Source organism: Amphibalanus amphitrite, unplaced genomic scaffold (genome assembly GCF_019059575.1).
Source record: "Amphibalanus amphitrite isolate SeventyFive unplaced genomic scaffold, NRLGWU_Aamphi_draft 001484F_arrow, whole genome shotgun sequence".
Taxonomy (NCBI): domain Eukaryota; kingdom Metazoa; phylum Arthropoda; class Thecostraca; order Balanomorpha; family Balanidae; genus Amphibalanus; species Amphibalanus amphitrite.
The window spans coordinates 1-71,774 of NW_024882977.1; the positions used below are offsets into that span (position 1 = coordinate 1).

The 71,774-nt window shown below is 48.9% G+C and overlaps 2 protein-coding genes across 3 annotated transcripts; both read left to right on the plus strand.

Moving 5' to 3' along the window:
- The first annotated feature begins 166 nt into the window (after nt 1-166).
- LOC122373367 (cholecystokinin receptor-like) lies at nt 167-49,851 on the plus strand. 2 transcript variants are annotated; one of them, XM_043351342.1, is made up of 5 exons: nt 167-257; nt 27,836-28,280; nt 38,991-39,191; nt 46,395-46,571; nt 46,825-49,851. In XM_043351342.1, exons 2-5 carry the CDS (start codon nt 27,908-27,910, stop codon nt 47,307-47,309), a joined length of 1,236 nt encoding a protein of 411 aa, XP_043207277.1. In that variant the 5' UTR covers nt 167-257; nt 27,836-27,907; the 3' UTR covers nt 47,310-49,851. The 2 variants fall into 2 exon arrangements, with proteins under 2 accessions (XP_043207277.1, XP_043207278.1); XM_043351343.1 differs by lacking the exon at nt 167-257 and adding an exon at nt 13,182-13,521.
- A 17,167-nt stretch (nt 49,852-67,018) lies between these two features.
- On the plus strand, nt 67,019-71,369 carry LOC122373371 (transcription initiation factor TFIID subunit 1-like). Its single transcript, XM_043351347.1, has 4 exons — nt 67,019-67,306; nt 68,926-69,334; nt 69,618-69,862; nt 71,252-71,369. Exons 1-4 carry the CDS (start codon nt 67,284-67,286, stop codon nt 71,367-71,369), a joined length of 795 nt encoding a protein of 264 aa, XP_043207282.1. The 5' UTR covers nt 67,019-67,283.
- The last annotated feature ends 405 nt before the right edge of the window (nt 71,370-71,774 follow it).

Consider the following 71,774-nt stretch of genomic DNA (forward strand, 5'->3'; position numbering starts at 1 on the left):
GGGAGGATCCACCAGGACAGCCTCACTGTGGACACTGAGCGTGGATACCCCTCTCCAGCGCACGTCGGCCCCTCTCCCTCCCTCTCTCTCCTCTCCTGCTCTCCCCGTCCGGCGCGGACCGACGCGACGCCCCGGCCGCCGTCCGAGCAGCCGCGATCCCGACCGCCGCAGATTGCTGGCAGCGGCCGGGCCGCTCGCACTGTGCCGCAGGGACCACCGCCCGGAGAAGACTCGACCCGTCGGGACCGACACGAAAGGTGAGTCCGATCCAAGAGAGAGGAGGTGATGCCTTTTTCCCCTCATTTTTTTTTTAAATAAACTAATGGCGATATGTAGATCTACGGGGCCGGCCGGCGCGGCGGCTTGCCTGTCAGGTAGACTGTCCCGCACTACACAGAAGCGATGCGGGACAGCAGACGGACAGCTCGGCAAGTTTTCAGCCGAAAGGCTGTAATGATGAACCGGCAAGAATGACTTTCTAAAAATGCTATTACGTAATTTTAAGGCGTAAAATGCCTTACAGACATTTAACCAGTTACCTGGCTGCCATCTGAAACGTTTTGTGTGTGCTTTCTTTAGTGATTTCATTTCGTCAGAGACGATTGACGAAAGCGAAAAGTAAATATCATGTGAGCGAAATGAATAAAAAGCGGCGTTTTTTCCAGAAAATAATTGGTACTGGTACATTTTTCTACCTACAACTTCCAAATGCTTTTCGCAAAACTAGTGATATTGTTTTGTACATTAAACTTCTTGTGGAAAGGAGGCGATGCACTTTCTTGAGTTTCTTCCCTAAAATAATCACCGATTTTCAAATCCGTGGGCTGCCACCAAAGGCACTGTGCCGCGTGCTCCAGCTATTTGACCGGCCAGGTGGCTGTGTTCTGCCGCCCTGTCTGCCTCTCTGTGACCGACTGGAGCTTGCGTATATCGCCCCGCGACCCGACTGGCGCCTGTGGCCTGCCCCTCTCTGACACGACTGGCGCCTGTTGTGGCCTGCCCTCCGTGACCCGCCCGGTCGTGGACTTGGCACTGAGCTGACCGTTGTTTGTCGCACAATCATGCCGTCAGATCGACCAACTTCGACAGAACGTCGGTAGGTCAGGTGACGGCGGAGACCGCCCGACAACGGTGCCCCTCTCACAGAGGCGTGTGAAATCACAGGAGCCGTCTGGGTTCACACTTCACAGGGTTTCACATCCAGGTGACACTTTGGGAGTCACATGTGCCAAAGAGCCTCACATGGGTCTGCACGAGTTACCGGCAGTCAGATTCGGCAACCACTGGGGCGCAGGTTTCTAGAGCAGCCATGGGGAAAGGTCACGGTCAAAGTACCCCGCCCCGGCGCAGCTCCCTCTTTCAGCTTTACAACACTCCACTCCTGTAAGAGCGGAGCCTGTTATTGGCGTACCAATCCGACTGACCGCTGTGGCCGAGCTCCCCTCAGTTCAGCGCCCGGCTATCACACTTGCGGTCTGCACACAGCCTCCGGTTATACTGGGCTCAAATGGACGGCGCCCCGCTCTCGACTGGAGTGGCGCTGCGCTGCCGGTGTCAAGTAGCCGTCCGAGGCCACAACTGCTGACTCAGGTTGCCGGCTCTAAAGGCCACTGACAGTACAGTACGTGGAGGACGGAATTCCTATTTAGGAATTGTATGATAAAATATTGCTTCAATAACCGCACCTCGTCTTTGAAAGCATATTGCAGCTATAAAATATTACCTATGATATATTTAAATAGCTTTTAAAATCTTCTCAGGGTATGCTTACAGCGCTTTCACTGTCGGCTTCCTATGGCATTTCCAATGATTCAATTAATTTACCTTCATATTATTATAGAGAAAGAACATTTGCAGAAATGAAAATTTAAAAACATTAACGAAATGACTCAGGTTTTTGTTTTTCGCTGCATGAAATGGTTTACGGAATTAAAATTACGTAACCGTTATTTGCCTTTCGTTGTATTGCACCAGCTCATGCCCCCCCCCAAAAACACTGATAAAGATAGGTGCAAACTAGCGATCTCTCCTCTGTATTTGGGCCTGTCTTTGCTCACCTCTGCACACGTTAGAATACATGAAAGAACGTTTAGATACCATAAAATAAATATTTTTGCTCTCCATTCCACGAAAAATGCGTAAGATTTTCTTAGTTTCAGAAGTTCGTAATAATACATCAGATTTAATTATCATCCTATAGCAAATTTTACAGCTCTGTTTTAGAGCCGCAATAAAAACGTATGGCTTCCATTTAAGGATATTGGCTCTCATCTGTACATTTCTGACATTCCACGACGTTTATTTACTACCAAAATGACGCTAGGTATTTGTTGCTGTTTTGGAAGGCTCATTTTAGTGGATTTTTGGGCTCATTTTCATTCAACTCATGCCAGCGTATGAAGCGTCAAGCTCAATATTCTGACAAGTATTAGCGATAAATTCTTCAGCTGTGACACCTGACTACTGCGATTAACTTGTTAATTAGAAAACAACTGCCCTCAGCCATAAACCTTAAGCCCACCTGCCAGCCGCGGGTTCTACGATCTGTACACACGAAGCATTGCGTTTTGCATGCACGGGCTGGACATCATAAACTGTCGTCTACTGCCGTCGTCACCATATCCGGTCCTCCCTCCCAAATCCCCATCTCGGTCCCGGCTGCGGCCTCACTTTGAAGCTGCAGCCGGTTTTACAGCTGCGATCACAGTCGCCGCCAATACATCACATCGCAAATCCGCTCCCGCTGACACGCCAATAACATTTAGGTTTATTGCACCGCGCGATGCGGAGAGGTTTCATCGCGCCTGTCATATTTACAGCGTGTTTTGCGCCATATGTGGCTGGCAATTCAATTGAGTTGGACACGCAAAGGGTCAGAGGGAGCATTAAACCGTACTAAATCGAATTCTAAAGTTGACTGTTGTTTGTCACTGACGCACAGCTGCCGAAGTGAAAAGATTAAATAATATTACACGTCTACACGCACGTTACCATGTGCGCCGGTCAAAATGGAGTTCATAAACAATGCAGAGGTAAGTGGGAGCGATTCGTTAACGCTCAATCCATACAGATAAGTACATAATCATGTTACAGAAGTCTGTCACTGCAGCATCTGCTTAATTGTATGTAAGCATATGCTATAACTAACAGTGATTAGGCTTTACACTTCCCGAAGCAATCAAATTTACATGCTCGTACTTGTTGAGAATGTAAAATTACGGATTACTGTATGCCTGGCCTATTCAAATACATTAGCCTGAGGGGTGTGGTAATAACTGGTGTAAGCAAAGTGACCACGGTCAAAAACGAATTACCAAGTCAACATTTTGGGATGGCCTCGTTCAAAAAACGGCTAAGAGCTTCGGTCTAGACAGTTATTTTATCGTTGGCATACAGTAAAATACATACCAAACTCGGCCGGTGATAAATTTTCAAGACCTCAGTCCTTACTGATTTTTGAACTCGGCCTTCGGCCTCGTTCAAAAATTCAGTAAGGACCTCGGTCTTGAAAATTTATTTACACCGGCCTCGTTCAGTATTATATAGGACTGGATATAAACCTACCTTTAACCTGGAAACCGAACCTTCATCCTTACCTTAAAATTGGAAATCGGTGGTATGGAACAGTACAAACTGACAGTCGTGTGTTCATCTAGTGAGCGTGATGTGAAAAGCTAAAACGTTCAGCGTTTTTAACCCGCCCCGGGCCGGTGCTCGGCGCCAACCGCGTCGGGCCGGGGGGGGGGGGAGGTGTCTGTACACCCCCGTCTAACTCAGCTCCTGGACCACGTAGCGACACGCAGTAAGCGGCATTCGAAAGAGCGTAAAAAAATAACGAAGAAAACACTCATTCATGTTTTTCATGTAAAAGGTCAGATTGCCAGAGGTCAACAAAGGTCAAATTTTGCCTATTTCAACAATTTTCGAAAACCCGCCGCATAACTCCGGAACCAATAGACGCCGCCAATCCATCCAATCCAACGCCGCAGAAAAGCGCATTCGATAGCTCTTTCAACGCCCCTTCGCTAGCATGTTCTCGGATTTGACCTCAGGTCAACGGTTTAGCCTCCAGAGGACAAAAACTAAAAAAATAGCCGTTCTCTCAAAAACGTTTTTTTTCCGAAATAACTTTCTCACTAAAGGAATTGACGACATTTATTTTGCCAGTATCGTGTTCCTCTTGTCGAGACGCGTTGAATGAACTATAGGCTGACCGTGAAAGGACATTTTGAAAATTTGACCTCAGGTCAAGGTCACCTGACCGAAAAAAAGTCATGTTGCATAGAAGTCGATCCGTAACGTCGAGCTGAACACAACGGAGGTGTTTTCATTGCTCTAGTATGCCTCTATAAAAAAATGTAAAAAAATACTGCAGGGGACCTTTCATGACCTGATATGATCTCAGGGACATAAGGAGAGGTCACGGGTGCCAGTTTTCGGTTCAGCTTGTCGAGTTTACCTGTAACCCGGTGTTTGAGAGTGTTGGAATGACGTTCGTCAAAGAAGGCGCCTTTCCGTTTTCTCCCATTGACTTATAATTGAGAGGTCACAAAATTGACCTGACCTTAGGTCACCGATATAAAAAAAAAAATCCGAGATATGTATTTGGCATATACTGTTACTCTTATCAACCGCTTAGACTTTCAAGGCAATCGCTGGGTCAGTGTAGCTATGGCGAGGATTCTAACTTTTTCTGAGGTGAGGTCACTTGACGTGGCCTGGTGACCTAGCCTTGAGAGATCTGGGGCTGAAATTTTTAATGTGTGGGAAATACGCATAAACAGGTGTGCTAAAAACGGTGGTGCTCCGTGCCGCCGTTTTTTAGATATCTGCGAAAAAAAAACTGTATAAGGGGTGTTCTGTGTTCAAACACCTCTGGCCCGGCGGCGGTTAATATTTAACCGATTTTTTGCAATTATCACTACAATTGTCGTGACATGGCCGTGGTGTCTCTGAAAGGCTCGTGGTGCCCTTGCTAGCCCTGTGGTGCCCCTGTCAGGCCTGTGGTGCCCCTGACAGACCCGTGGTGTCCCTGACAGGCCCGTGGCACCCCTGACAGGCCTGTGGTGCCCCTGATAGGCCGGTGTGGTGCCCCTGGCAGGCCTCTGGTGCCCCTGGCAGGTCTGTGGTGCCCCTGGCGGGCCTGTGGTGCCCCTGTCAGGCCTGTGATGCCCCTGATAGGCCGGTGTGGTGCCCCTGGCAGGCCTTTGGTGCCCCTGGTAGGTCTGTGGTGCCCCTGGAAGACCTGTGGTGCCCCTGATAGGCCGGTGGTGCCCCTGGCAGACCTGTGGTGCCCCCGGGCCCCAACGGGGGTCATGACCCATGTGACCGCCCTTGGATCCGCCACTGCTTCACCTAAACACACAAATTTCACAACGCTGACGACCCCTTTTCATCCAGAGGAAGCCGTTTGGCGTGCGTTGTGACAGTGAGTCTCACTACGTCATCAATCTATCGCCCGATCGCTGGCGATCTTATGACGTCACAAGTTGTGATAGCGCCGCTCGTGCCAATGCCAACAAGGTCGCCATTGGTTTTATTAGATCCGTCCCACCGCTCTCCAAGTGATGGCCCGGTCGCCGTTCCAGCCCTGTCAGTCCCTCCAGGCACAAGGACAGGGCCCGAATCAATCAGGCCAATCACTCCCAGTGGCTGGCGGCGCCTAAATCAATCTGTTGTGAGTCCGGTCTGTGGTGAGAAAACATATATGTAGGGATGTTGACGGATATTCAGTATGGAAAACGTAAATATTTATTTGAATTTCGTTATTTTGCGGCTTGCTGAAAGCAAGAGAGAGAGAGAGAGAGAGAGAGAGAGAGAGAGAGAGAGAGAGAGAGAGAGAGAGAGAGAGAGAGAGAGAGAGAGAGAGAGAGAGAGAGAGAGAGAGAGAGAGAGAGAGAGAGAGAGAGAGAGAGAGAGAGAGAGAGAGAGAGAGAGAGAGAGAGATATTTCTCTAAAAAGGTTAAATAATCGCGGAATAGAAGTGTTTGCAGGACAGGACTATGGTTGTAGAAACTACACATTTACTCACTATCGCAGGTATCACCTTCTGACAGGCCCTCCGCCCTGATGGATCTTTTTTTATAAAGAGGGCACATTCTAACCACGTTAATGAAAAAGAACACGGAAGCTGAAATCGCATCCCTGGCTCTGCTTAAACGCGACCCTGACTTTGGTCTGAGACCACCCGCGCCACCTAACAGCGTTCGCCGTAATGGTCCGAGCACCTACCAAAAGCACCAGCATCTGTCCTGTAACATCATACGTATCTGTAAATTGTAATATCATTTAAACGAATCTTGATTACAGAATATGCCACTATACACTGTTACAGCCACTCTTGGTGGTCAACATGGCTTATAACGTCAAGGGTTCACGGGCCAAGCTTTTTTTCTACGCTTCGCGTTACTTCCAAGACAACTCTAACTATTTCTGCTGACAGTTGTTGCCTGCTGACAGCGCCTGAAGTCTGAACAATAATAATGGCACGGTGGTGATCTCAAATTAAGCGTTACATAACATGTTGTTAGGAAGCAATCTGACTGACATGTTCTGTGCGAGTCTGCCGTGACAACAAAGAGTGTTATGTCCAATTTAGCGACTGTGGCCGTCGCCAGCCAGCCACACGAAGTCACCCGTCCGTGTGACACAAATATGCCCCCATCGTACGCCAAAGATAACACAGGTATTCTTGACTGACTTTGAAGGAAGGCGCATGGGGCCCGGCAGGTCTTCCAAGAGATAGGGTGGAGCTGCTATATTTGTTTTTATTTACTCCCGCTGAGGTTTGCTTATGTATACGAACAAAGCGGAAGCGAATCTCAAAGGAATAAACTTATGGGAAAATGATATAAATTGCAAGGTGTATATTGTTTCATTTATTTTTGTCTGTAACCTTTGACTTTCATTGCATCGAGGAACACTAATTTATATTTCAAGGAATTTTAAAAGACACCGAGATGCATGAGGAAGCCATTAGCCATAAAAGACGTGATTTTTGGCGATTGGCCATCAACATGGTGCCGTAAACACAGGGTGCGACCGTTGCCTTCTATGCCATCACAGCCACCAGACACTCTTATAATATCAACAGCTTTTGTGTTTAGGACGTAAAAGAGTGTATTTCTACATTAAGTGCGGCACTAAATCAGTAGGTTCTCGAACCGGATCTTGCGGTGCAGGGGTGCCGCTCTTTCCGAAATAAAAGACATCATCACTTACATGTTTTTTTCAGATGACTTGTACTTTCGGTCATTCTTTCGAAATTACCAAATGATGGAAGTGTGTGTGATGGAACCGCAAAACGGTGGCAACTTTGATTCTTTATCATTGATTTAATAAAGGTGATGTCTGAAGTTCAACGTTGTTAATGTTAACTTCTGCTTAAAATGAAGTAAGCCGGTGTTATGACTACAACACTTCGATGTGTTTCATATGCGTTTAAAGCTATTGACCTGTGCTGACATAAAACATTGTTATCTTAAGCTCCACCAATCAACGCTATATTTTACCTGTTGTAATGAGAATCACATCATCGATGTGCACTCTGCAACACCAGTGACGAAAGGACAATGACTTTCTGAAGCCAGCTCCGGGACACATTGTCCATCCGCATCGCGTCAATACCGCTGTCCGTCAGTGCCTCACGTGCTCAGTACCGACAATATCTCCACGTACAGCCCGGCTGCCCCCTCCCCCCCCCCCCGTGGGTCGTGTCACCGCGATCTACTCGGTCATTTGACACCATAACGACACGAGTCCAGGCATGAGGTGACGCAGTAGGAGCATAAAGCGGCGATGCTTTTTTGTGCGCTGTGTCTGCCGATCGTTCCTGTGTTTTGTCATGCCGCGATGGGCGCGATCACGCTGCTTTGTTTGGCTGCGAGCTGTCGAAGGCAGAGCCTGCCGGAGACAGCGCGGTGACAGCTGGAAGACTGCACAATGGCTCATCAGTGGGGCCCGGCCGCTATTTGATTTTTCCTGCACATGCCATGCCAGTCATACGAAGCTAATATGGTATGAAACAGCCGACGGAGTTCTGTCATCAAACCCGGCTTGTGAAGCCCGGCTCTGAATCCTCTACAAAATCCGTAATTTCCGGCACCGTGGTTATTTTGTTTATTTTAGTTTTCGCTTAGGATCATAACAGTAGGCTGAGCTTTATGTAAAACGCTACATTTAGTGGCTGACATAATTATTAGTTCTGCTGCAGCTCCTAACCAGGATGGAGAGGCTCGTTGGGAGCTGCGACAGCGTCACCGCGCCGCCGCCGGTCCCTCTGCAGGGGACCCACCCGCCGGATCGCAACTCGTCAATCCACGTTAACGACTCGTCAACACGTCCAGGGGCCCGCGAAGCCTCTTCGCGCCGCTCGTTAGCGAGCATTCGGCCCGCCGGTCGGCACGGCCTATCAGGTTACCGGTCCGACCAGCAGTGGCGTAAACACGCGGCAATGACTCTCCAGAGTCGGCATTTCAAACGCCCTTGAGCATTGCATCCGGGAGCCGGGAGTCGGTGTTTGAGAAACACTTGGAGTGATGACTCCGGGAGTCGGCATTTGTGACGCACTTGGAGGAGGAGTGGAGGCGAGAGGGCACCGCGGGCTGTTCCGCGTGTCCGAGTGTAGGTTGTCTGGTCACTGCGTGATAAATGGCACGACGCTCTCTTATTTATGTGCGGCATCCGTGTCCCGCCCATCCTCAGCGCGCTCCTTCTGTCCCCTGTCTTCCGCCCAGTGCACTCCACCCTCTTTTGCTTCCCCTATCCTCCATCATCCATTCTCTATCTCTCTAGTTCTTTTTCCTTTGATCTCCACCCTCTGCTAAGCATTCCACCCCTGCATTGCACCCTCCACCTTGCCCGTCTTTCCCTCCTCCCATAAGCCAAATCCTGAGTCAGGGTTTCCTTCTTAGTCCAGCAGGCCTCGCTCATATAGGCTATGGATGCAACAATCCAGTGGCCCAGTATTCCCGCAGCCGACTGCTTCCTTCTGATCCTAGCTCTCTGATTTAAATGGACGGTTTTTAATCTCGCTGAGACTTGTGAGCTTTGTGCTTACCTCATGTCTCATGTGCGTGGTCACAGAAAATGTTATACTCCATGTGCATTGTGCAATGCATGTTTACTATAACAAATGTTGGCATGAATTTGAAATATGAAATTCGCATTTCAGCGTATCGAATATGCATCCAAATTCCAATCCCGCATTATGTTTCAAAACATGGTTAATGTCCCACCTTCTATAAAACATACAAAATCGACAACAAAGCATATATAATGAAAATTGAAGCCCGAGTTCCGATGCGGAGAATGAGAGGAAATCGCGCCGGGAAGAGGAACTGCAGAGGCAGTGGCACAGACAAAGCCTGTGTCGCGGAGAGAGACAAAGCCAGACAATGGGCGGGATGAAGAGAACAAAAACAGCGTCCCACTCAGCAGCCGGTATAGAGGGGCGGCGGCGGATAAATGAGCTCGGACGTCAGCTCCGTGCGACCGGCGCCGGCTCGCCGGCAGCAGTGGGTATCGACTCGCCGAACGTGCTGACGCGCTGCATTGTCTCAGCGCGCCGACAGGCGGATGGGCCGCAGTCGGAGTGTCACAATGGATTTCACGTGTCTGAGCGAATTTCAAAGCTGCTTCTGGATAATGCCGCGCTTGAACCTGTGTCCTCTCTGGTTGGATCAATTGGAGAAGTCGTGTTGTCAGGTCTGCTGACGCCCGGATGTTGGGTTAGTCTGGCCATCAGTCTCTGATCCTGTCTACAGAGACTCAGACCTCAACTCTCCACCAACGGTATTGAGTCCCGCGCCGACTGGAGCGATGAGTCGGCGACGTGTGCTGTGTGGGGATTTGGACACCCGTCGCCGCCCAACCCGATTCATCTGGCGCCTGGTGACCGCTGGAATAGCCGACCCTGACGGACCTGGCAACCGGCTGCGGCTTAACACGCGCAGTCTGTGATTGGCTATCAGCTGTGATCGAGGCTGCTAAAAAATGTCTGCTCCTTAATGCAAAAACGCATACCATTGATGGATACCATGAATAATGAAAATGCACCGTGAAATTCAAATATTCACTAGGATAAGCCCTTTCTTCGAAAAATCTGTCTTCGGACCTAGTCTTCAGTCTCATACTGCTTTGATCGTGCGACTGAAACATAATTTATTCGGTGCTTTTGACGGAGAGAAGTTTGACTTCGCTCAGATTTGCTTTGAAACACAGATTTGGAACATGATTCAAGTCCTTCATTCTAAAAAGACCCTTGCATTTCACAGATGGGTTTGCTGCATTCCAGCATCTCAAGAGTCATCCCATGTATCATCGTCGGTAGGAGCCAGACTTGGCGTCTCAATGAGTTTCTGTATGTTTAAAGGGGAACAATCGTTTGCGCCCGAGGCTGGCGCAGGAACCAATCATCTGTGCCTACATCTGCTGCAGTGACCAATCATTTTCGCCGCGGATCGGGGCCTGCCCGCCGCTATCTAAACATACCGGGTCCGCTGGGAACCGCCCACGAGCCACAACACTAATTAATTACGGTAATGAGGACACAGCTGCAATTTACTGCCTAATGGGACGCCTCGACCCAACTGAATCTTCTATAAACAATGGCAAAGATAGTTGTGGACGCATCTTAAGCGGATAGTTTTCATAAATAGCACATAACACAGATTTAGCCATAAATGTATTCGAACCGGAGAAAACAATGAAGCTCAAAGAAAATAATTTTTGTTTTTAGAGTGATGAACAAAATGAGCAAGAACATAACTATCTGCTGGCATTATGAATATTCGTGAATATTTCCCTCTTTTGGCAGCTCACTCTATGCCAAGGCCCTAACGTTGGTAGACATTAAAGACTCGTGTCCTATCAGACTCGTCAATCCTGGGGTGTTAACCATAAAGCTGGGTAAGCCGCCGGGGCTTGGCAAAAAGGAAGACGTGATAGCAGCTGTGGTGTAGGATTAGAACATCTCAGCGGAATTTGTCTACGAGTGAAGAATTTCATATTCATGGGATATTTCAATAATTTCTAGCGCTGGAATAGCCATCAATTCGAAGCCGACTCTATTCAGATTCATCCTGCGTCTGGCACAGCCTTTGTCCTCGTCGATTGGTTTATTTTGTGTCTGTTGTAACGTTACAGGTAAGGCCCCTTACAAACAAGAACATGATTAATTTCTAATAATATTTACGCATGAAATATCATGCATTATACATTTCAGGCTTAAATGGCATGAAAATATATTCCTGCCCGGGGCCAGGATGATTCAATAAATGTCACCGAGGTTTTTTTAGCGAAAACAAAAGCTCACAACTATATGATAGTGACGTCAGCAGCCGTGTGGTTCAACGTGTTTAACCACATCCCTTGAACCACACGGCTTGTAATATTAAAGCATTGCATTAAACTTTGAAACGTGTGGTACAGGGCACGTGCCGTTTAACCCTATTAGTGGCAGGCTCCTGGTTACCCCTATTAGTGGCAGGGGGGGGGGCTGTTTACGACCCCCCCTTGATATCTCGAGATCTAGCGGGCCGATTTTCAAAATTCAAACGGCATTCGATTTCGCTCAACGTGATCTACATTTCTAAAAAAAATAAAAATTAAAAAATGTCAATAGGGGGGGGGGGGGTAGAGGGGGGCAAAAATGGGCAAATTGCAGATACATTTTAGACTGTTTATCACGGCCAGGTTTCTGAACCAATCTTAGCGCAACTTTTGCCGATCGATAGAGAATGAACCAGGAATTCACATGGATCCTAAAAATATGCATTTTCAAAAATCATAGGCGGATACAGATCATTGAGATTGGAGGTACACAAAAAGTATAGTAAATAAGGTTTTTGTTGGTACTGTTTCTAAAAAGGGTGGTAATGGTCTTGTTGTGTTACAATTTTCTTATGAGAGAACGACTACAATTGTATTGGTCATGCATAGGCGGTGTCAGGGCACCTATGTTGGGAGGTAAAACATAACCCCCCTTTTTGGACGCCTGGATCCGCCTATTATAGCAAAAACGTGTCAAAAGAGGATGCACAATAGCTTTGTATATGTTACCACATGATATCTTTCATTCGCTGTTCGTAAAACTGATACAGCATCGTGATCTTCGCCCAAATGACACGCTTCACGAATAGGACCCCCAATTCCAAGTGCTCTGGAGCCGCCCCTGGTAAAATTATGAACTTGAAATTTTTAGGGAATGTGCCCAATTTAGTTTTAGGAAAAGTCAGAAAATTTCAGCATCGTAGCTTCAGCGGTTTCGGAGATATTCCCGAAAAACCTGAGGGGTGGATAAAAACAACCCCCCCTGCCACCAATAGGGTTAAATGCCTGGATGTCTCGATTTAGTCATGCAATGTAGCAGGTATGGGAAATAAAGGGCACGCATGAAACATCATGCAGCATACATTTCAGGTTTAAATGGCAAAAAGTTGATTCGATCCGAATTCGAATGACATTGATAGTAGTTTCCTCTAGCAAATTTTTTTATTGTTTGGAACTTAAACAGTTTTTTATTCGTTTTCGCCAATATGATCCTGACCTTTGCTGTGTATATTGAACGAAAAACGTAATGACATATAACGAGACCCACCAGGGAGGCTCACACCGCATCACTCTGCAGTGTGCACCTCTATGAAAACAACGTGCACTGGCCGGGATTAGAATGACGTGCTGAGTCGACCCCGGATCGTTTGTCAGTGTCAAGTGAGGTGCGACCTGTGCGGTAGAGCCACTCCCTGTGGTGGCCGGCTGTCCTGAGAGCTGGACGGGTGTGGTTGGGTGTCGCTCAGCGTCGGGCTCCGACAGTTGGGCTGAGCTGTTCTGCGGACTGTGGTCGAGTCTCGGGGCTGGTGAGTGCAAATGGAAGCCGGATGCTGCGCGGCGGTGGGCAATAACGCTACTGTGGTTAACAGTGTCACTGCACACTGTTGCATCATAAAACTGCACACTGTCACTGCATAAAACCACGTGACCTGTGGCCAGGTGGTTTTATTTTGCACTTAATTTTCGTGTTAATATTTCCTTTTTTGTTGTGTTTATTTGTGTTTATGTTTTGTGGGAAAGGCGCTTTGATTTAAGCATTTTGCTTTTGCGCCGATCCGCGATTATTTTCTCCGATGTTTTTTTGTTCTTGGTTACCAAAATACACAACTGAACTGAACTGAACTGAACAGCGTTGAGCTGTGACACTGGAACGGGCAGTGACTTTGCTGCGTGTTCAGTGCTCAGCCGAGCCGTGCCGTGCCGTGCCACTGCCGTGCCGAGCCATGCCGTGCCGTGCCGTGCCCCATGGTGCCTCAGTGACAGTCGCGGTGCCGGTCGAGGCCGCGCTGCTCTAACCTCGCCCATCGGGGGGCCGTGCGGGGCGCCGGCCGGCTGCGCGCACTGTCCATGTGCGACGCGCCAGCGCCGGCCGCTGAGCCAGCTCCAGTGGGCAGCGGCGGCTCGGGACGGCAGCGGCGACGGCGGCGGCGAGCGACCCTGGACGTACAGATAACCAGCCTGAATTACTCGGTGAGATTTGGCCCGATTGGAGGGTGAGAGAAATGGGCTCGGACAGTAATGTGATGCGGTTGTTGTTTTGTCAAAATTTCTCAAATATTGCTGATCAAAAATACTATCTCGATACGGTGTAGAATATCTATTGCTGACATCAGAGCTGTTTACTATTATACCTACTCGTATTCATAAACATACAATAAAAGATATGCATCACAATGAATGTCCACGTTTCTTATGTTTGTGGCAGTATATAAAATGGTATGCGGCAGTTGAGTAAGCAGCTACGGAAACATTATCCAGATTGTAGTTCGTTTTACGACAATAAGTAAAACAACATTCCGAAATATTTGTTCCGCATACCTATCCATCGGCTAATTAGCTGGAAGAAAACGAGACAAATTTCATCATAAATCATTGAAATGTTTTAGCGCAACGAAAACTATTTTATTTGGGATAAAATATAAACTAAATACAACAATGAGCTTCTATGTAGATCCAGTTTAATTGTCATTTAAAGCCTTATTTATGCATCTTAATTCATGCAACCACAAGGCCAATGCCCAACATGCTCCTATTTATACCTGAACCGTCTCGGATTTTGGCATTCTTAACGCATCCGGGGGGTTTGATTATGACAGATTCAGGCTGTCAATTACCAGTACAAATTTGCGTTTGTATCCCAAAATACGCCAAAGTCGCGTCATGTGACCGTGAGGGACTGTCAGTGCCTGCGCAGGGAAGGACTAACGAGCCGCCCCCATCCAGAAGGCCTCAGATCGCTCCACTAATTAGGTTTCCGACAATATCCCAAAGGACGGTCGGCGCCGCTTCCCACGATTCGCAGCGGCTTTGAGCGTTGGCCACGCGCTCTTACAGAGTAACAAAGAGGGCAATTTGGTCGGTAAGTCAGAACTCGGCGCTCGGTTGTAGGAGGTAGCAGCGTAGCTGCACTTTGAGGACGTTGGAAAGCCGATGTTAGTTCTGTTTTCAAATCGTTACAGTTCATCCGGTACGTCTGCTGCTGGATAAGTAAACGTGCCACGTGGAGGAAACGACTCGGCTTCCCAATTTTTAAGTGATCGGATGTGTTGCTGACATGTAAACATGGCTGGCTTAGGTACACCGTCTGTAACACGTATCGCTGTTTTCACGATGGAGCTATTTACAGGAGTAGGAACTCAAGATTAAATACTGTAGGAACTCTACGGTCTACACTATGTACATTATACTATTAATGCACTCTGCTTATAGTCTCCAGAATGCTAAAGCGTTAAATCAGCGTGCCCAGCAAGTGAGTGTTCGGTTCTGTACTTTCTCTATTTGGTCATGCACCACATTCCTTTAAACTAGTTCACAACATTTTTGGTGTAGGTACTGCTTAGTTGGTCACAAATTGTTTTTGCCAGACGGTAGGGTATTGCGTGGCCTAAGCTAGGCATTTTAAGAAGATAAATACAAAATATACTTATTCACTTAGGGACAGAAAGTGACAAATCAGCAAATTAGCCAATGTCGAAATAATTTTCCATGAAATACAGTAGCTCAATTTAGCTCAATTCCATTACAGCTGAATTCCAAGTAGCTCACTTCAAGGAAAAACAAACTACCATTCTTAATCCAATTAACGGATGGCGCTTAAATTTCCATCATCACATACGCTTCAACTTCATCATTTACTTACGTTCACCACTTAGCCATTTCAGTGGCAGTAAGGCGGAGTAATTGCCCTTGAGCGAGGGAGGGCCAGTTCCGTTTGCAGGCACTTCCGAGCCCTGAACGGCCTTCCCTGGCTGCCTCCAATGTCACATCACTCATCAGGATTCGGCACCAATGTATGTGTTACAGGGAGTATGCGATTTCAGTTAGTTTGCAACGACCCTAGGGTGGTTGTAACCTCCCTGAACGATCAGTTTGTTTGCAACGACCCTAGGGACGTTACAAAATAACTGCTCGTTCCGGGACGTTGTAACGAAACTAGGGTCGTTGCAACCTCCCTAGTTAGTATGCAACGAACCTAGGGTTGTTACAAAATAACTAGGGAGTTAAGAATTCATCGAGTCTCGTTTCACAGGAGGGCCGTCAACAATCTTGTCCAATGAAAATATTGTTCAATCTAGTTGATTTAAAAAGAAAAGGAGAACAAAATTTGAACATTCAGCTCAGGAGTATTTCACGACGGCCATCAAGTATACATTTTGTGCAGATTTGTTCAAATTAGATGAAGCCCTTCGTAAAAACGGCTATTATCCGCTCGTTTCCAGTCTTTCTGTGATTGTAAACGTTCAAACATGTGAAATGATGGTGGTCCCATGCATTATGGTGGGTGTCAAGGTCACGTGAAGGTCAGGTCAGGGTCATTGACCTTTGATGACCTTACTTCACTTCTGGGTTCGATATTTTTAGGCTAGTTTTTGGAGCTGATTTCGAATTTAGCCCCCATTTGAACATTTACGAAGTAATCTTGGCGCCTTCGTGCCACGTCACGAGGCTGTCAGTGGTGGTTGACTTCTACTATGGACAGCTAGCAAGACGCCTTCTGGTTGACCTGACCTGACCCGACCTGGCCTAAAAACATCAAGACATCGTCGGTGGTCGAAGCTAACATGAAATTCGTGATCAGCGTGATCAACAACCTAACTCTCCATAGTTTTGACAGGTCCCGATTTTCCCGACTTTTAAGTCACTGACCTGACCTGGAAGGTCAACCAATAACTTAGCCCCGCCCTGTGCGTTTGCGGCTAGCAAAACACAAATAAGGGCGAGAGTTAACCCCGCAGGACCTGTTGGTTTTCTACATACGCGCCGGCCGGGAGGAGGGTTGGTACGACCCCCTCGTCGGTTTTCGCCCCTGATGGAGCTAGAGCGTCGCAGAAAAACAAGCGTGTGTGCCGTTAGGAGACACAGCAACTAGTACCCGATTTTAAGGTCTCAGGTCAACCGGTGACCTCTGAGGTCAGGTCAATTGTGACCCAAGACACGGATTCGGTTTTTATTAATAACTTCTTAAAAAACAGTCGCAGAGCGCGATTTTAGCATCAACGTGCTCGCCTTGCTCAAGCGCGTCGAATGGTATACTTTTTGTTCGGGTGAGGTCAACTTGAGGTGTTGACCTCGGGTCAAGGTCAAGTCAGAGACCCCTTGGTCGCGACATTGGTCAAAGGAGGTCATGTTGCATATTATTCGATTCGGCACGTCTTCCTCAGTCCATTGGTGGTGGCTTGACCGACTCGCTATCTCAGTTTGATCGGGAGTTTTTGACGAAAAGCTCGTATGACCCTAGTGACGTCATAAATGACGTCACGCAACGTCAACAATGCAAAATTGAAGCATCTAACCTTGCAAGGAGTGCATGAAATAACGATCCGTGTACTTTCGATAGTTTGAGATCGTTCCCGGCGCCAGAATAGCAGTTTTCATTTTTCTCAATAGACTTATAGTGGTGAGGTCACGTGACCGACCTGACCTCTCGTGATCTTTAGGAAAAATCCTAGAGGTACTTACAAGTTGTGAGACTTCTAGAAGATGCACGTACTGTAAGTTTCATCCCCCTGTAAAAGCTTCTCTGGGACTGAGGGCGTTGCGAAGTTGCGGTATCTGAGGATCGTCCACTTATGACGTCATAGGTCAGTATCCTGACCTGACCTGAAAATCTGGTTGGTGTCACAAGATCCGGCTTTAATCAAATGTCAGGTACCCTAGTTTCAGCTCTGTTGCTGGCGTGTTCGGAGCTATCGCGAAAAAAACGTGGGGGGGGGGGCGAGGATTAAGCTAGGCTGAGTAGGGTAAGTTTGGATCAAGTAGTAGGGGTCCCACCCGCACCACCTATTTATAGCAGGTGTACCTAAACCACCAGCGATATAATGCAGCCAAAATTATCACAGTTACGTGCTTTGTCCCGGGCACCACATATACTCCTGAGCTGAATGTTCAAATTTTGTTCTCCTTTTATTTTAAACTGAACTAGACTGTACAAGATTTTCATTGGACAAGATTGTTGACGGCCCTCCTGTGAAACAAGATTCGATGAATTCTTAAACTCCCTAGTTATTTTGTAACAACCCTAGGTTCGTTGCATACTAACTAGGGAGGTTGCAACGACCCTAGTTTCGTTACAACGTCCCGGAACGAGCAGTTATTTTGTAACGTCCCTAGGGTCATTGCAAACAAACTGATCGTTCAGGGAGGTTACAACCACCCTAGGGTCGTTGCAAACTAACTGAAATCGCATACTCCCTTTAACATATGCAAGGACACCGGCTCTATCAGTCAAGCTGCAGCAGCTGTCAGGGAGGAGCCCAAGATTAACCCGCGCCCTGCTGGGGGGGGGTGTTTGAACACCCCCCCTTGTGGTTTTTCGCGAATATCTCAAAAACGGCGGCGCGGAGCGCCGCCGTTTTTGGTACACCTTATCATACATCAATTCTACACATGTTGTGAAAATTTCAGACCAAGGTCATTCAAGGTCAGGTCACCAGGTCACTTGAAGTGACCTCACCTCATAAAAACTTTCAATGTCTGTCATAGCTACACCGAGTGACCGATCGCTTTGAAACTTTCAGCGATTGCTAAGAGCAATAGCATGTACAAAATGTATATCTCAGAATTTTGATATCGATGACCTAAGGTCAGGTCAATTTTGCGACCTCCCCATTATAAGTCAATGGGAGAAAATTGAAATGCGCCTCTTTTGGATGAAAGACATTATAAACACTCCCAAACACCGAATTACAAGTGGTTTAGACACACTGAACTTAAAAATGGTGTCCGTGACCCTTGTTTATGCCCTGAGGTCATCTTAGGTCACGAATGGTATCTAACAGTTTTTCGCAAATAACTTTTGATAGAGGCATGCTAGAGCGATGAAAACGCCTTAGATGTGTTCAGCTCGACGATACGGATCGACTGATATGCAACATGACCCTTTCCGGTCAGGTCATGACCTTGACCTGAGGTCAAATTTTCAAGTTGACCTTTCAAGGTCAAGTTATAGTTCATTCGATGCGTCTTGACGAGAGGAACACGATGCCGGTAAAAGTAAGCTCGTACAAGGCTTGGGTCAAAAGTTATTGCAGAAAAACTGTTTAAAAAAAATCGGCTATTTTTGCAGTTTTTGCCCCCTGCAGGCAAAACCGTTGACGTTAGGTCAAATCTGAGAGAATTACTCAGAAAGGGCGTTAATAGGGCTATCGAATGCGCTTTTCTGCGGCGCTGTAGCTCTATTGGTTCCCGAGTTATGCGTTGGCTTCTTGGAAATTTTCGACATTCGACCTGGAAATCGGCGAAATTTTGCCTTCAATGACCTCTGGTGACCTGACCTTTGACCTGACCAAAAAATTGACCGAAGTGATTTCGTCATTATTTTTTACGCTCTTTCGAACGCCGCCTTCCGCGTATCGCTACGTGGCCCAGGAGCCGAGTTACAAGGGGGGGTGTTCAAACACCCCCCCCCAGCAGGGCGTGGAAATCCAGGACCCCCAGCAGGGCGCGGGTTAATACTGTGCCAGCTCGGCTGGGCGGCGGGCCCCGTCCACTGACCGGGGGTCACCCCACGTCCCCACAGCCGGCCGTCAGCTGATAGCTGCCCCGTCACTGACAGACAGCTGACCCGGGCTACCCTGGGGTCAGCCGGTATAACTGAACGGGCCAGGTGCCAGACCCCGTGCCGTGCCGTCCCCAAGCACGGGGGTGTCGTCTGAACAGACAGCGGCAAACTGCACCGTTCAAAGGATCAGTGTTGAGTACCGATGTAAGAGGCTATTGTGGGCGGGAACGTTTGTTGGACATGGCGATAGCCGCGTTTACTGTGAAACCTGCATTATGCAGTGTGTGTTGAGGAGGCGGATAAACAACACACTGGGTGTTGAGGCTGTGTACTGTTGAACCGTCACATCTCTGTTAAATCAGTCCAAAGACAGTACCTCAGAGCCCCTGAGGTGAATGTAGAATTAGATTAGCTCTTTCTCCTGATTTAATAACCTGTGTGATTCCTTTCGTGGTGATTTAAAATGCACTGCATGGGATAAGCATGCGCACTTGCTGATTGAAGCGGATACTGATTAAAAGGCGAACTCCTCAGATCACTATCTATCCTTATGAATGCATCCGGCGCCTAAAGAAGCGAGGCTTCCTTTCTCAACTGCATAGATCTCGAAGCCACTTACAATGTCATCCATGGGCGTCGAAACCGGGGGGGACGGGGGGGACGCGTCCCCCCCAGTCGAGGAATCCGGGGGGGACGTCCCCCGCAAAAATATCCCCATGAATGACTTAAAAAGTGGCCTATGAAAATTGACCTATTGTAGTTTTGATATGAAATTGCAGATATACAAATTGAATCATACGAATAGCTGAGAATTGAATCACTGAGCCCTTGCATACAAATTAGGTACAGGGCTGCGGAGTAGATTGGCTTTTGGTAACTCCGACTCCGGCTGTAAAAAGTCGCTCGGAGTCTGACTCCAATCCCATCTCCGACCACGATGTCACTCAGTCCGCATCGCGGTGAAAAACTTGTGATGTGATGCTTTTGTCTTATTGCACGTTGCTTATCACATTCAAGGATTAGGTATATTGCCTACAATGAGGTACATACAGCTCTAGGCTGTCCGTCCCAAGTCCTCGATAGAGAGCCAAAGCTCCAGTTATAGCCCGGTGACGACCACATCCAGCAAGGGCTGAAGACCGGTCCCAAAGTCTCAGGGTGGGGTGTCAGCTTGCAGGGACTACACATTTCAGGATATTCGCAATAGTCGAGACCCTCAGCTCATTCTCAAACGGCCCTCTTCCCGTTCGAGGCCATCCGACAGTAGGCCTCACCATGGCCCTTGAACGCTTGATGCTTGAGTGTGAGAGGACCTCGTCCCGGTCTGAGAGGGCCCAGGAAGCTTTAATACTCAGTTGGTCCTTGATTAGTCTAACCACGACCCCTACAATCACCACAGCCAACAGAATCTCCAGCTCTTATCCGACCCATCCTTGGGAAACTGTTGAAGTTCCACAATCCACATCGTCATCCACGTGTGCCGTATAACACGACTGGACGTAAACGGGCTTGAGATATTTCGACTAACCAGCCAAGAGCACGACTTAAAACCAGAGTATGTTGACTCCGACTTCAGAGTCAAAGTTCGTTACGATTTCGGTGACGATTTCGGTTACGATTTCGGGTCGGACTACGACAGAAGTCGACTCCGACCCCGCAGTCCTGGAGTTTCACTGTACAAAGTTTCCAACTTCTTGGAAATAAGCTGTACGGTTGACAGAGGATCACACGATTTTTTAGAGGCAGGGCTGCTTGACTTGGTGACAAGACCTTAGCTATCCTGCCTCCTGGTATCAAACTTATACGAAATGCAAAATTCATGTGTTTTTGGCGCTGTTTTGCTGGGCGTTTTTGCTAGTTTTCGCGGCGCTTCGCGCCGCCAATTCATACAAGTAAAAAGGAGATATTATGACTAATAACGCCTCTACGCGGAAAGAACATGTGTATGCGTTACAAGTAGTGCATATAGCCCTAAAAACGTACGGTAGCCGGCTTATGGGTTTTAAGCCAGCCAATCCGTCCCCCCCAGTCAAAAATCCGTGGCGACGCCCCTGATGTCATCGAACCCATCCAATATCGGACCAATTTTAAAGGGTGCTGGTATGTAATGGCCCGCATCCAAGGCTTCTGTCATCCCAAGCACTCCATTTTGTTGTCGACAGTCAACACTCTGCTGTAAATTATCATAACGGGAGTGGTTTCTTGATTTCTCTCTCCGCAGACGGCAAAATATTTCCCATGATATTTCCGGAGAGAATTGGTTGTCATGCTTGAGGGGAAATTATTTTTACTCGCTCCGAGCTGGAAAAGCTGCTGGTATTCATAGCCGGAGCGTGGTTCTCGAGGCTGCATATCATGGGCAAAAGAGCGCAGGTCGGTCCCACGCTCTCCGCACGGACCTGCACGTAGCTTTTACCCTCCACATGGGTCCGCTTCGTACATGATCTATAGTTTACCCTTCTCAAGAGTCGGCAGAAGGTGGTTATCTTCCACTCCGGTCGAAAGATGAAAACTACATGCTTAACTTTCGGATTTCTTCCAATCATGTGCGTTGTCTAATCATGTCCGTGAGCTTCTCCGTTGTCCACGTCGGTCTGGCCACCCTCCACGGTCGGTAAAGGGCAGAAGTGACATGGCCAGTGATCGACCCCGCTCAACCTGATGAGATTTCCAGCCGATCTGCGACAGGTCAAACCGCTGGAAAATTGCCCTGTCCCCGGTGCCGAGTTATCCCCGTCCGAGAGTCGCTTCTCTGCTGCCACTAGCCTCCGGTTCAGTGATGGTGCGTCTGATGATGGCCCGTGGGATCTATGGTAAAGACTAAAGCACTTAATTTGCTCTAGTCGCCTGGATGTTCGTTCAACAATGATAATGAGCACACGCCTAGCAGTGGTGAAGTAGGTAAATCTCTTTTTATGTGGGTTCATTATGCGCACGGTTCGCCCCTCCAGCCCGCTCGGTTGCTCGGGGCCGGCGCCTTTATGTGCCAAACAAGGAGTTATGAGAGCATTATATTAGACGTCATCAGCCGGCCCGGCTGGTAGCGGAGATATTGCCTAGCTAGGAACCTTTGCTGTCAGGGAATAAGTCCCGAGCTATTGTTAGCAGCTTTTAATAGCTTAGTTTTCCGACTGGTTGGCTATTTTGTTGCTCTAAGTGACTGTTTTCATGGTTGTTTTTACTCTCGAGGATCGATGGAGGCTCAATCTGATAACCTGACCAAAGGTCCATTCTGAGCAGTGTTTCAGCAGACATCGTTTAAAAATCGCGTGCGTATTGTCGTTGAGGTAGGCTTGGCACTGCGTGTGTTTTTTTGTCGATACTAATGGATGTTTGTTGGATTTGGCAGGCATTATGTCGCGATCAAAACGCGATTGTCTTGGTCCACATTCACCATAGCATAAACTAACACGCATTGAGGCGGCGCTATCTATATGTTTGGTTGTATATTCGGATTGTCTTTGACGGGTAAACCAAGTGGAGTGAAAATAACCCACCGAGCAGACATCGATTCCAATTTTAGATTTACGAAATGAATAATTCTAATTGTGTTCCAAACACCCTTAGTGCGCTATCGGGTCCAAATGTCTGAGCCTGGAGCGACCCTGTGGCTATGAATGCGATTGTGATTGCCTTTGCAGACGAGCTGTATGCTCGTCGGCATTCATTGGATGTCGTATAGGCCGTTGTCCATTATTCCGGCGGCCTGACTTGCCAGGATGAACAGGCGCACGCTGTGAAGACAATCGCGCCGTCCCGGTGCAGAATAGACAATCAGAAATAGCTCCGTGTTCGGCACTGGTGTGCTGGTGTGTACCAAATTCAGCGGCCCTTGTGATTCATGCCAGACTGCCAGCGACTACCAAGGACGCTTTATCGTGACAGCATCAACAAGCCTTGTAGCTTCATCATATGCTTGCAGTGAATATGGATGCAGAGCAGGTGTCAAGGGTGATAGGGTGCTTTAATTGAATATACGCCTCTCTTAACCCTCGCATGTGTAGGGGGGTCGGATGGACCCCCCCCCCATGGTTTTTCGCAAATAACTCGCGTAAAAAGCGGCCGATCGCGACGAAACTTTCAGTACCCTCGCATTGATCAATTTTACACCTACCCTGAAAATTTCATGACCCTGACCCAAATGACCTTTGACCTGTGACCTCTTTTCCGAGACCATGTTTGGCCGGAATCGCGATTTCGCGTATGTCGGCTCGCACTAGCCGCGTGTTTGCAAGCTTTTCGTGGTTTCAAACGTTCAAACATGTGATTTGATGTTACTCCCGTGTGTGTCAAGGTCACCTGAAGGTCAGGTCAGGTCATTGACCTTTGGTGACCTCGGGTGACCTCGGTTCACTTTTTCGAGTTTTACATGTTTCTAGGCTAGTTTTTGGAGCTGAATTCGAATTTAGCAACCATTTGAACATTTACGAAGTAGTTTTGGTGACTTCGTAACATGTTACGAAGCTGTCAGAGGCGGTTGACACGTACTACGAATACCCGTCACGACGCCTACTGGTTGACCTGACCTGACCTGACCCGACCTGGTCTAAATGCTTCAAGACATCATCTGTGATCAAAACTAACACGATATTCGTGATCAGCACCCCGAAAAACCCCTTAGCAGCCACACTTTACGACTTTCTAACAGGTCCCGATTTTCCCGACTTTGGGTCATTGACCTGACCTGGAAGGTCAACCAATGACCTAGGACCTTAAAATTGGGTATCATCGGCTTGCTCTCGTCACGGGCAACACGCTCGTTTTTTCCGCGAAGCTCTAGCTCGATCAGGGGCCAAACGGCAAGGGGGGGGTCCAACCAATTCAGCCTTGCGAAACGAGCTCCTATTGGGTAAGAATGGGTCACATTCAGATAGCACATCGCTGAAATTCCCTACAATGGGTGGAGTAGAGCTTTTTCAGGAAAATCGGTGCGGCAAACATTCGTCAAGCCTACAATGTCCAATTGCTAAGATACATAAAATGCTACACTGATTCAACCCCTTTCAATACAAAGATAATATTTTGCATTCCACAGACATTGCAACCCTCCTCGATGCGAAAACGATTGATTTGCAAAGCAGCAAAGTCATAAATTAGCTGAAGTTAGTGGGGCAAAACGCATATTGGTGGGGCAAAATGGCAAGTTGGTGGGGCAGCCGCCCCACCAACTGCATAGGAAGCTCCGCCCCTGCTCCCTACTCGCAACTGAACTAATCGCATTTAAGCCAAAAATAGTCTCAGCTCAAACGTTCCCAGTTCGACCCGGCAGTTCACTGCACTGGTCTGGAAAACGGTCGGTCGATCCTACCACCGAGCAACAAGGTTGAAGGTCCCGAGAAAATGGAGCTGAAAATGACCAGTCATGGTCGGGCACCAAGCAACAGCTCTCGCCAGTCGGCGTGTGTCACCAGGGCATCTCGTATTGACCCGGACGCAACAAACGGTCGGGCGACGCCGATGGATGCTCCCCGGACAGCCTGTATCACTTGTTCATCAATGTGCTCGGAGTTGCTGTTTAACAGGAGCCGTCCCACTGGCCAAATCTGGCCAGCCGCACCGGATAACGCCTCTTCCAGTAATGTCAAACATCGCCTCCATGAATAATGCAAGCCTTGCGCGCAGTCACCTGCCTGCAGAGACCAGAGCGGCCGCCCGAATTAACATGCAAAGGGTTGGAGCCGTCCACTGCATCATCCGCTATACACGGCAACGGTTAACCCGCGCCCCGTAGGGCTACCGGCGGACCCTACCACCCGTAGGGGGGGGGGGGGGCCGTTTCGGCCCCCCCCTAAGATCTCGGAAAGTTACCGGCCGATTTTCAAAATTCAAACGGCGTTTGATAGCCCTACCCGGGAACTACCTTGTGACCAAATTTCATTGACCTAGGTCAAACCGATGACGTCACAGGTCAGGTCAAAGGTCAGATTTTCACCGTTCACAGGCAATTCAAGAAATGTGCTGTGAAATCGAGTAAATTGGTAATTTATTGAAAACCATCGATGGTATATTGTTCGTCAAACACATACTTTGCTATCTGAGGTCACTGATACCAGGTCAGGTCACAGCGAGGTCAGGTCACCGGGGGTCACAATATGAATGTGTCGTGTGATACATGTTTTATGGTCCATTTTACATGACAAATGCGATTATGTGGGTTAGGCAGCCTTTGGGGCCAGCCTAGGTCACGTTTTGGTGAAGGTCAGGTCAAGGTCAGGTCAAATTAGGTCAAATTTCAAAGTTGATATTTTTGCATAAAATGGGTATCCATTCGATGCAACTCGTCACGGGGAGTCTAATGGTGGTCTTTGTTTTGCTCTACGAGTTCTAGAATTGCCAAAAATTGAGTTTGAAAATTTGACGTCATCATTTTTGAACAGTTTTTTCGCTATAACTTGGCCAAAAAACGAGGTATCGATCTGAAATTTGGTATGTAGATAGAAGACGGTAGGTACTATCACATATATTCCGGTTTTTTCGAAACTCAAAAACCTTTTTGGATTTTTTGGCTAATATATCCAAAAAATTGCTTTTTTGATTTTTGGGGATCAAAACTAAAAAATTTCAAAAATCCGAGATAGCAGTTTTGTAGCCCTGTCAATTCTACACCTTTTATGTCTTGATCATTTTTCTGTATCTTCAAAGCTGTAGGCCTGACAGGTCTTCTCGCGAAGGTCTTTTTTCGGTCGAAAATGACAGAACATGACGTCACTCTGACGTCATTTGTGGCCAACCTATCACAGCCTCTGGAATTTTTTTTGGTCACAATGTGTAAAATTGATGCCCGGAGGGGTCCTGAAAGTTTGGTGGCGATATCTCCAGCCGTTTAGGAGATATCGACCAAAAAGGACAGGGGGGGCCGTTTCGGCCCCCCCCCCCTACGGGGCGCGGGTTAACAAGTGGCGCCTACATATGGCACTGGGTCTGCAGTGGCTTCAGGCCGACTGCAAACGACAGTCACCCTGTCAGTCGGGCGCTCATTAGGGTGAAATACGGCCGGTCGGAGCGGCAAACGATTTGTGCCTCCGACCGCGCCGGCCAATAGCCCTCTCTCACATTGCCGCATGATCCTTTACCTGGACACGTCCCAGGGGTGACCGCCAACAAATACAAACTAATGACGTCAGAGTGACGTCATCATGGTTCGACAGCGGCCGGGATGGGGCCGCCCACTCTCCGGCGATGTCCGTGGAGCGGAGGCAGACAGTTCCGGCGGGCGCTCAGCGTAGAAGTTCGACGGCGACACTACTCAGAAATCAGAAGAAAAACGTCCAGACAGTACGCGACACGAGTCGAATCCAGAACATTGCTAGAATTTATTAGATTACGGATGGTTCCGGAATCACAAGGAGACGCTGACCATATATATTCATGCCAGATGGAAAGGTCGCTTGTCAAAAGAGACCAATGCCACCCATCAGATAAGCTCGTCTGACATAGGTCGTACGTTTGCCATCATGAATCTCACAAATTCATGGAAGTCAATTGGCATGACTGTACAGCTTTCTCCAAACCTGATCCTATAATCTATATGACTCCTTCATTATCATTTATCTACGTAGCAAAAAAAAAATGCATGCTCTAGATAAGCCATATGATAATAGATATTGCCTATGCCTCGATAAGCAGTTAGCCAAGCCGCAACGTCCGGCAGCCCGCTTCAACCAGTTGGAAATAATTCATATCAAGATTTTCGGCGAACTGCGTCTGTCAAGCGTCTCTGGTATCTCTCAGCCCGGGGCGGTTCGTCTGCACCAGATCACCCGTCCAACTGCGTACCATGATCTGCTGCGTGACTGGCCGGGTCAGCCCTCCCCCCGTCTCGTTACCCGGACGTGCAGCCTTCTTGGTCGATGGTTTCCGGCGGCAATGGGCGTCAGCGGGGGTCGGAGCGGGCGGGGGGGGGGGCAGATACGGGGCGGCACGGGGGCGGCACGGGGTGGCATGGGAGAGACACGGGGGCGGCACGGGACGACACGGGGGTCGGAGCGGGGGTCGGAGCGGGCGGGGCACATATGGGGAGGCCGCCGCGCAGGGAGGCACGGGGCGGCCCGAAGGCGGCACGGGGATAGGCAGTAGGCACAGAGGCGGGGACACATTTGACCTAAAGTCGAGCGGCCGCCCCCGCGCAGGAGAGCTCCCTCCAAGTTATTGACTGGAAATTACGGCAGCCTTGTCGAGCAATGGATGCCAATCTCGGTGGCTGCGAGGTGGGGCTTACGGTGGATCCGGCCGGAGGTCCGCTCTCGGGTCACCAGCAGCGGTCGAAAGTCACCGGCCGAGCCTCAGAGCGCCGGGCGATATGAAAATTGTTGTACGGGAGCCGGCTGTGAAAGCTCGTAAGGTCGCGAGGTCAATGCTTTAAAATCGTGTTCGTGTTTGTGTCGTGTGCCAAAAAGATGTTTCTTTTGCAATTTGTCTGGCCGCGCTATTTCATTAAATCATTTTGCAATGAACACTGAACATGCTATTTTTGTGCACGGGACAGCTGACAAGCCGTACCTTCCCCGGAAGGCTTAGGCACAACATCAATTAGTGTCCCATAAAGAACACGCTTAACTACCCACCGCAATAGCAGGCATTACTTGAATCAATCACGGTAGGCGCGCCTACATTGTGAAATGCCGCCAAATGGACATTTCATATAAAATCTGGTTGTTGATTTAGTGGTTACAGTAACCACAACCACACACGTACAAATGGAATTGCCTGATCAATTCCACCATAAGCATGCCTAGGATTCCACAAATATTCTTACTAATTGTTTCTGTCTGTTTTTGCTTGCAGCGAGCGCAGCTGTCAGCGGCCGCAGAAGCCTGACCTCGTCACTGTCAGCTGGTGGACAGCTGCCTCTCCAGCATGGTCAACACCAGCTCCAGCATGTCCAACGTCAGCGCGCTGCTGGAGGCGGCCAGCTCCAGCGCGGCTCCGACGGCGTCCCAGCTGCCGCCGTACCAGTACCCCGAGTTCGGCGACATCTGGCCAGAGTGGTGGCTGCAGATCTCCGTCTACTCACTCATCCTCTTCCTCAGCGTGCTCGGCAACGTGCTCGTCTTCGTCACCCTCATCCAGAACACCAAGATGCGCACGGTGACCAACGTCTACCTGCTGAACCTCAGTATCGCCGACCTGCTCTGCGGCGTCTTCTGCATGCCCTTCACACTCGTCGGATCCATACTGAAGAACTTCATCTTCGGGAACGTCATGTGCAAGATTATTCCGTTCCTCCAAGGTGAGTCCCTGACGATCTGATGTCGTCCCATCTTTTATGTCTAGCTATTTTCCGCGCTCATCACAAGCTTTCATACCCATCTATCTCGTTCCAGGAAACTGTTTTCCTTATTTGTATTTTACGGCCGCCGCTCACTCACACCGCAAGTAAATTGCATCATGCTTAGTGTGCTGCCACATCCGGCTGTTCCGCATGTGATATACACACTCAGACACAGCCACTTAATTCCGCTCACACTCACAGCACAAACAGGCCTGTCACACGGCCAAGAGGGCCGTCTCATCGCAGTCATCGGATGGCGTCACCGGACCGAGTAGGAAACAGCTCCGTCCGGGTCCCGGGGAGGCAGGGGGCGCACAGGTCACGTCGTGTCGGGTCACTGTCGTATCGCGTCCTGACGTCATCAAAAGCAGGAGAGACGCGTGCCAAACTGATCTGTTCGGATGGTGGCAGATGGATGGGTCAGGGGCGGGGCCGATCGTGGGGGTCAGGAGGCGGAGCGGGTCGCGGGCAGGGCACGGCGGGCGGCGGCTGGGAGGACAAAAACGACTGATGGGTTCTGGTGGCACCGAGCCGCGGCGAAATTAGGCAGCGGATCCGACCGTGGGATGAAGGCACGGGTGCTGATAATGGTTTTTGCGGTAATGGCACGGACGGTGCCAAACTGAGCCACTGACATTGGCCAATGGCCGTGATGGTTCAATCGATCTGCTCCGTCGGAGATGAATCCGGCCCAGAATGGATCGCTCTAAAATTCTGCATCACTTTGGGAGACATGCCCTTCTATCGTTGTCATTCAAGACAGTGGTATCTTGAGAATGCTGTCAGGCTGATCGTGATGCTCTTTTGCATACAATGCTGTACAATAGATTAAGCACGTGTGAGCATTGTATGGAAAGTAAGGCAATCGTGCCAGTCATGTGCTTGTAGGCACACATCCATTGAGTCCGTTTGGCAAACCTCCCATGTAATTTAGTCTGCAACGTGTCGTGTGCAAGGTTTGCCCTGAACAAATGGCGGTACCGTATTTGTGAGCTCAACACCATGAGTGGGCGTTTGGAGATTTTCATCACATCCGCTGAGCATGTCTTTATTTTCCTCAGCTGTCACATCACAGATTTTATGGCTTTGGTGGCACATACGGTGGTATCAGCAGATCCATCTTCACATATTTGCACATTCATGATTCCTGGAATGGAATATTGCTCTAAACCCATGAGAGTATTATCATGAATAAATCGATATTTATCCCACCATCTTGCATTTTTCTTCCCGGCTTATGCCTTGTCTCTGCCTTCCGCCCATTGCCATTGAGATTCCGCTGCGGGGACGCGGTGTGGCGGCGCGACCTTTTGGGTCCGGCCGTGCCCTTCGACATCCTGCAGTGTCTCACTCAGTAGTCGCGCGGCGCGAGTGGCTGCTTCCTGTTCACATTTGTCCACAACTGTCGGCGGCCGTCCGGGTGCGTGCCGTCTCAGGAGAGCTGACGTGCGCAGCCGTCGACATACCCCGACAGCCGACAGGGCGACCAAGACAAGTGTCTGACAGTTTCGTGTCCCGCCGACGGCAGAGGTGTGCGTCCTGTCCCCGCTGTCCTTCCTCGTACCGCGGGAGGCGCCCTGGGAGCGCACGGTGTCGGCGACGACCTCGCCACGTCTCTCCGCGCCGTGCTGCCCGCAGCTCGCCTCTGTGCAGTGTGGTAACGAGCCGCCCCTCGGCAGACTCTCCTTGGTGAGCAGCGGCGCGGCAGGATAAAGTTGCGGGCTACTTTAGCTTCCCAGCGGAGTTCTTGGACCTGGATGACGTTTTTTGACGGATGACCTCCCTCAGGGCCTGTGCGATACTAACAGAGTGGGGAAGTTTTGTTTGACTTGGGTTTGTAGAATCCTAAATTAATTACAGAACTTAGGCGAGAGGATCAAGTGTCTTGTCTATGTATAACACCCAGACAATTAACAATTAACAGTGGAAACTATTAGCACGTATTTTCTTACAAAACACAACACGAAAGACGGCGTGTTTCTTACGAAACACGCCGTCTGTGATAATCACTAACGATGGAGACAACTGGAATAACAACCACCCTGTAAAGGATATCGCTACCAATGCAATTTTAACTCACATATTATTCGTCTCATCCGTCAAACAGTGTAACTCAATAATGCATTATCACTTCATTAATTTGATGCATATGCATAAAATGCTAGAGCAAAAACAGTAATAATTAAATCAAGAAGTATTTAGCTACTTTCCAAAGCATGACTTGTCTGCATTACTTTAAAGTACAATAGGTATTATAAAATTGGTGCATTAATTTCGCTTTTAAATTACGACGTTGGTTTAAATTTTTCACGGAGCTGACCGATAAAAAGCTGGTATCAAAACTTAAATTTATCTTGCTTAATCCAATCTGGTTGCAAAAACGTTAATGACATAGTCACACCAATCCCTATTTCCTCCTCCTTATTCTAAAAATAAACCTCACTACATTGTAGTCACGCCCGCGCAGTTCACTGGCAAGTGGCAGCAGCACGGCGCTGCATTGGACCTCCCACACATGTACCAAACTGGATACCAATATCAGCCCCGTGCGCCTCCATAGAGCCGAGATAAATGGTCCGCTGATCGTGGCCTGGGGTCGCTATACCGATCAGCAGGCACCGGAGAGCGTGCGGGGACCCCCCCCCCCCCCCACACACACACTGAGATCAGAGGGGGCCGGAGACCAGTTAGCAGAACCAGCTATATAAATGACTGGGACGGGTCTCCTGTTTCCTTGTCACTCCATTAGCTATATTAGAATGGATGGTCTAGCGTCTCCCTGGCGAATTTCATACGGCCTTGGCGAATTTCGTCTTAACCGGCTCATTGCTTTGATGTGCTGAATGCTTTGGCAGAAATTGCGTCAATGCTTAAGGCATCGTTTGTTAACCCGCGTATGACTGGGGTATTTTCCATAACGCCAGTGACTGGGGGGGGGGGGGGGACTCTCCAGAGCCCGCGCCCCCCCCCCCTATCTCCGAAACTACTGGCGCGATTGTCAAAAGTCAAACGGCGTCTGATAGCCCTGGAAAAACTATCGAACGCAAGCCATTTTCATTGACCTCGAGGTGACTGATGACGTCACAAGTCAGGTCAAAGTAAAAATTATCAGCATTTTTGCTTGTTTACCATTTAGGCTCTGACCGCCGTGCCGGCTGACAAGTTCGATCAGACTCATTTTTGGTTTACGCATACCTTGATATACATATGCTTCGAATTTTTTGAAACTTTTCGAAATAAAACTTCGAAGCTTTGAATTTTTCAGGTCAAGGCCAGGTCATCCTATTAGGTCACGAAAATTGTAAGTCATGTATCGGTCACGTTACGCATGTTTATGGTCCATTTTACTCGTAGATTTCGAAAACAATGTCGTATGTATCATTTGAGGTCATTTTTAGCTGAATTTACCAGAGGTCAGGTCACTTTCAGGTCAGAAAAGGTCAAATTTCGAAAATGAATTTTTCAACAAAAAACGACACCTATCAGATGCTGTTTGTGCTCAGGAACACGATGGTGCCGTTTATATTGCTATACCATGTCAAAAACGTACTAAAAATGGTTCTGAAAAAATATATATTACTGTAAAATATTGACAATAATGCAAATAACTTGGCTATTTTCAAAGATATTGGGCTAAACTTACTAAAACTTGCTAAATCAAAATCAAAATTCGAGATAGCAGTTTGATAGCTACACGTATTTGTAGTCATGCAAATATATTGGATCTAGCCTTAAAACTGAGCTCTTGAGAGCGTTTGCCGTAATTCAATATTTTGCATCAATATCGGCCGACATGACGTCACTCTGACGTCATTTTCGGCCATAGTGTGGTAGCTAGAAAGTTGGAATTTAAACACAAGGTGTCAAATTGATGCCGCTGAAGGTACCTACTGCAAGTTTTGTGTTGATACGTCAACAAACAGTTAGAAGATATTGCCGAAAAACGGGAGGGAGGGCTACCCCAGTCATGCGCGGGCTAACGAAATGCTTCATAAGACGCAACTGATTTACCTTGATATGTCTTCTGTAGGTTTTAGCACACTTTTCCATTCAAGTACTTACCTATCAAAACAATTTTCGTCTCGGTGTTCATTCGCCACTGAATGGTTCATGTCGATGTGGCGGCCTGCAGAATCGCACCACACTCATAACGCTGCGAGCCTGGCAAACTTTGCTGAATCAACACGGGGGTAGTGCTGTCCGGCCTGAACTTGGAGCCCCAGCATAGTCTCAATGGACCTCATGTGTGCACTTACTGTAACTTAGCTGCAGAGACGAGAGAGTCTGTTGAGAAGACCAAGTTTGATATGGCCTGAGAGTTCCTCAATCCTCATGTCATAATCATATTTCAAACATTTTCAAACCTGTGTGTGTTTGTGTGTGTGTCTGGTTCTGAATTTGGAAATTTTTCAATTTATTAATGTAAATGTATTTTCGTAAATTAATGTAATATGGCAAAGCTAGCTAATATGGCAAAGCTAGGCTACTTCAGCTGGAAATTTTCATTTTATTTTTTATTTAGGTGTTGGCGCATCGAGTCAAAGGAAGATCACACGCGGTCGGTTAAAACCTGAGGGGCATTGTGGAATGCTCATTCACTGAGAAACACTCACCATGGCTGGATGGCCGCAAATCCCCACTGTCTAATGGGTTAAACCCTGGGTAGATATATAGTCTCGCCGTGGCCACTCGTACCCTGACATATGCTGATGACAAGCCATTGGTTCAGATTTGTGATCACGTAAAACTCTTGTGCTGTAATCATCACGTCCGGCACCAACGCGTAGGGCTAGCGGTATCTGACCCAGAGCTGCCAGATTGAACATGTAGGACTGTAGGTAAACGTCGTACTGAAATGTGATATGCCAAGAATGAAAATAATACGCTGCTGTTGTGTTTTATCATGGATCACAATCAGCGATTCCAGTCGCAAAGGCATCGCTTTTATAGCTTGTGGCTGGTTCAGAATACAAATGAGCTGCCAGAATGCAGCTTTTCCAGAATCATGACCTTTTAGCATACCAGTTGTCCGGATTTGAAATGTATCTTCATCAATAATGATGTTATTGCGCTGCGCTACATCCTGTAAAATATTACGTACGTCAAGAGTTACGGGAGATATACTGTTTTCTAAAAATACAATTGAATGCTAAAATAATCAACATGAATTTGCGCATTTAAGAAAGCTAGCTCAATTTTAGACATTGCTAATTCTTTTGCTTTTATGATTGATCTGCTGCTACGGAATGCGAGACGGTTCTCATATATTGTTTTATTTGTAATATCACGCTGATACGCACTAATCAAGCTCAGGTGTTATATGAAAAGTGTTAGCTTCAAGGGATCTTGTTCCCTTCAGCAGCAAAGGAGTGCCTTGCACAATGCATTTATTTTGATATGCATTATTACTTTCTGGCTATATTATGATGCAACGAACTACTCGTATTTCGTCATTTCTCATTACCGGACAAACGTCAATTTAATCGTGAAGACTGTTTGCGCAGTTCTGAGAGCCGGATGCCTCGCAGCACTGGACGACGTTGCGACAACTACTCTCCATAGTGATGAGTCAGGGAGCGACATTCCAATTTGTCGCGAAGTATAAAGGACCATATGCATAAGCCATGCTCATGTTTTATTATCTGTCGCATATGCGATTGCAGCTCACCGCTGTCGGTCGCTCCTCAGTCCTCATAAATATCATATACTCAAAGGGAATTAATAATATCGGTCAGGAAACTCTGATGCAATTTTCTTGTATAGCCGATGCTCTTCAAAATCCATGTACATAAATGTTTCAATCAAGTTTGCTCTAACTTTGGTCTGCTGTATTTTAGCAATTATTTGACCCATATTCTCATATGCTCGATCTGTTGCGCACTTTCAGACCCTGGACTTAGACCGCACCATCTATAACTTTTGCTTTTGTCAGGTCATCCATCCTCCTACATCTACATACACAGCAAGCACATCGGCGAGCATAAAATATTTTCTATCTCCTTGATTAATAGTGAAAAAATGATTTTCCTATTTAAACCTGAAGTGGGTATGAATTGAATCGAAATGTTACCCGAATGCACGTAAGCTAAAACTAGTTAGAACTAGAAATTAAAACTCAAATGATAGCCGATTCAGATCTGTCCACTAAATTGTGTCCGAGTTCCCGAAAATACCACAAAGTGAGAAACCCAGCTGCTTTCCCGCAGCCCATACATTCATCCAGGGCTATAAGTCCCGCCGTCTTCAGGATCTATAGATCCTTGGAGTCCTCTGGAAAACGGATGAGGCGTCTGTCATTTCTGCGTGTAACTGTTAAATCAGTTCAGATTTAACGAATGAAAATGATAGCAGACATCTTGCCAAAACGACTTTGGTCTAAAATACGCAACCATCCATCACAATGAAAGAAACTCTTATCACCAGAGCAGTAGCTATTATCATCTGTTTGCATAACGACTTGATCTCGGCGCGTGCCCAGCGGTTGTATGAAAGACGGACGATCCTAGATCCTGGCCCCGTCGTCCTGCCAAGAATACCGCGCTCACTGCACGCACTGGCTACTCCTGCTGCGGGCGGCGGGGGCCGGGGGCCGGGGGGGCAGGCCCCAGTGCCGGGCAATGAATCTCCGCCGCCAGCCGGGGCCTGGAGAGCGGACGGCCCGGCCGCGGAGCTGACGGCGCAGTCTGTGGGTGTAAATTATTCCGACGTGCCGGCGTCACCTGTCCCGGCCGGGGCGACCGCTCGCCGTCTGACCTCCACCGATAACTTGGTGCTCAGGCCCGGGTGGTCTCGGTCAGCTCCGCCGACTGAAAAATGCACCCCACCCTTTGTTTGCAAGGTATTGACAGGCGAGTTATTGGCATTCCATGTGGTGTGAATGCACTGATAGAATGGTCGATGGGGGTCCATAGACAACAGTCTTTGTTTTATTCCTCCTAAGAAGGCCACTGTTGATAGTAAATAGCGATACCGAGTCGATAAATGCAGCATTTTTCGTCTGATCCAGCAACGTCAAACATCTAAAATAAATAATTATTGATTACCTAGCATAGATGTGGCTCGCTATGCACCATGGCCGTCGCATACTGTAACGTTTTATCAGCCGCCTAGTGACTGTTATTAGTCTTATTTATTGGCTTTTAATCCTCTTATACGGACAGCACTCGACAGCAAGCCCTGAAAAAACGCCCTCGGATACGACCGTGAATGGATACCGGACCGTTGTAAATATGTATTAAAGGGGTTGTAAAATAACTGTGATGCAAGTTTTCACCAGGCGGTATCATTCTTCATGACAGAAATTCCAAATGACTTATTGCGCTGCAGCGGCAGGCTCATTTTTCACGCGCGCTCCCTATTCACTTTGACGGTGGTTCAGTGGGAGTATTTGGTGCGGTGGCCATGCTCCCCATTCAGGATTTGGCATTTACAAACATCTCTTGTTCACGGCTCATATATATTGCCTGATAGATGAAAAAAATGAAATGTTTTTGAGTCATCGTACCAAAAACCTATTAACAACTCTCGCATATCTGGCTGAAGCAGCTCAGGAGGCTCTATTTTTCAGCAAACTGCATGCATCCGGTCCAGGATCTCGACGTATTGCCCGGCCCGAGTCCGTTCACCGTCCATCTGGCCGTTGTTTTGCAAGGACCGCGCTCTGGGCGCAATACCGTTTGGCAGGGGCTCTCGGTCTGCCAGCATTCCGTCTGTCTCAGTGTGACAGGTGCGCCTCGTCGGACAGTGTCGGCCCGCACCGCCCGCCACTGGCCGACACAGACGGTTCTCCGCCCGCCGAGCCGCGCGCACATCAAAGCAGAGCTGCACAAAAGTGACCGGGAGCGGTTTTATGTGGTGGTGGCGCGTCGGAGGTAATGAGAATCAGGTTACTTATGCAACTAATACACGGAAATTTAATCATTTTGAGTTACCTACTGCGTCAGAAAATAGCATGTGTACTTTGATAGCTACAGCCATGGCATTTGAGGTCCAAGTGCATTCATTTATGTAATTAGTCATTAAGCCTTTTAGAGAAAGGATTTAACAGGACTGTCAGCTGTGTTCGGCTCGATATATCCATTTTTGGGATTGGTACTCTAAAAGCATTAGGATCGTTATTAACTCTTTTTCCATTTGCGGCGTGTGCTAAACGGACAAAAGTGACAAAGTTCAAATTTTCTTTTGAACTAAAATTTATAGCAAGACCATTGACTCCCTTAGCATTCATTTAGATTAGGTAATCTAACTATTGATGGTTATGTCTGAAGTTCTTTCATCTGCGATAAGTGGTATTGGCACTGAGGTGTGTTGCGAAGTTCGACAGCAAATTATGGGCTGCGGGACTTTGTGACTCGGCTAAAAAAAAAAGTTTCCCTTTTAGCCATTTCCCGTGGTCATTTTACCAGCAACTTAAATGCTTCGGAACGAAAACCTGACGAAACAAAACAAATTCGACGAACGTTCAACGATCTAATAAGCATTAAGCCGTTATTCCCTAAAATTTTCGCAACCGAGCGCCGCCGAGATGAAATTCCCATTTAACGATATTACAGATCCCTTGTGGCAAAAAAGCCACAAATGGGCATGAACTTCCTGATGAAGACAAGGCTTTTGAAGGCCAATGCTTGAATCTCAACGACTTTCTATAAAACGTATTGCAAACTCTGTGATTTCTCTGGGTAAGTCGCTATACCGATTTCACCTCCTCGGAAGTAATTTTGCTAGCTGGCCTGTAAACAGGTTGATGGATGTCGATTTCTGTATCGGGTACGACAAACAGGGCGCGGGGGAGCGAAAACGGCGGATAGGGACGGATCGAAGCTGGCCGTCTGCCTTGCTCGATTCTGTAAAGTAAGCGAGCTAACGGGAAGCCCGTCTGTTTGAACGCAGCCACCACGGCAAGCTGCCTCATCCAATGTCTCGAGCGTACGCTGACTAGGGACGGCGTCATCCGCTAGCCACGAAGACTGATGGTGACGTGGTCCGTCATCGAGCCCGCTCTGGCGGCGACAGTGCCGTCAGCTGGCGAGCGACGGCCGCCCCATCCACGGACCGCCTGTGTCGGACGCGCGCGGCGCCCGCACTTGATGAGACCACCTGCGAAGTTATGAGTAATTGTGAACGGTCGTGTCAACATTAGCCTGTCAGGTAGCCAACATTATTCACAACGGATGGCTGCGTCCGACGAGTGGGCCGTGGACATTTGTCACTGGATGGCCGCAATAATACCGGTGTAATGTGAACGCACCGGCGCCGGGTCGTCTACGGAGCTGACTCCAGTGTCCCGGGAACTGCCAATACGCTTGCAGCAGACGGCGTGCATGTCGATATAAGGCGGCGCTGGGGACCGCTGCGTTATACCGCCTGACAGATACCGTGAAACGAGTACGCTGATTGCTGTTTATGGGTGACATTACTCAGATGAAACCGTCACTGTCATCTGGGCATTATTCACAAAGTGTGGCCGGTAAATCAGCCGTAACTGCGGTACGTGAGGGGGATGCCGGTGCGGGGCAGCTCCATACGGGGACGCGCTGACCGCGACAAAAGGGGGAGAGCCGCGGCGCGCGGCGCTGGCCGTCCGGGGCGCGGCGATCGGGGCTGGTTTATATTGGGTGGTCTGCCGCACATCATACATTCCCAGCACGGGCGACACTGCGGAGACCGTTCATCACAGCCGCATATGGAACCCGACCAGACAGCCGGCTGCAAGCTTTCACAGAAAATGGCAGTTAACATTCCGGCCCAGAAATATGCATGAGTGCCGACACTGCGTCGCATGCCCTACATAGCGTTCATACGTAGTGCGTCATTCGGTGTCGCCAATTAATTGCACCTCGACTTACGTGTTTCTTTTTGGCCAAATTCGATGATTTGTGACATCACGTCACGTGCCGGGCAGACCCTCGTGCCCAGTTGGCTCGCCGGGTTCGGGTGTGGGTTGGGCCGCACGTGTCCTCCAGCCCGGATGTCCCAGCCCAGTGACGCCGAGGAGTCACCGACTGCCTCATGTGAGGCCCTCAGCACGCCATCAAACCTGCGCTACCAAATGGCACCGCCATGCGGTGATAAATTGCTCCCCGTAGGCGGGACCATCGCTCATACGGACGGAAGCAATGATTGAGCGACCTCACCGTCCCTTGACGAAAGGAGCACTATTTGGAACACATTTTTATCGATAGGTCGGTGTGCCATTCAAGTTTGACAGGGGAACACCTACGCTCCCGAACCCAATTTGGACAGGGTGTGTGCTGAACATGAACACGTAACACTGTCAATACCTGTTGTAAATGAATTGAGTATGTCGAATAAAGTTGAGGAAAACGATCGAAGGGATGTCAATCGCATCACCAGTGATCACGCAACATTGTGATTAAATAATATTCTCATTCCACGCGAAATCATTATTGCTTATGCTCGGTCCCGAGTCCGACCCGGGTGACAGACTGCCCTGGTGTCTCTTCCAGCCGCGTCAGTGAGTATCGTATCACACATTCTCCGTGTCTGCTCCAGCCCTGCCAGTGCCAGTGTCAATCTCACACTCCCCTGTATCCCTTCCAGCCATGTCAGTGCCAGTGTCAATCTCACACAGGCCTCACATGTCCGTTATACACGTACAGCAGCGTCAGCGTCAGTTCCACTCTGACACCCTCCCTGCGTCTCTTCCAGCCGTCTCTGTATCCGTCTCGGCCTGGACGCTGGTGGCGATGTCCGTGGAGCGGTATTACGCCATCTGCCACCCGCTGAGGTCGCGCTCCTGGCAGACCCGCAGCCACTCTCTGAGACTGATCGGAGCCGTATGGGCAGCCGGGCTGCTGGCGGCCTCCCCGACTCTCGTCCTCAGCTACCTGATCCCGATGCCGCAGCCAGGTGAGGAGAGAGGGAGAAAGGGAGAGGGAGAGAGAGAGAGAGAGAGAGGGAGAGAGGGAGAGAGGGAGAGAGGGAGAGAGGGAGAGAGGGAGAGAGGGAGAGAGGGAGAGAGGGAGAGAGGGAGAGGGAGAGGGAGAGAGGGAGAGAGGGAGAGAGGGAGAGAGGGAGAGAGGGAGAGAGGGAGAGAGGGAGAGAGGGAGAGAGGGGAGAGGGGGAGGGGAGGGAGAGGGAGAGGGAGAGAGGGAGAGGGAGGAAAACGTTGTGGACAGACGAGATGGATGTCGCGAGAGACATGAATTGATTATGTTGTTTGATGAGTTGCTGTCAAGTGTCGATGACTGTCCAGTATTGGCTCATCTCTCAATAATCCACGTTGACCGCTGGACAGAGCGAGCAGCTCCAAAACATCCAACGCAAGCATGTAAAGTAAGAAATAGACATTAAGTAGTGCTTACTGCATACGTGAATATGTGGTATGCAGGAGATGAAATGCCATACAAAGCGAGCGTTTACTTACAGATATTGTGGTACAATATGCATTGTGCAATGTATGTTGTGCATTGTGCAATTGCACAACACAATGTTATTAGGCAACAGGCACCTTATACACCGCGCTCGTGCCTTCATATTGAGCAACGTTTTTATTCCTATCACTTTTCTCATGATCAAGACATTATAGCGTGATTCAAGGTCACCATTAAACACATAGTTTTTATGCTCAGGCAGTCATTGAGTGAACCACAGACTTCTCTACATATAGAGAAGTATGTGAGTGAACATAATCATATTTCGCTCACCTGCAGAGCTAAGCATTGGTCCTTCTGTCACTGATTGCAATATATAAAATACGTTTGCTTTATACGGCCTTGGGGTAGTGGTGAAATTAGTGTTGCATACTTCAAATGTTGTTGCAAAGCATACTGATGTAGTCTAATTATGGTATAGTCTCTCTGCACTTACATTATAAGCGTATAGTATGTAGATAGCAATTAATTGTAATGCGCTACTTGTTTATTTGCTTGTTACCTTGCTGGCTTGTTTACCGAATGAATTACTGTTATTTATCATAAAGTATCGCACAAAAAGGATGATGGACATACGAAGCGAATGCACGTAGGGAGCCCTTGTATCATTTGGTTGTGACTAATCGATCTCCCGCGAAAACATGACATCGCGGTACCTGTGGTGCTGTTTGTGGTTTGTACCTTGGCTTTTTTCTGCAATAGCTATGGCCAACAATTAAATCATCTTCTCCCGTAAGCACTCTGGTAAGAGGCCGTACATCTTAAAAGATGTGCCGGCGTTTCAATAACCTCAGCCCGTTATTTTGCTAAGAATATCATGGATTCAACGGTCTCTTACACTTTCCATTAACATTGCATGATATCATTGAATATGCCGTAAACATAACTGCACGGAAACATTTTCAGCAGTCGTGCAACCATCACGTGTGGGAATTTCTGTACCTTCAATTACTGTCCAAATTATGTTGTACCGCTCACAACTTCCTACTATCTTTGCGATGATATTCAGCCACGGTAGCGGTCGACCGATACCAAGGAATAATCACCCCTTTGTGAGCATCGATTGAGCGATGCGCGGCATATTTATGCCTTACTTAGTAGATGTTTGTGGCTTGTAATAGGGCCTAGGTATGAGGCAGCAGTCAGTTGTGTCTGACGGAATGCGCAGCTGTGCGATGCGAGCTGCGCTCCTCTATACACTGTTCCGACCTGGAACTGGATTGATGGCAAGACGCAACAAAGAAGTGCGCAGCTCCTTTCGTGATCGAGTGAGTTTTCTAAAGGGATAAATACGATTTCAGCCGGATACTGTTTCTTTTAATTTAGCTGAGAAATAATGCATACTAGCCTCATCACAATATGATAATGATCATTGCGAACCCCTGTTGGATTTGAAATCGTTTGGCGTTTGATCTAAAAACATGGAGCATTACCAACAGCGGTCCTGCAAATAAAAGAGGTTTGTTTACTTTGGATGATCGATACACCGCTTCTGTATAGGGTCTCCATGATAAAAAGCTGCCACCACGTGCGCTTAAAACAGCGGAGTTTTCAGTCATTCCACTGGAACTTGACTTGCATTTCACCGCTCCCTTTGACGTCGGGGTTGAGGCTTTACGTATCTCTCCGTATATGACGTAATGGTTGGACGTGCACATGCGCAACAGCAGGGGCCTGGTAGCGCGCACGTGGGGAAAGTACATCTGACACATGCTGCCATCCATTAATCATATTGCAATGCACTGGGGTCAGAGGTCGTAGAGTCTTGATAATGCCTTGTCTCTCCCTTCTCATCGCTCTCCCTTCTTACTCCGCGCTCTTTTTATTTCTCTCGTTTCTCTCCTGTTTACTCATTTTCCCTCTATACATTGCCCTCTTTGTGTCCGTCTCTCTCTCTCTCTCGCTCTCTCTCTCTCTCTCTCTCTCTCTCTCTCTCTCTCTCTCTCTCTCTCTCTCTCTCTCTCTCTCTCTCTCTCTCTCTCTTTCTCTCCATCTGCTTATATTTTTTGTTGAGGCCATTTACACCAAAAGTATCCAGAGTTGATGATACACACAACGCTGAAAATAGCCGCAAACTGCGCTGAATGTCAGCATTCTGGCTCTCAGCTTGGCTTCCTCATCTCCATCGAACAGTCACCGACCTGCAGACTATTTCCCGAGGCATGTAACTGCAAACTTTTCCGCATCTAATTGCAGAAGTTGTGTCGGTCGGTATACATGTGGATGTCGAGTGAGCAGTATGTGGCAGGCACTGGCGGATCCAGACTTGCGTTTTGGGGGGGGGCCAATTCCTGCAAGTAACCAAACCTAGGGTACCCCCAAATCCTGTTTTCTCATCGGATTTAGGCCACTTATTTTTTCGTCACAGTCCTGAAACGATATTTTTTTAAACTAAAAATAAAAAAAAATATAGAAATGGTAGCCCACCCAACCCGAGCCTAAATATTACTTTGAAAACACTTCAAATTGCTTTTGTCGACCAATTAGCCCGCTCCGGGTCGGTGCGTGGCGCAGCCTTCGCGGGCTGGGAGGTGTCGGTTGGACCCCCTGCCGTTCGGCCCCTGATTAAGCTAGAGCTCGCGGAAAAAAACAGGCGTGTTGCCCGTGAGTGACGAGACGAAGCCGATGATACCCGATTTTAAGGTCCTTGGTCATTGGTTGACCTTCCAGGGCGGTGTTTCACGGTCGTGCTGACAGCCGCTGACAGCGCATTCCGCGAGCTAAGGTCAGCCTTCGGTAGTGTTGTGGGTATAGGCTTGTTGATGTCTCCATTGAAACCAAAAGTGCCATCAGCGCTGGCAGCGGCTGGCAGCGTGCCGTGAAACACCGCCCAGGTCAGGTCACAGACCCAAAAGACGGAAAAATCAGGACCTGTCAGAACCTCCTAAAGTAAGGCTGTAATACGTTTTTTTTGTGCTGATCACAAATTTCATGTTAGTTTGGATCATAGATAATGTCTTCATGCGTTTAGACCATGTCAGGGCAGGTCAGGTCAGATCAACCAGTAGGAGTACTTATGGGCGTCCGTATAGCAGGTGTCCACTACCACTGGCAGCTACGTAACATGATATGAAGGCATCAAAACTACTTCGTAAATGTTCAAATGGCTGCAAAATGCTAAATTCAAAATCAGCTAAACGAAACTATCCTAGAAACATGTTAAACTCGGAAAAGTGCACCAAGGTCATCAAAGGTCAATGACCTGACTTGACCGTAAGGTGACATTGGCATCCGCCCTAATGCGTGGGAGCAACATCATATCACATGTTTGAGCGTTTTAAACCACGAAAAGACTATGAAAGCGCGGATAATGTGAGCCGACATACGCCGAATCGCTATTCCGGCCAAACATGGCCTCCAACATGGCCAAACATATGGTGCGTTCGGAGAGGCACATTCCACGTGGAATCCGTTGAATATTCCATGCGCGCGGAATATTTCCGAAGATTAGCCGTTCAGAGAGATACGCCTCCGAACGCGGCACGGGGAATATTCCCGGGGACGGTGAATATTCCATGCTCTCCGAACGCACGGATAGTCTCGAGAAATAGGCCACAAGTCAAAGTTCACTTGGGTCAGGGTCATGAAATTTTCAGACTTTGTCACCATGAGGGTACTAAAGTTTCGTCGCGATCGGCTTCATGATACCTTACACGATAACTTCACACGTCGATCGAGAGTTAAAGCATGGATGAAGGAGAACCAGGGGATGAAGGTTCTTTCATCCATGGTTAAAGTGTGCAATAAGAACTTCTTGGGTGAAGACAAGACCAACACTTTTATCAAGCTCACAGATTTTTAATGATACGGTATTTTCTCTCTACCTACTACGCCCTTCTCACATTCATTTTTCTTAAGTGTTTTTGGGGACAAAAAATATATGTTGTTCCCCTTTCAGGCTTGGGGGCATGACCCCGTGGCCCCCCTGGATCCGCTAGGCCGAAACTAACTAGGTCGTTTTCAAACGGTCTGATATTTCAGGTCATAGTTTGCAAACGGCCGGTGTTTTCAGGTAGTTTCATATGGCCTGACTGGGCCAGGCCGTTTGCAAACGGACCGAATTTTCATACGGCCTGTAACATATATTCAGATTTCGACATCTGTCGTAGCATCAAATGCTGATGTGGCGCACTCAAAAGCCGGAATTGGTCCTTGGATGCCGTAAGGACCCTTTTAAGAAATAAGTGACCCGACTGACCCTTAGAGATTGGCCTGAGCTGTGACCGAAATAAGTCTTTTACCGTTTCGCAGGAAGTGACAAAAAGGTCCCTCATATGCTTCTTGTACAATTACGAAACAAAACAAGTTTTTTTTTCAACGAAAACTCAGTGAGTTTTCCTAAAAAATTTATTGCGCATATTCCGTGAATGAAAAGTTGCCGGGTCATGTCAGGTCAGGCTGCCACAGCAAGTTTGTTAACTTGACAGCTCAATCGATATTTTTGCAATAAGACCTTCTCGGGTGACGATAAGACATGACGACACTTTATGAAGGAAGCTAGTAAACCCGGTAGTTTCTCCATAGGCGCGGGAACCGGGGGGAGGGGGCAGTGGTGGCAGCTTGCCCCCCCCCCCCCAACTCTGGGGCCGTGCGGGCGGTGCCCCCACAACTTTCAGACAGAATACCGCTCCTTTTTGCAAATGTTTTCTTTTTTGTTGAAAAAGCCAAGGGATGAAAAATAAGTGGCCTAAAACCGGCGACAAAACTATATTTGGGGGATCCTAGGTTGATCTCTATCATGGTGTGACCTCCCCCCCCCCCCCGTCTAAAAGTAGTTCCCGCGCCCCTGGGTTTCTCTACGCTATTGAATCACGCTGCTGATTCTAGTAAGTATCTACTACACAACCTTCTCACATTAATTTTTCTTCGAGCGTTTTGGGGGGCCAAAAGATTGTTGGCCCCCTCTTTCAGGCTTTTTGGGCCCATGGCCCCGGTGGCCCCCTTGAATCCGCCAGCGGGGGCGGTGCCCCCACAACTTTCAAACGGAATACCGTCCTTTTTTGCAATTGTTTTCTTTTTTGTTGTTGAAAAAGCCAAGGGATGAAAAATAAGTGGCCTAAAGCCGGTGAGAAAACTAGATTTGGGGGACCCTAGGTTGATCTCTATTATGGTGTGCTCCCCCAGTCTGAAAGTAGTTCCCGCGCCCCTGACTTTCTCTGCGCTATTGAATCACGCTGCTGATTATAGTATCTACTACGCAACCTTCTCACATTAATTTTTCTTCAAGCGTTTTGGGGGGCCAAAAGATATGTTGGCCCCCTCTTTCAGGCTTTTGGGGGGCCATGGCCCCGGTGGCCCCCCTGGATCCGCCAGTGGGGGCGGTGCCCCCACAACTTTCAGACGGAATACCGTCCTTTTTTGCAACTGTTTCTTTTTTTTGTTGAAAAAGCCAAGGGATGAAAAATAAGTGGCCTAAAACCGGTGAGAAAACTAGATTTGGGGGGACCCTAGGTTGATCTCTATTATGGTGTGCTCCCCCAGTCTGAAAGTAGTTCCCGCGCCCCTGACTTTCTCTACGCTATTGAATCACGATGCTGATTCTAGTAGGTATCTACTACGCAACCTTCTCACATTAATTTTTCTCCAAGCGTTTTGGGGGGGGGGGCCAAAAGATATGTTGGCCCCCCCTTTCAAGCTTTTGGGGGGGGCCATGGCCCCGGTGGCCCCCCCCCCCTGGATCCGCCAGTGGTGGCAGGACGCCAAGGATTAACTGTGTTTTGACTGTACATCTTCTCACAACGTGTTTTTACAATTAATGATACGAATAAATTGTCATTCAAACCTTGCTTGACAGCAAAAGTGGTAAAATGATATGCATTGTAGTGCAAAGTAGCTGTGCTGAAGATATCTCTTGTGTACAAATGCACACATATAGCTGTTCGATCCAGGAAGGTAAAATGGAACAGCTTGAGCCGTAGCAAAGCGTTTTAATGTTGACGCTTGTTGTTCGAATGCTTTCATGCTTATCGCACTTACAACTAAATTGGGAAATTGAAATAATAATGTACTGCGTCCGACCTGTTGTGCTACTTTGCTGGCTAGTGAATAATGTCATGCCTGCGAATCGGAACAGAATGAACAAGCTTCCTCGAATCAGCACAGACATTATTCAATGTGCTGCGGAACATCAACTTATATGCAGCTGCATAACAGCTACACGAATGGCCACCTTGTCAGGCCGTGCTAACAAAACGGGAACACACATCAATTCAGCACGCTGCCGTTATAAAATGTGCGACAAACGATGAAGGAAAAGCAACGACATTGAAAATATGAGGACACCACGTTTCACCCAAAGGCAGGAATAGTTAGGCGTAATTTACAAGAAGCTAGATCACAATAACATGATCTAATAAGTAATAAGCGCTTTACGTTGGTAATATTTGTACGTGAGGCTAGGTCGGGTCGACGAGCGGTCGTGGTCCAACCGGTAATCAAGTGAGCTCGGCGGCGCGCGGTGAAATAAATATGGAAATGGAAACGGATTAATTTGAGATAACAAGCAAGAAAATGGTAAAAGAAAAAGAACAAAGGCGTGTCATCTACACTTGTTTCTTACATAATTGCACTGCCTCACGAAGCGAAAAAAAATCAACACTTCGTTACCAGGTTTCACCACATTGCTCGCAGTACCGGGTTCGGCGCTTTCATCACCACACCACAACCTTCTGTTTGGCAGGCCGCTTCAAGTGCCGTGAGCAGTGGCCGAGCCCGTGGCTGGAGAAGTGCTACATGATCTTCATCGACCTGACCTACCTGGTGATCCCGATCGTGGCCATGTTCGTGACGTTCGTGTCCATCACGCGCACCCTGCGCCGCGTCATGGAGGACGAGCAGGCCGGCCAGCAGCTCATCGGTACGGGCTGATGACACCTCAAATAGCCGGCGCGCATTTATCATTTCACTGGTCAATACAATAGCGAGTCACGCAGGCGCTATTCCCATGGTCACTCAATCAAGCATGTTCGATGTCATACACGCTCTTGCAATTGGAAACAAAATGTCGTAATCTGAGCGCTCACTCGCCCCTGGTAGTATTTCATTGACCATATCTACCTCCCTTTAGAAATCCCTTATCCGTCGGTTTTTGACGAGGTGCCGGTTTTCAGGCGCCACCCCGCCGTCTGCCCTGAACGGCAGCACCACCAAGAGCTCGATGGGTCAGTCGCGCAAGGCCGGCTCCGACTCGACCCCTTCCCTGCGCCTGCGCCACAGCAATGCCGAGCGCTCGCTGGCCAGCAAGCGGCGCGTCATCAAGATGCTGTTCGTGGTGGTGCTGGAGTTCTTCGTGTGCTGGACGCCCGTCTACGTCATTAACACGGTGTCGCTGTACGACTTCCGGTCGGTGTACCGCGTCCTGGGCACCTCCGGCATCAGCTGGTGCCATCTGCTCAGCTACTGCTCGGCCTGCTGCAACCCCATCACCTACTGCTTCATGAACTCCGGCTTCCGACAGTCGTTCCTGGCCGCCTTCGGCTGCAGAAAGACGCCCTCCAGACACGACCCGAACCGAGCGACCACGCACGTGGCGCTGAGGTCCACATCGTGTCAGGGAACGCGGCAGGACTCGGCCCCGCCGGCGGCGCGCATCTAGTGGGGGCTCGGATCTATCTCTCCTGGCTTCACAGGAGACACTGTGTGAGAGTCGAGAGACAATCGATGATAAGGACATTTTTATCAGAATCGATAGAAATGTTCTGCGAGAGTATCAGGGTAAGAGAGGCAGAATCTCTAACCAGCCCAGCAGTCGATAACCGGCGAACAGCCGCCATCAGGGTGGTACTGGAGTGCCAGTGTGTGAACTGGCTGTGGAAGTGGGGCAGTGTGTTGCCATGCGGCATTATGAAGTTAGGAACAGTATTTGGGTCGGCTGCTCGCTGCGGTGAACTGTAGGGATTTTGGTGACAGTGTGGAACGGTACAGCTGACGGTCCATTTCCGCCCTACCGTGGTAAGGGCGACACGATGTCATGGTCGTGCTGCAGAGAGGATTCCCATGAACAAAGCCCGGCGGTCGTCCGGTGCGTAACGGCCGTGTGACGTTTCCTACGTGATGTGATGTGTTGTGATGTGACGTCATCCACGCTGGACCTTACGGCTGGGTGAGAGCGGTAACGGAGCGCGTCATTGTCGAGTGACGCCGCTCGCTCCTGGAATAGTGATCTATCGGAGCGATCCGATGGAGATGCGACCTGATGGATTATTGTTGAATGTCGATATACCGATGGGCATGAGTTGTGATGGGCAGGAGTTGTGACGTAAACTGTGCGCCGAGTGAGCCGATACGATATCCGCGCGTGATCGGCTTGTAAATATCGAGGGGAAATCCATCTGTTTCCCGCGGAGAGCGACAGCGCTATTCTTACAAAAACATTTTGGATCTGACTTTTGTATCTATCGCTTATCATTACTTCAATCAGCTTACGCCCATGCCCTTACATCTACGGACTTGACCCCTGACCTACTCCTACTCAAAGTGTATGTCATCATGCTGTAGTTTCATCTCACATTTCAGCCTGCCTCCAGCCCCTGGCGGTTCAGAAGTTAGTGATCTTCACGGCCTGTATGTAGAGGTCCTTCGTTTTGGGCCGAGCGTAAGTCACCCTGTCCTAATTGTCGTGCTTGTATGTTAAATATTTAATTGTAGTACGTCACACATCTCCATTGTCTGTTTAGATTCACCGTTTGAGAGCTTCTTTTGGTGCACAATGCGGATGTTGCAGTTCCAGCCATTCTGCAATGATGACTGTTGCGGCATGGTATCGATCCGGCAGAAGCATATTTTTAGTCTGATATGTTGCATGGTTTAAGAAATAGTAACAACTTTGTAACCGTTGATAATATCACTGATATTTACTTTCGATATTTTAGAACTTATTGATATTTCATGCGCATAGAGGCTGAAGAAGGAAAAACGTCAAAAACAATGGGCCTCTACAGTCCACATCACCGGTGTGTGTAATGAGATATCTCATTTTTTGTGTTAAATATTTGTTTATGTGTAAACGTGTACACTATTCGAGAAGTAGTAACATCGATGGTTAAATGTTATATGTTGAATGTAGGCCGATATTACATGTTTTGTTCCCTCGTGCGAAGCCGTCCCTTTTGTGTGTGTTTTTTTTCCTTTCGCCGGCATCTTTCTTTGTGTTGTCCCTCAGGGCAGTCAAGTCGTCACGGCCAATTTCACAGCTCAGCCGGCCAAGTAATTTGGTCTGAGCTTTATCGATCTAGGCACGCTTCTGTGCGTGTTTTTCCGTGTTTTTAAAAATTGTTGCTCTTGGCTTCCATAACCTTTTTCATTGACATGTTTTGCATTTATCAGAACATCTTTGTTTTCCTAAGAATTTTAGCATTTACTGTAAAGTCAATTTAAATACAAATTTAGGGGGAAAATACCTTCCAATAAACACGCCTGCGGTTCGTACAATCATTGTGCGAACTTTGCGTTATTCGTCGATAATTTTGATCGATATAACCCTATTCTAGTCGATTATTTGTGACCAAGCTATTACGGATGAATCTGTAGGCTTAAAGATGACCTAATAAGTCAATACAAAGTATCCGACTGAGAAGCAACCACGATACGGTGCGAGCCAATGCACCAGATACCTAACCTTGCTTATGAACAAATACGATCCAGCATAAAGCAAACAATGCTTAGCTTGTTCGATTTCCCTGTAATTTGGGTGTAAATTTTCATTCCTTCAGCGTGCTCTATCGTCACAATTGCCCAGCGCATGCAGTCATCCACTCCGGTAGCCCTCACACATCAAAACGGGGAGACTTGTGGTGAGGCCTACTGATCTGGATAGTTGCAGCTGCTGCCTTCCTTTCGGTTCCGGTTGGAGTGGAGCTCCCTGGACAGGACCAGAGTGGTGCCCCGTCCCCTCCGCGCCGCCGACCGCTGCGGTACATACCCGTGTTATCCCTGTCCTCGCGCTGAGCTGGTGTTCTGAGTGGAGCTCGGCGCGCCGCTGTCTCCGTGTGAGGCGTCCGGCCGTCGCGTTGGATGGATGAAGTGTCACCCGCCGCCCGCTGTCCGTGTTTTATGTTGTAGACCACCCGCCGGTGTTGCGCATTGTGCCCGCACTGATCTTTGTGTGAAAAGTAATAAAAATACACACGTATTTTCTACTGTGCTTTTATCGGTTTGTGAATGGATGTGGCAGGGGCGATGAGGGACAAAACACAACAGCTTACATATCAACGGTATGCAGCTGAGTAGCCTATGCAGCTATGCAGTAGCCTATGCAGCTGAGTTTGACAAAAAAACGTTTATAGCGAGATCGCTTCCCAACGAAATCAAGAGCGAAGGCTGCTCTACTCTCTAAAAAAAGGCGTATCGTATGTATGGCAGTGTTCTGGTCAGGTGCTTCCAATACATCCCCCCCCCAAAAAAAAAAGCACCAAGTCTTACAATATATTATTCATATAGGTAGTCGAATGATTTATGAGTTTCAGACCGTAGTTTTATTGCAGCGATCCAACCCGTAACCGACTGGCGACATAAACAAAACAAAAACGCTCAATGTAAATGGAGAACTCTAAAAGTTATCTACAGCTGAATACAGTTCCACGTTCCGCTGATGGCATGTGTTTGTTTCGAAACAAGACAACGTCCGGAAGTGATTTTTCACACGGACTGTTTTCAAGCCTCCGTCTTTTTCTACGCGGGCGCGATGGTCGGAACGGGTGCCCATCTGGGCACGCACAGCTCGTTAGGTCAGGTGTCGGTCCGGAACAAAGTGGCCCTCGACTCCCTGGCGGGGAGCTGTGGCAGCCGGTCGGTCGGGCGGGACGGCGGAGCTGGCAGACCAGCCGGCTGGAAGTGACGACTGAACGGCGGCGGTTTACGACTGGGATTGTTACCGTCTCGCGGCTCCTGTTTAGTGTGGGGGCCATCCAGGATGCACACGACACCATCCTGCGGCACTCCGCCCGCCAGCCCAGCCGCCGGCCATCACGATAACGATCTTCAACTCGCCCATCGGGCGTCCCTTGCAGGTGATCTGCGGCAGGTCCTGTGATAGATTGACGGTAATTGGGCATCGTTAGACGCGGCGGTGTCGGCCTGTTACAGCGCCAGCGCCGCCGGCCTCCAGAGACCCCAGCCCCGGGGAGCTCGGTCGTGTAGGGACGGCGGGGTTTTACCGCGCCTTGTTAGTGACTGGCGGAGCGAGGGCTGGGTGGTGGCTGCTGGCAGTTGGGGCCCATTAGCGCTATGTTATGGCCTGTGACTTGAGAGATCAATGCTAAATGGCAGAGCTTGCTTGTCGCGATATTCATAACGAAATGAGCAGGTGTATGTTTACATCCAGTCAATTATGCCCAACATCGTTGGTTGGCCATCGATAATGAATCTGATATTAGGTAATTTGCAACTAAATCAGCTGCAGCTGCTACGTAAATCCAATTCAGCCGCATATTCGATGATCTCTTGACATTTCAGCCTACTTGTCATTCCCTCAAACTTATGCAAGGTACTTTTATCTTTCATGGTGTTTAAACACCTTTTAATTAATTAAAGTTATGCAAATTATGCATTGGTTTTACATCGTAGGTACAGCTGTTGCTAAACTTGAGTGTTTGTCCTGCCGTGAAATTCCTCTCTTTCGCCGACGCGTGGTCTGTATTTCGACGGCTGCCGCCAGAACCACGGACCGTCTCCGTCAGCAGCAAATAACTAGCGTCCCTGAGCCTAAACTAGGCCCCAAGCGGGTTTACAGGATGGTGCAACACATCAGTGCACTGGTCGGCCCCAGGGTATACTCGTATATTGGTTGACTCAGCGGTGGGGAGCCTCCAACTCGGGCTATTGGAACTGCCTTTATGGAAATAGGACAACAACGCATTCATCTTCATTGTTAATCAGGCGCCATTCTGCTTTGATAAATGGATGGGTTTGCAGGTGGAAATACAATTCCTTCTTTCCTTTGTTCGAGGGAGGCCTTTTCAAGGATGAGATGGAAATAGTCTAAACGGATCCGTATTACGCTGTCATCACAACGGGTATCGCGACTGAAATGCAGCTGATTGTTTTAAATGTCACTGAAATAAGGGACTTTCCAAACAAGTATTTCAATTCGCTTTAAATCTAGTAGCAGCGTTCTAGCGTCAGTTGATAAGAACCAATCATACATTTTCACTGTTTTCTATTCTAACAATCGTTTAGACTGTCCATCAATAATCATCACATACAGCCATTCGACACTTGAAACGTTGACTTGCACTTTCAAATGACAAATGATGCTCAACAGCTGCAGCATACGTGCTAAAAGCGGGAGTTGTTTGTTAAGATAAATAGTTACACAGGAATAAACCAAAATAAAGCATTTAATAAAAAATCGAATCTGTCTTTGGCTCACCAAATAATCATTCATAGCAACATCAATAGTATATGTGTCACGTTTCAACAGACAATATTAAGTGAAAGTAATAATAGCGTGCTATCAGAAAAAAGTATGGTGAGGATTATCAAATGACAGATGTGACATATAAGTGCATGTATGGCCTAAACTTTTGAATTCATTTAAAAAGAGATAAAACGCAAAAATTACCCAACGTTTCGCATTTATTGCTTAGTCATGGGTGTTAGAGTGTGATTCTATCGCACTCTAATTATTAAAAAAAGAAATACCCAAATTACCCAAAATTACTAAAAAATTATAAAAAATTACAAAATTACTAACAGGTAAAAAACAAATTACTAGAAATTATCCAACGTTTCGCATTTATTGTTTAGTCATTGGTGTTAGACTGCAATAGAATCGCACTCTAACACCCATGACTAAGCAATAAATGCGAAACGTTGGGTAATTTTTGCGTTTTATCTCTTTTAAAATGAATTCAAAAGTATGGTGAGCTAGGAATTCCGCTCCTCATCACTTCGAAAAGGAGGATAGAAATTTATGATCAGTTTCTTTATATCATGTGATGACCTAGCGAACAGTCGCACTACCTGCAGGATCCATTTTGTTACACGGATTTTCCAGCTTGGAGAAGGCATTTCTCTCATGATGTTGATTTGATTCGCATTATTGATATTCCCACTCAAATTGTCATTATTATTATTCTGATTGTTGTTGTTATCGTTGTTATTATTGTTGTTATTGTTATTGATATTGTTGGCTATGTTGGATACGGCGTCGAACACGGACACGATGAGACTGAGGAGCACTAGGGGCGCCACGGCTACGAGACTGGCTCCGGGTGGAGGTGCGCAGGGGTCCATGTCCTCGTCCTCCCCCACCGGGAGATACATCACAGCTCCGGGGCGGCGAGCCGACCTGGCCGCCCGGCCCGCGCCCCGAGCTGCAGGGTAGCGGGCGAGCGACGGCCCCAGGTACTCTGCTGATGTCTCCCCTGTGTACTTCGCCTGGTACCCCACTGGGTACTCCGCCGGGTACCTCGCTGTGTACGTCGCCTGGTACCGGTACCGCGGCAGGTGCTGGTACAGCAGCGAGAAGAGCAGCGATCGCAGAAGAGAGACATCGATGGCGTTCTTCGGTTGTTGAGCGTCCAAGCTGGCAGTAACGTTGGTTTCGATGGGAATGGCCTCTGGTTGTGGTCGATGAGGTGGCTGAAGAAGTGGGGTGTGGTCGGTTTTGCTGAGTCCAGCCACCGAGTCCTTCACAGCAGGGCGGGTGGAGTATATCAGTGGAGATTCGCCTTGTCCTCCATGACTGAGCAGCAGTCCAGTGAGAGATAAAAAGTGGATGATGCTTATAAATCTGTCGGCATATGAAAATTCATTGTTAATTAACCGGTTATAACGATGTAGTATCGATCATGACATACACACAAGAAAATTGATAAAAAAAGCAAGTTGCTGACTCACCTCATGAGAAACGTCCTCACATGCACGCTGTCAGAGCAGTGTAGCATTTTGACCCATCGCTACTATTCATTTCTGATGGGAACAGATATTTGACTCCAGATCTGAAATGAACCCATAGTGAGTAAGATGAGAATCGAAGAGGCATGCTGCGTTGCCCTGGTGTTCTGCTTTTCCAACTCATCTTGACGGTATGGAACATGTTAACTCGCACACCGTACAGCCGACCTTCGCCAAATTTACCTTTTACTGGTATTTCATGTTAACATGTTATGTAAAAAAAGTGGTGCTTTTCACCTCAATGTCGTGTCCCTATACAGAACTGAAAATAATTGCGCTTAAATCAAAGGCTGTCCTTCTAACCATATGTGAGGATGGCCTGGCCTTTGAAACACTCCAGAGTCCAGACAACCGGTGCAATCAATCCGGGTTCCCTAGCTTTCAGTCCTTCTCAATACACTGACCTCGATGACTGCAGCATAGCATGTCCCCGTAAATAACCTACTCTGCGGGAATCCTTAACCTCCTACCCGTGTCCATTTGTCTTCACTAAATAACTGCCGCGTTAGTCACGTCATCATTTTCAATTAGGCTGCACACACACACACCTGATGATCAGCGTGACGTCACTGGCACCCATGGCGCAGAGGGCATCCGACACAGCGCAGAGAAAAGAGGCCCTCTTCGACCGAGCCACGCCATGCAGGAGGGTCATCACAGCGCGTGCAGCCAGCCTCTTCGCGTCCTGGCGCAGCTCCTGGGAAGAGCGTCTTTTTCTCCCGATCACCGGCGGCGGAAGCTGGACGTTGATCTGGTTGGCGTTGTTGTTGTTCGAGCTGAGGTTGGTGTTGGAGCTGCTGAGGTTGTTGTCGTTGTTGTTGTTATTGTTGTTATTGTTGCTGTTGATGTTGTTGGAGATGTTGGCCACCACGTTGAAGATGGCCAGGATGAGCGAGAGGAAAGCCATCTGGGAGATACTGGAGGCGGCGGCGTCGGCGGCCGTGGGACATCGCTTACCTCCTCCGCTGCCGCCCACGGGGAGATACATGACGGCTCCGCCGGGGTCGGACCTGGGGGCGGCGCGGCGACCCCGGGGGCTGCCGGGCCCGAACTGGGCGGTGTACTGGCGACGGAGGTCAGTCAGTCGGCCCAGGTAGGTCCTCAGCAGCTGGGAGAGAAGGTGCTGAATCTTGTCGCGTAGAAAGCTTCTTGAAGGCTGAGCTGGTTTGTTCTTGGTGCCGCCGCTGTCACCGACGATGTCTGCTTTGGGTATGCTGAGAGAAGTGGCGACATCTTGTGTTGCACTCCCATGTGACAGCTTATCCGACGGGTCCAGATTGGTCCGCGAGTTTAACTTGGACGCCACTGGAGAAACCACCGACAAGGGACTGATGACATGCTCTCCCATGCGTTGAGTGGCCTCAGAGTGCAAAATCTGTTCCACATTGTCCCTCTTCGCACTTAGCACATTCTGCAGCGCCTCAGAACCTCGCCCCAGGACCGACCCCTGCACAATCAGCACAATTTCAAACACAGCACACAGCAGCAGTGCCCACCGCATGACTCCTACCTGATACCGAGCGCCGAACTGTTGCTCCTTAGCCGACCGGCGACCCACGCCCGAAATGCGACGAGCCCGCGGCGCGCGTTACACCAAGTAACTGTTCCTCCGCCCCGTGACCCGTTGGCCGTTACTCTGATGTCACTTCCGTTACTCTGGATCCTCGCAGGTTACTTGTTAAACGCCCATTTCACCACCCCTGCTCGCATCGGCAGGCGCTACAGTTCCGTCATGGCACCGTTTGTGGATCGTTACAGGGTAATCTCGTCACGCCAGAGTGCCGTCACTGATGTCACACCCGCGCCACTGCTCGTCACGGGTCGCGAGTTCCCCGTGCAGTCGCGCGGCGGTGGCGCAGCCAGTTGTCGCCGATGGTGGCGCTGCCGAGGCGAGCGGCGCGGCGCCGGGTGCTGTGGACGGCAGTGGTGGCCGCCGTTTTACACCTTTCGGCCGGGTAAGATGGCCCCCGGGGCCGTTAATCTGCGGCCTATTGGCAATCGGCAGCCCGTTTGGAGGCCGAGCCAGACCGGCCGGCTCTAAAAGGGATCAGGTGGGAAAGTTTACAGTCAGCAGACCGGCCCGCGGACCGATTCTGACCGCGTGACCCGTCACTGCGGCGGAATTATGTCACTGCTGGTGCTTTGTCGGGCTACAGTGTGGGGTTCCGCCACTATTTTTGGCATCTCGCTCGCTGAAAGACTTAGTTTTGTGGTCTTCCACCAATCTTGCAAGGTTTTTGAGAAAGGCTTCAATTAATGGCACTGGCATCGTGCCACGTGGTACTAAGGTCTTGCAATTTTATTTGTGGATGGCGCAGTCATTCAACTCAGGTATAAAATATGTTTATTCAGAGTTCAAGACATATGATGCACACGTGATCTTCAAAACTAATGTTGCACATATTTACGAGGTGATCTAAGTCAGATCTAAGTGATAAATTGTGGAACAATTCAACAAGTCAACATCTTCAATCAAATGGTCTTCGAATTACAAACACAGGTGCCAGAAAGTGTTCGCTGTTCAGATGATTCAGTCATCGGTTAAGCTGTTTTGCTATAGCATAATCTTTCCACCTCTCACCCTCTCCTCCCTCTCGCCCTCTCTCTCTCTCTCTCTCTCTCTCTCTCTCTCTCTCTATCTCTCTCTCTCTCTATCTCTCTCTCTCTCTCTCTCTCTCTCTCTCTCTCTCTTCTCTCTCTCTCTCTCTCTCTCTCTCTCTCTCTCTCTCTCTCTCTCTCTCTCTCTCTCTCTCTCTCTCTCTCTCTCACTTTCTTACTTCCTCTGCTCTCTCCCTCTACCTCTATCTATTTCTCACATCCCTCCTCTTCGCTCTGTTTCCCAGGTCCTGGATGGTATACCGAGCTCCTGCCAACAGCTCCTCATCGTCGGAGTACTGCCCCGACTCCGGCAGCATCTCCATCTTCACCTTTCTCAACTTCGGCCTCGCCGCCACCAGCGCCGCCGCCAACATAGTCAACAACGTCAACAACAACAATAACAACAATAACAACAACAATAACAACAATAACAACAACGACAACAACGTAAACGCCGCCAGCAACAACAACAACGGCAACAATCTCAATAACGTAGTGTTCCAGCGCCCGATGGGCCGCTCTCGACGAGGCGCCTCCCTCCCGGAGAACGTTCTTCATGAGTGTGACCGGTCTCTGAGACGACTTCAGGACGTGGAGGAGGCCTGGTGGCACGGTCTGCAGCTGTGGCTGGTGGCTGCCGGCTGCCGCAGCTCCGACTGTGTCCGTGACGCCGTCAGAAGCTCTGGGGGACGACCAGGCTGGGAGCCTGAGGCACACATTCTGTTTAAACACTTGAGGTACCCATGGTCATTGTAAGAACAATGCACATCTACTGCAGCTTTTTACTTGCCAGTTTGAATGCGTAGTGGCTTTTTATTTTTTGATTTGAGTTATTTGATCAAAAGTTTCATAATTGCATTGCCAACTCTTGACATAACTGATTGTCAAAATCTTTTTCATAACACGACGTTATTTGTAACGTCAAACACACCCGAAGTCATTTCAAATTTTAATGGTAGCCCTTTGATCAGGCTGAGTGAGGAAATCACCAAAATGACTTCTGGAAATATGATGAATGTATTGACTTAGGTAGTATAACAGCATCGGTGACTTGACCTTTGATCTAGGTCAACATTCAGATGAGTCGTTTAAGAGAAAAATCATGAAGCATAAGTTGCCGGATGAAAGAAGCGTTAATGTGCCAATAATTTTCTGGCGACATTTATTCCATTTACAACTGGTTACTGGTTAGGTCAGCGCAACAATACGATCTCCTTTTGACCTCGATGAACTGGATGGTTGACTGGACGAGCAGTGACGCACACAAAATGGGAATCATCTCGCATTCAGTCACTCAGCAAATTCCACTGCAAGGGACATTGATCAAGCTAACGTCATTATTGTTTGTGGACAAATACGAGCTCTGAATGATCCCGCGAGCCGTGTTTGTTCTCAATGACTGTGGAAACCAGCATTGATCCGGGTTGGAGGTTTTGTTGTCTCAGAATTGTGAGGGAAATCAAGTTAACCTTCCAGGCGGTGGGGGGGGGGCAATTTTTTGCCCCCCCCCCTTTAGTTTTTTCAATATATCTCGAGAACCGCTGCGCCGATCGTCACCAAACTTTCAGTACCCTCCCGGGAGCAGCTAGCGCACATGGTGACCAACAATTTTTCCAAAGGCTATGATAGTGTTCCAGATATTATTCCTTTCTTCAGTCTATTCAATATTCAAAATCACAATATATCACTTCCTGTATTCCATTTTTCATGTCACTCCCCAAGTCCCCCCTCCAACCCAGATTTTATCCAAAAACAATCACAATATTTGCGGGAGACATTGCACTGCTCGGCACCTCCATGTTGAGGTCATTTTATAATTGCTAGCAGAACACCGCAAATACACAACATACTCCCCGGGGTGGAAGTCAAGACAATAGTAACACATAATAGTACACAATGACGAGAGCATAGGAGCACGAGCACCCATGCCCCTTCCTGGTGGATTGACTTTCACCATTTGCGCTCACTCAGACCTCTGGAGACGTCTGGCTGGCTGATGCGGCCTCCAAGAGATACAGCTTCTGTATGGGCCGCCTTACGATACCACGCCCAGTGCGCACCGAGGCAGCACGGGATCGTCCATCCCGTCCAGGATGCACGGCACAGATCACGCCAGTTGTCCAGGTCAGGCGATTGGGAGAGGTCTCGCCTTCGATCAGCACGAGATCGCCTGATGTGGGTGCTAGCTCCACTTCAGGTCGGTGCTGATCTCTGAGGTGCCTCAGATATTCACGCTGCCAGCGATTCCACAGGGATTCCATGACTCGGCTCTGGTAACGGCGGCGGCGTGTCAGGCGCTGGGCTTCGCTCTCCCGGACGGGACTCGGACCAGATTCCAGAGAGCAGTGAAGGAAGTCTGACGGTCTCAGCGGTCGCAGGTCATCCGGGTCATCACTGACTTGAGTGAGAGGACGTTCATTGATGGCCCCCTCCACGGAACAGAGCACTGTCTCTAGCTCCTCCCATGAGAGAAGTGCTGCACCAAGTGTGCGGCGCAACGCGTGCTTCGTAAGTTTCACCATCGACTCCCAGAAGCCGCCCCACCATGGAGCCCGCTCCACGATGAAGCTCCAAGAAACTCCCTCCGTGGCCAGGACGGCAGAGGCGGCCTTGAAGTAGGTGGCGTTGTCGCTGATAATGCTGGTCGGACTGAGTCTGCGAGCGGCAAAACGACGGTAGGCGCGGAGGAAGTCTTCCGTCCGCAGGGAACCCACCAGCTCCAGATGCAGGGCGCGCGTGACGGCACAGGTGAAAACCGCTATGTAGACCTTCTCGGGCTCGGATCCAAACGGCCGCTTCACATATAGCGGCCCAGCGTAGTCGATGCCAGTGCAGCTGAAGGGTCGAGCGGCTGTCACCCGGCTCCGAGGCAGAGGAGCCGGTCTCATGGCGAACGGTTGGGCTCGGAACAAGTGGCATTTGCGGCACTGGTTCAGGGAGGCGCGCACGGTTTGCCGCCCCCGGGTGATCCAATAGCGATCTCTGATGGCATCCACAACTTGCTGAACTCCAGCGTGACAGAGTTCTTCGTGGATCTTCATAGCCAGGAGATAAACCAGCCGGTGACCAGGCGGGAGAATCACCGGTCGTATCTCCTCTTCTGAGAGACTGGAATACTGAAGTCGTCCATCCTTTCTCAGTATGCCCTCTTCTAGCACGGGGTTGAGAGCCTTCAAGCTCGACTGACGCGGCAGGTCAAGACCCGCTTGGAGGGCATCCAGGTCTTGGCCGTACTCGGTTCGTTGGGCGTCCATGACCCACAGACGCTCAGCGGTGCTGATTTCACTTGTCGACAAAGGACCGCTGAGGCTTGTCGCCAAGCTGCGGCCTCGAGCCCATCTTAGCACCCAGGCGGTGATCCTTATCAGCTTCCTCCAGCTGCTGTAGCGGTTGATGTCCATCACTTGTCCGATCCCAGTGGATCTGGCGCGAGTTCCTACCGTTGTGAGCGCCATCTTCTTTGCTTCCACTGTACATTCGGCTGGCTCGTTGCTTGTCGGAGTCTGCGGAGGCCAGACTGAATTGTCGCCTTCCAGCCACTCTGGGCCATGCAGCCAGAGGCTGCTCCTCAGCTGCGCCGCCGGTACTCCTTTGGATGGCAGATCAGCAGGATTCTGATTGCCCGGGACATGCTTCCACAAGGTCGGCGGGCAGAGGCTCTGGATCTCGTTGATTCTGTTTCGCACGTATACTCCCCACCGCTGGGAATTGCTTCTAATCCAGTGAAGCGCTACCATCGAGTCAGTCCAGCAGCCGCTGATTTCGGTGGTGATGTCTAGTTGGCTTTGCACGTAGGTGACTAACCGGGCACCGATCACGGCCGCTGTCAGCTCGAGACGAGGCACTGACATGGCTTGGCGTGGGGCGAGACGGGCCTTAGCCATCACCAGAGTGGGCGCGCGTGAGTTGTCTTCCGGTTTGACGTACACAGCTGCTGCCATGGCCTCCATACTGGCGTCGCAGAACATGTGTAGCTGATAGCCGCAGTCCCCGCCGGTCGCGTAGGGACGTGGGATGCTGAAACCGTCGATCTGCTCCAGCTCCAGAAGCCACTTTCTCCAGTCCTTGCGCACGTCACTGGCTACCGTCTGATCCCAGGAATGGCCAGCGATCCATAATCTCTTCAGCAGAAGCTTCGCTCGAACCAGAAAGGGAACGAGAAGGCCAAGCGGGTCGTAAAAGCGCGCTGAGACGCTTAGAATGTTCCGCTTCGTTTCCGGTGCTTCTCGACCGAGCTGCGTCAGAAAGGCAGTTTTGAACACCAGCTGATCGTCCCCTGGGATCCAGCAGATGCCCAGCACTTTACGCTCAGCTGTTGCCTCCTCGCCAAGAGGCTTGTGTGCCTCCTTGTCCGTCTCGAAGCTGTAGGTCCAGTGTCTCATATTCATCTTGGCATCATTGAAGATCTCTTGGGTCCGCTGTGACAGCTCTTCAGCCTCTTCCTGTGTATTCACGCTGGTGATTAAATCATCACAGTATAGGTCGCGCCGCAGGCGAGCGACCAGCTGTCCGTCTGCCTCCTCATACTGCTGCAGATGTTGACGTACACTTGCCTGAAGCAGGAATGGCGAAGCGGTCACTCCGAACACCACACGCGTCATGCGGTAGGTGGTGGGGCGGAGATCGGAGGCATCCTTCCTCCACAGGAACCTCGTGACATCCCGGTCATCAGGATGTAGAGCCAGCTGAAGGAATGCCTTCTCAATATCAGCGGTGACTCCGATCCTTCTCGTTCGAAATCGGAGCAGCACTCCGGTAAGGTCAGCAATCATGTTTGGACCAGAGAGGACGTGATCGTTCAGCGAGTTGGGATGGCCAGCGGCAGCGTCAAAGACAATCCTGATCTTGTCTCCCTTGAAGACTGCATGGTGCGGGAGTAGATGCACCTTCCCAGTGGGGATCTGGGGTGCCTCTTCAGCGTGACCTTGATCGATGTAGTCTTGGATTGCATTGTCATATTGCCTCAGTTTTCCAGTCTTCCTCGGGCTCCGCTCGCACGCCTCCAGGCGAGAGAGCGCCATGGCTTCGTTTGAGGGGAGGTCCCCGGTGTCATGTTTCCATGGCCAACGGTTCTGATAGCGCCCGTCAGGAAGGCGAGTGCAGGTTTCATTGAACTGCTGCAGGGCAGCGGCTTCCTGCGTTTTCTTCACGCTGCCATCTCCTACACCATCACTGCTGATCCCGATGCCTTCCAGCGTCCACAAGTCATCCAGCGTCGCCTTCACCGACTCCGTCTCCGTGTGCACGAAGTTGGCCATCATCTCTTGTGGGGCTGGAGTGGCGCAGCCTGACCGCCCGCATACGATCCAGCCAAACCGCGAGCTGATCGCCATTGGCCCGGACTGACCGACGCGCATGTCACCGTCAAAAACGTCCTGCAGGACGTCCTGGCCGAGGAGAATCTCAATTTCACCACCACTGGCCAGCGCAGCACCTGGTTCCTCCGCCAGCTTCAGACCTCTCAGGTGTTCATGAAGCTGTATTTCTTCTATGCCGATGACAGGCGGAGGGCCACATATATTGGGAATCTTGTAGGCCTCGACACGTAGCAGTGACCCATCCTGTGTGGTCAGTCCCACTTCCACCTTCTCACTCAGCTGATGCGACGCCTTTCCTCCTCCGAATGTGCTCACCTGGAGCGGTTGTCTTGTCTGAATCCGACAGCCCAGCATGTGTGCTGTGTCAGATCTGATGAAGGTGGCGTTGCTGCCTGAGTCACACATGACTCGCACGCGGCACGTGCTCTTCAGTCCAGATGCCTCCACTTTGGCCGTCTGCATGAGCACGACACGGTCAGGTTCGGTGGCTGTGCGACTGGCCGCCGTCACCGTGGCTGATTGAGCGGGTGACGTGCCGCTGCTCGAGTGGCTGCCCCTCGCTGCTGCTGGCACAGACGACCGGTCGCATAGCAGGGGATTGTGCTTGCCATTACAGATCGAGCAGCGCGCCAGGCCCTGGCGGCAGTCAACTGCTCGGTGAGAGGCCGGCTTCAGGCACCAGAAGCACCCCGCTCGGCGCATCAAGCGCTCTCGTCGCTCAGCCGGCGTGAGGTCCCGCGTCTTCCTACACTCTTCCGATGGATGAGGGTACCCACAAAAGACGCAACCATCTTGGACCGCCGTCGGTAGCGCAGTTGCTGAACCGTAAGCCTGTGGAGAGGGCGAGGAGGATGAATCACCACTGGCGTTGGCGCGTCTGGGCCAGTTGTAAAGCGAGCGGCCGTGAGCTTCTAAGAATTTTGAAGCCTGCTCACCCAAATCTTTCAGGTCATAGTCAACGCGCTCGCGTAGATGCGTCTGCAGTTGTTTCGGACATGCTTCCATAAACTGTTCATACACAACTAGGTCTTCTAAATCCTCGCCAGCCAAGCTCACCCAACGGCGCAGGTAGCCCGTCAGCCGCTCCAGATATTGAGGTGGGCTCTCATCCGGCTCGGGTCCGCTCTCTCGGAGCTTACGGCGGTAGCCCTCCGCCGTCAAACCGTAGCGCTGTAGCAGGGCTTCCTTTACTTGCTGGTAGTCATTTGCATCACGCTCGCTTAGCCGAGAATACACGTTGAGAGCCCTCCCGGTCAGAAGAGCACTCAAGTTAGTGGCCCATTCCTCTCTGGCCCACCCGCACCGAGCTGCTGTCCTCTCGAACCGCGCCAGGTAGGCGTCCAAATCGTCCTTGCCATCCACGAACGCAGGTAACTTGGGCTTCTTGGCCGACGCCGCCTGTTGTTCTGTTGAACTCGCTCTCTCCGCTCGGATGCGCTCCAGCTCTAGCTCATGCTGTCTCTCTTTTTCTCTCTCTTCTCTGGCCGTAACTTCAAATTGTCTCTCTTTTTCTCTCTCTTCTCTGGCTGCGATTCTCTCCGCTCTTTCGTCCGCCTTCTCCTTCTGTTCAGTGGCATACGCCAAGGCTTCTGATCCACTCAATCCACACCTTTCTGCCAATTGTATATACTCCTCCATCGTGTCCTGTCACGGTCACCAAATGTTCCAGACATTATTCCTTTCTTCAGTCTATTCAATATTCAAAATCACAATATATCACTTCCTGTATTCCATTTTTCATGTCACTCCCCAAGTCCCCCCTCCAACCCAGATTTTATCCAAAAACAATCACAATATTTGCGGGAGACATTGCACTGCTCGGCACCTCCATGTTGAGGTCATTTTATAATTGCTAGCAGAACACCGCAAATACACAACAGATAGGTTGGCCGCTAATGACGTCAGAGTGACGTCATTTTTGCCATTTTCGACCCAAAAAAAGGTTTCGCGGGAAGAACTCTCAGGCCTACAGCTTTAGAGATACAGAAAAATGTTTCAGACATAAAAGATGTAAAATTAAAAGGGCTACAAAACTGCTATTTCGGTTTTTCGAATTTTTTGGATTTCGACCCCCAAAAATCAAAAAATAGATTTTTTGAATATAATAGCCAAAAAATCCAAAAACTTTTTTGAATTTCGAAAAAAACCGGAATATATGTGATAGCCCCTACCGCCTTCTATCTACATACCAAATTTGAGATCGATACCTCTTTTTTTGGCCAAGTTATAGCGAAAAAACTGTTCAAAATTGATGACGTCAAATTTTCAAACTCAATTTTTAGCAATTCCAGACCTCGTAGCGCAAAACAAAGACCACCATTAGACTCCCCGTGACGAGCTGCATCGAATCGATACCCATTTTATGCATAAATATCAACTTTGAAATTTGACCTTTTTTGACCTGACCTTGACCTGACCTCCACCAGAAAGTGACCTAAACCGTACCTGATGGTCTTATAACCAACACCATTGAGTTGGAAATGAAAAACTGGCCATAAAACATGCATCGCATAACCTTAGTAAAGTTGGGCTCATGTGGTGACCCTTGGTGACCTTTGGTGACCTGACCTGTGACCTGACCTGGTATGACCAGTGACCTCTAATAGCAACATATGTACTAGACAACCGACGCCTTATCGCTGATTTTCGACAAAATGCGTTTTACTCGGTGTTATAGCGCTTTCCCTAGAAGCCCCGTGAACGGTGAAACATTTTATCTTTGACCTGACCTGTGACGTCATCGGTGACCCCGAGGTCAATGAAATTTGGTTTCCCTCAACAAATTTGACAGGGCTATCGAACGCCGTTTGAATTTTCCGGATCCGTCCAGTAGTTTCGGAGATACGGGGGGGGGGGAAAAAGTGCCCCCCCCCCCCACCGCGCGGAAGGTGGCTGGTAGGCCCACCGCCTGCCGGGTTAAACTTCGATTTAGCAATGTCGCTATGCTCGATACCTAGCATAACACGTCGTTGCCATATTAGCAAAAGCGTTAGCTATTGAACTGTGTCATTCATGTTTTTTTTTTCTCGGAAAACACTTTTATAATTATCAAGTTTACAGTGATAGTTATTCATGAGGTAAAGTAGTTGTCTCAATCTCAGTTTTTCACACAAAGCTTATTTATAAAATTGTTTTCTCGTAACCTGTTGTAGCAAATATGTCTTTCGGTGATCTTACCGGTCGTGTGCTGTTCACAGAAGTTTTACTTTAGATATCCTTATGAAGAAAGGACAGTTGAATAAAGCATGAAACAAGGTTGCTCCTGATATCAGGAACTCAATGAGCATCCCAAGAACACATTTCGATAATCATAATTGCTTTAAAGAATACATTGCGTAATTATCAGCGTGCAACATTTGACCAGCATAAGGCTTGTAACGCAAATTACCGGTGCAGGAACTGCTGGCAAGAAAATATAAGAAAAAGGCATGCTACTGACACAAAATGCACCATGCAGACTAAGTTTATCAAGCGTCATCCTGCTCTGCGTTTGGACGCCTCTGCCACCTTCATCAGGTAAGATTCTCCCAAATGTAATTAATTATGATCAGTCATTAGATCAGAAACTTCAATTATTTATTGGATGATATGGTGGCGCCAAATAGGGGTAAGATCAATTGCTATATGCCTGCCATTCCCTATGCGGCGCACCGCAATCAGACCTATCGACATGGTGCGTACGAACTACGACAACCAATTACACCCAATACAAGATCTGCACGCACGATAGAAGCAGCCAATAATCGGGTTGTCAGGTGAAAGATACCTTTGATATTGGGTATCCTGTGTACCAATTCGTTTAAATGTATAATGGTCACACTTCTATCGTACGGGGGCGATGGAAACTAAACGGCATCATGTATTTGCAATGCACAATTGCAACATACCTACACAAGATGAAAATGTTGCATAGATAGGTGTATTGACTTACAAGATACGCTATACCCTACGGTCAGAATCAAGTCTGGTATTGTGTAACATCAGCCCTAGCCGGTAGGGTGGCACTATTTTATCATTAAATAATAATGATTGCTAGGGAAACATTATTAACCCTCGCCCTGGCAGGGCATTTTTCATAACACGGCCTGGCAGGGGGGGGGGGTCGATGCGACCCCCCCCCCTCGCGATTGGCTCCTATGGCACCTAGAAACACCAAATTTGGTAGGTAGGTGGGTCCCCTGGAGTTCTCGCCCCTGTGCAAATTTGGTTGCTCTAGGTCAATATTTAGGGGGGTTTTGGGGGGTATAAATGTAAAAATTTCGCTAAAAACAGGTCAAAAGTTTTTCGCTTTTAAGTTTTTAACTTTTGATCTAATTAAGATAGAGCAAAAAGAAAAGCACCAGTGAACTCAGCACGTCAAGGCGCGTCGAATGATATACTTTTTAGCTTGCTGAAAGGTACTTAAACTTTTTCTTAAATTTTAAGTAAACTTAAATTAATAAATTAAGTTAAAATTAACCAAATTGCATCATATCGCATATCATTCGATTCGGCTGATCACCAGGAACACAATGATACCATTTTTTAAGCTCTAGCGTCATAATGTGCCAAGTTATTGGCAAAAACGTCATTTGACCTCAGTTGACCTCATTTGACCTGACCCATGGATAAGTACACCAAACAAAGAAGCACCAAGTGACCTGCTGTTAAGTACTGTGGTTTCAAAGCACAAAAGTGATAGAACAAGCGGATATCTCCAGTATTTTCCGAATTTAGTATTTTCCCATAGGCTTAACATTACGACGTAATGACCTCTAACTGACCTCAGGTCAGTGACCTAAAAAAAACCGAACTATCTGTTATACAACTCGGTGAACTTAGCACATCCTGAAAGTTTGAAGGAAATCAGTGCAAAACTGTGAGTTGGACAGGTGCAAAAAGAAAATTGAAATTTGACCATGACCTTGTACCGGTTTTTCTGACCTGGTGACCTGACCCAAGGTCACCCGGACCTGAAATTTTCAGGTCATATGTAAAAAGGTTGCCCCATAGGCTGTGCCAAATTTGGCGGCGCTGCGCGCCGCCGTTTTTACGCTATCTTCGAAAAACCTTAGGGGGGGGTCGCATCGACCCCCCCCCCTGCCAGGGCGAGGGTTAAGCGTATTTTGACGCTTCAGGTGTCGTCCTCTGATGTTGACATTTAGAAAAACGTTTGGGCAGCAGGCTTGGCCTGTTTCCCTCACGGATGCCATTCAAAACTCGGAGCCAAACGTGAATGAGCATATGAGGGTCGCGATAGCTACCAACGACTGCCTCACATATGTTCCATAGGTGCAACATATGAAAACTCCTTTTTTTAGAAAGTCGTCACAAGCATCAAAAGCGCATAACATTGCTTGATATGTCATTAATCACACAAGATCACCATTCCTAACAGGCTGTCAACTCAATTACCGTTTGATGTAAACACAACTAATGCATCTGTAGCCAGAAAGCACGCAAAGCTGTTTTTGTCCCGCCAACACCACAGTGACAATATTTTTACAGGAAACCTCCTACCGCAAAACCAACACATCGCGGCAAGTCAAAACAGAGCGTTCGTGACCATCCACCCAACTGCAAGCTCAGTTCCTCGGCCGAAAACTCTGGCTGGGGACGCACCGCTGAAGAGCGCACCGGCTGGGGACGGGCCGCGTGATGTCACACCTGGGCCTGGACGCCTTTGGAGAGGTCTTCCTGGGGTTACAGACGGCGGAGCCGCTGCCGGACCAAGTGAAGCACGCGCTGTTGCAGCCCCCGCCGACCCGGTATCGTTCATGATGCAGAGTCCAGATCACAGGTGGGTTGGTGGACGGTACCTGCAAAGTTTGGCCTTCTTTACCGGCCTGCATCGTCATTTCGAAATGCTACATCGCGTATAAACCCTTTCTTGTCCTGTGGAGTACTCGTGTAGAATAATGCTCACGATCCACCTTCTCATTGCGACGAAAATAACGTCCTCTTAAAATAGCAACGCTGGTGATGGAAAACGTCACGCCCCCTCGATTCAAGTCGTTTATTTATGAATTAAACATCCTATTTCCTACCGACCATTAATATCATCCCAAAATTGTATCACTTTAAGAACCTTTACGTTGAATGGGAGACCTACCTGATGGTAATTTCTACGCCCCGCTACCCGCTGCACGGGATGGGGCTGTTTTATGAAGCAGAGGTAGACTTTGAACCCAATTTGAAAGAATAAAAGATGAGTTTTGTGCAGTAACGACTACAGTCGATGGACTTCCGATTGCTCTAATTCTAACAAGCTGCTTCCCAGGTTGAGGTAACAGCTTGCACTGACCTATCTACCTCAACGTTTTACTTGTTCATTGTTCAACCGTTCCTCCATAATACCTACACCGGATGCGTGTGCTTCAAATGACGAACCTCTCATATACGACCAGTGTATGGACGTCCTCGGAACAGTGCCTCGGTCCTCTGGGTTCATCGGCAGAGGACTGCCGGCGAGAAAGGCCGGGGGTGTGACATCTGATTGATGTTCCCACTAAGCCGCCGAGGTCGATAAGGCGGTAATGAACTGTGGAACTAGCGCATCTCAGCCAGCGGCTGAAAGGAGTCACCGTAAAATTGTGGAACACCCCGGCACCGTCACGATATAGCGGTTCAGTAGCGCGATGCCAGCGGATGAGGCCGCGATGTAGATTGACAGCCCAGAAGCGTCGGCCGGGAAACACTCTGCATATGAAAAGGTCCAACTTTGACGTCAGTGGCCAAAGAGGATACACACAAATCGGCTGATGGGCGAAACAGCTTCGTAGAAAATCACTCGGTAGTGGTTACTACGATGCTCGTCCAGGCTTCTGATGTGGGAGGGAAAAAGCGCACACGCTAGACGCGCGCCGAAATGATTAGAGATAAAATTGAACATTTCAACAGTGGGTCTGTAACGTGACTCTTCAATTAGTGTACCAGCAAAAACCATTGGTGATTTATCGCTGGTATGTCAGAGCTCAGATGTTTTGCTAGGGTTACCTGGGAGATCTTGATCACCAAGGATACTAGCATCTTGTGACAAGAAGGATACTTCCATCCCTGCCCAATCTATTGAGGAAAGTACCTAAGCCGCCAAAGCAATTGGAGAAAATATGCCTTCGAGGCGAGCATTACGCGAAAGAGTCAAATATCAAAAGAAGATGATCGGCACTGAGCACAATATTGCTATAACTAACCCAAGTCGACTAAAATCTGCATTGCCAAATACATCCAAATGCAATCCAGACCCTTGGTTTTACCGTAAAATATTCACCATTTCAATTGAAATATTAAATTAATGGATGAAATAATAGTTACATTGTTAATTGTTATATGGATTTGTTACTTTGTCGTTTACATTCGTTTAATGGCTGTTTTCTGAATGTAGGACATTTTGTAACAAAATGAAATTTTTCATGGCAGCTCAAATATTGTATTTTACGAAGCACCCGAAAAGGAGGACTCGCCCTGCAAAACCGGAGGTTTCTCCATCTTCACCCTCATCAACTTTGCTATCGCGGCCGTCAACGTCGCCAATAACATCCTCAACAACAACAATAACAACAATAACAACAATAACGACCGCAACAACAACGACAATAACGTCAATGTGGCGGACAACAACAACAACGGCAACAACTTGAACATGATCGACCTGGGCGGCGCGCTGGGCCGCAGGCGGCGTCTGCTGGTGGAGCACCCTGGCGACCTGGGGGCCATCCAGGACTCACTGCAGGAGGACGGCCTCGTGCTGGAGGTGGTGGGCGTCCACACGCCCAGCGGAGCCAATAACAGTGCAGCCGCGCCCAACAGCGCCTCAGGCAGATACAAAGTAAGCTGACCTCGCCCGAAAGAGGCCGTAAAAGAGTTGGCATTTATTGAACGGCAGTGTTTTTTTTTTTTACTGTTCCGGGTGAAAGCAATAAAGCTAGGAAATTAAGAAAAAACACGCACCTAACGTGCCTAGCGAAATTTCAACTGTAAATCCAGTTACATCCCTTTGGGAAATCAAATTTTGATTTTCATGAATGTAAATCGTCGGTTAGGTACCATTATATCTACCTACACTCTGCCTATTTATTGTGTGCGTCTTCTGATTGTCTTTTGTTCGTCAGAGGGACACCTTACTGAATGCCTGGAGAGCTGCTCGGAGCTCTGACGTCCCAGAGGTCCCCGACCAGCTGGCTCTGCTGCTCCGGCTGACCTCAGACCAGCTGGCTCTGCCGCTCCGGCTGACCTCCGACCAGCTGGCTCTGCTGCTCCGGCTGACCTCAGACCAGCTGGCTCTGCTGCTCCGGCTGACCTCAGAGGTCTCAGCCTCTCTGCCGGTCCAGCACGCCATCCTCATGAAACATGTCATGTGAGTGCTCCCTCGACAGAACAGCCATCGTACGCATACAGCGGTGGGGCTAGTGATGGGATGTATCAGCGAACTAAGAGGTGTAGATTCGATGGACAGCTGCTTGGCGTGTGTCAGAACCGGGTGACGCTTGGGATTCACAGCTCTCAGGGCCGCGTCAGCTGCTGTTTAGTGGGAGTGACAGCCGCCCGGGGACTTGTCTGACTGACAGATGTCAGGTCAGGTCAGCTGTCAGGGTGTGGTTATGGTGGCTTCATCACTGGCTGATGACAAAAGATCAGACGTCTAGAAGCTCGAATCTACATATTAGCCGTTTCGGATAATGTGAAGCTGCCTGATAATTTCGCCATCCTTGTCGCTGCCTTTTGTTGATGCTCAGACCACCAGGTAACTGGGCGCGCTTTGAATGCTGTATTTTGTCTTCCTGCTAAGTTATTGGGGTTTTTAATTTTGAAATGCGGGCACATTCCTCTCCACATGCCATTCGTCCTTTGCTGGATCAAAATTGATGCGCCTCGGTGGAACCGTGCCTTGAGTGAATGTCGTCCACATTTTTATTGTTGTAATAGATGGTGAAAACAGCACGATAGGTAGGTACCGAGAAAGCAGTAAAGCTCCGCATCTATACTCACCACAAATGTATAGCAGCTATTATCCTTATCAAAGCAGTACTGTGTATCCTGTGTACCTCTCTGAAGGAAATGGCGCATCACTTCTCTGACAAAGATTGGTGTTGCTGGGAAGCGACTATGGCGTGATAATAACGACAGCCATAGCCGATGCCGATGGTAGTGATGTACTTGCACCACAATAAGCACGTGCTCAGGAAGCAGAAAACATCGTGGCAATGTCCGAGTCACGTGTCGTCCACGTGTCACGTAAGACGCGGCCGGCGGCTCTCACGTGTAGATTCGTCACGGATACGGTGGACACAGGCACACGGCCATTAGCTAACGAACGTCGCGGCAGCCAGTCGCGCGGCGGACCTGCCGCCGACGCGCGCGAGGCAAGGGCACCCCGGTGGGCAGTTGGGTCTCGGTCAGGTCTGTCCGGAGAGGAGCGGTCGATTCTGGGCTCCGTTGGGCGCTGAGCCGGCGTGGAGGTGGCGCGGCAATCACGGCGCTCCCCGCTCGCCCGTGCTCCGCGGACGGCAATCAGCCGGCGTGGTGTCATGGCGTTCGGCGCTGCCAATCGTCGGTCGCCGGTTCTTGTCGCTGAACGTTGTCAGGGCTTTGTGGTTGGCGTAGGGTGTAACGAATGATGCTGTTGATGATTTAAGATCGTGGAAAAGGATCCGGAGCGATGGGGTTGACTTGGTTCGGAAAACCTGTTGCAATCTATTTTAGATTACTGTTGATTGTGTGGTCACTGATGTTCTGATCGTTTCAGGCTCCTCACCTTGGATCTGTGGGAGGATTTCAGCTCCGACGAGCTGATGTCAGCGAATCAAAAGATGGAGCTGAAAAACTGTCTGCTGCGGGAGCGGCCAGGGAAATCTCCAGGCTAGATGCTTCCCGGCAACAGTGCACTGCGGTACAACTGGAGAATGCAGTTCGTATTATTTGAAGCCATTTGTCGGAAACAGCCTGACTTCAAACTGACAACGGCGTTGTCCGGCTTATGTTCCAGTTCAAAGTTTGAAAAGTTTTTGTACCTTCCAGTATTATGCCGAGATCCGTGTTCTCAAAAACGATGATGCATGTTAACCCTCGCCGGCACAGGCCATTTTGCGTCCTTCGATGGCACAAGGGGGCTTGGTACGACCCCCCCCCCCCGTTTTCTGGTGCCAAGCCAGCAAGAACCTCTTTGTCACACTACCCGACCAGATTTTTGCTGCTGAGGTCATTTCAGGTCAAGTTAGGTCAAGGTCAATCATATGTGTTGGTATGTGCCTGTGTGTACTGTATACTGA

What these genes read in the sequence shown, in the direction of transcription:
- LOC122373367 (XM_043351342.1), top strand. Translation starts at nt 27,908, where the DNA reads ATGGTCAACACCAGCTCCAGCATGTCCAACGTCAGCGCGCTGCTGGAG. An exon ending in GATTATTCCGTTCCTCCAAG is followed by an intron (nt 28,281 to 38,990) that starts GTGAGTCCCTGA and finishes CGTCTCTTCCAG; the next exon opens with CCGTCTCTGTATCCGTCTCG. An exon ending in GATCCCGATGCCGCAGCCAG is followed by an intron (nt 39,192 to 46,394) that starts GTGAGGAGAGAG and finishes TCTGTTTGGCAG; the next exon opens with GCCGCTTCAAGTGCCGTGAG.
- LOC122373371 (XM_043351347.1), top strand. Translation starts at nt 67,284, where the DNA reads ATGATGCAGAGTCCAGATCACAG. An exon ending in ATGCAGAGTCCAGATCACAG is followed by an intron (nt 67,307 to 68,925) that starts GTGGGTTGGTGG and finishes TTTTCATGGCAG; the next exon opens with CTCAAATATTGTATTTTACG. An exon ending in ATCCTCATGAAACATGTCAT is followed by an intron (nt 69,863 to 71,251) that starts GTGAGTGCTCCC and finishes TGATCGTTTCAG; the next exon opens with GCTCCTCACCTTGGATCTGT.